At 34.3% G+C, this 72,089-nt stretch overlaps 2 protein-coding genes across 2 annotated transcripts; both read left to right on the top strand.

The window, feature by feature from the left end:
• The first annotated feature begins 21,904 nt into the window (after positions 1-21,904).
• Positions 21,905-25,871, top strand: LOC110672182 (CBS domain-containing protein CBSX2, chloroplastic). Its single transcript, XM_058151501.1, is given in 8 exon segments — positions 21,905-22,269; positions 22,351-22,438; positions 22,537-22,603; positions 23,158-23,204; positions 23,915-23,967; positions 24,876-24,991; positions 25,157-25,214; positions 25,307-25,871. Coding segments are annotated over 8 exon segments (708 nt in total). The 5' UTR covers positions 21,905-22,071; the 3' UTR covers positions 25,388-25,871.
• A 351-nt stretch (positions 25,872-26,222) lies between these two features.
• On the top strand, positions 26,223-28,151 carry LOC110672181 (abscisate beta-glucosyltransferase). Its single transcript, XM_021834888.2, has one exon. The coding sequence runs from the start codon at positions 26,502-26,504 to the stop codon at positions 27,927-27,929; it is 1,428 nt and encodes a 475-aa protein (XP_021690580.2). The 5' UTR covers positions 26,223-26,501; the 3' UTR covers positions 27,930-28,151.
• Positions 28,152-72,089: the final 43,938 nt, after the last annotated feature.

The following is a 72,089-nucleotide window of genomic DNA, read 5'->3' as shown; positions in this document are numbered from 1 at the left end:
ATTAGTGGATTTGAAAGAAATAAGATATGGAGAAGTTTGATCTATTGGGATGTATCGTAGTAACTATGCAATATTCTTGATGTTTATGCTGCAAGCTGCAGATTACAGTACTGACTTGGGATTTGTTGTGTAGAGCTACGTACTATCCAATAGTACACAAGAATAAAAATAGTTACAAATGGCTTTCTCTCTGATACAAATATACCATAATAGAGTTTTATTACTAGAACTGAGTTTGAAAATCCTAATTTGGAATTTAAATCTCTATAATTAGAATATCAAAAGATCATGGTTGCAAGGTAGTGAGAGTTAATGACTCCGTTACCCTAGCACGAATTACAGTACATCAGGAATTATTATGGGATTAGAGATTTTAGTGTGGTCAAAATTTAAAAATAACACCTATAGGACTAAGTCATCCAGTCTCCGATATGGGGTTTATAGTTGTTCTGGTACTGCAATGGATCTTTTGCTCAAAGTTTAGTAAGGAACAGTATTCTATTTGTGTAGCAATAAGACACAAAATATGATTTTATTCCCTTGGAAGAGACAGGATGATATAGATGATAATTATAACTTACAAAACAGTTAAGAAATGATGTTCTACTGATAACAATAATTCGATAGGAACTAGTTGGTCAGGTATTCCTTAGGAAGAGCACAATTTTATTGTGCAGATCATAAGGATTAGATTAGGATTAATGCAAAACTTTTGAATAGCATGGGAAAAAGGAGAGTCCGGTAGACTCCCTTCTTAAGGTTAAAGAATTGTTTATGGTTCAAAAAAAAAAAAAGGGTAATGATCGCAAACCAGCGGAAAATAAGCTCTAGGATATCGGTAGATAAAAGAAAATATAGAAGTAAAAATTAGAATAGTTGGTGCAAATGTAATAAAGAAACGTTATGAATATTAGTTAAAGTGTTGACTAGAATGGTCAGAGGACCAAATCAAAGTAATATTGAAGTATAGCGGATTTATTAGGGATGATAAGAGGTACTAAATCATTACTTGACAGTCAAGTTAAGGAAGAAGATAAGATTGAGGAGTAAAATAATTAAAGTTAAGTTGCGGAATGAAAAAAAAAAAAAGAAACAAATAGAACAGTAAGAAATGAGAAAAACACTAAATGAGGAATTGCCACCAGGGCAAACAACCTACTTAAGACTCGTAACGATATCCCGAACTATTTTATCAAGAAAGAAATAAGTTAAGCAAAAGCAAACAAGATAGTGCAAAATGGCACATAGGCCTTAGTCATAAATAGTGATGGTAAGATAATGGTTATGGACCTATGGCCAATAAAGAGATAAGCAGTTCATATATGACCAGCAAGGTCATTTAAAAAAAAAAAGAGACTACAAAGGAAAATAATTGCTAAAGCAATAGCAAGAAAAGACTAAAATATTCCAAACTGAACTGAAGGTTGTATCAAATGATCAAGAGATTTGATAAGAAAAGAGTAAAACTAAGTTCTCACCCATAGGATCATACAAGGTCCTAGAAAAAGTGGATCCACTAGCACACAGATTTGCTTACCTCTAAAAATGAAATGAAATTGAATCTAACTTATGACAGAAGCTCATAAGAAACTTGGCACACGAAGTGAGCAATCGATGAGTAAATAGTATTGGTTAAAGTGTTGTGGAACCATCATTCAGGCTAGGAAGCTACTTGGAAGCATGAAGAGGACATGAGGAGACAGCACCCATAGCTGTTCAGAGACTGATACCAGGTAAAATTTCGAGATGAAATTTATTTTAAGGGGGAGGGAGAATTGTAACACCCCAATTTGCATAGCCTGGTATATTTTACTGTTTCGGTGATCGGTATCGGTCCGGACAATTAAGGAGATTAGAATCACATCTAAGACAACTAGATAAGCCCTGAATGCAAATAATTAGCAATTGCCAAATAGTTAAGTATAAAGAAGAAAAACAAAGCATAAAAAGTTAAATGAGCCGGGAGTCACAGCGATGGGTGATCGTCCTGGGAAATGACTGCAAGGTCAGTCTTAACTCAAATTTCGAACTGGAAAATGTGACGCTGTGGTCCTTAGGACTATTGCAAACACAGTGGAAAAGAGAAAATTACAAAAAAGAGTTGTTAAGTGGTCAAATAATTAGGTCAGGGATTCGAAAGAAATATCGAATAACTTGCAAATTGGATTGAACCAGCGAGGGGCAATTTGGTCAATTTACCCTTAGAGCTGACTCTTGACCTAACTGTCCAATAAAAGTGGAGAAAAAAAATTTTCGGAATCGAGAATTAAATTAAAGAACTAATGGAAAAAATAAATGCAAAAGGAAAAAGAAAAGAAAAGAGAATAAAGGATTAATGACATCATCATCATGATGCCAAAATGAGGTCATAATTAATTATACTCTAATTAATTAAATTGACTAAGTCAATATTGGGATAAATATACATAAAAATAACAAAAGAAAAAAAATCATTTTGGTTTCTTCTTCCTTCATATGTGCCGCCCTTTCTCTCTTCTCTCTCTCATCTCTTCCATTTTTCCCACCATGAAAGCTTATTTTAAAGCTTTCTAAACCAAAAATTTAGCCATAGATTTTGATGTTTCCTTGGTTAAAACTTGTCCTTGGGTCTTGATTTGAAGATTGAAAGTGAAAAAGAAAGGAAAATTGGAGAGTTTGAGAAGATAGAAAAAGCTTCATTTGAGGTAAGTAAATCCAAGTTTTCTTATTGAATAATTAGGTGATTTGAGGTTGAAGTGAATCAAATTATATGAAGAACTTGAAAAAAATCATGTATGTTGGGGAGCCATAAAATTTGGTCAGCTATGATGGGTTAGGAATGGATGTGTTTTGAGATAATTAAAGATGTGTGCAAGCTTAAAGGATTAGGTAGTTGTGATTAGTATGTTTTAATTGTATGAACTATGAAGAATGTAGAAAATTAGGATTCTTGACTTAAGGTTTGGAAAAAAAATTTGTAGGAAAATGGTCAATGGATGCAATGATCTTAATAAGGGTTAGAAATGGTCAATTATGACCATTTGTGATGTGTTTGAATTGTTAGAACCAAGTTTCAATTCTTATTGGTTAGGGTTAGTATGCAGACAGCTTGACTTAGGTCCCTTTCAGGGACCAAAACTAAAAATTTACCAACCCAATTGATGTGAGGTCAATTGAGAATGAAACTAGACACAAAATGGATCATTTTTCATTTAGGAATCATGCCCAGAAAATGACCATAACTTAGTGAACAACTAGGTCAAATCCGGATTTGGGCACACTGCCATGTACAAAAATGACCAAATGAACAATAGTTACTTAGATGACCATAACTTGGTCTAGGAAGGTCCAAATGACCTGAATCTTATATTGATGGAAAGTTGAGACATAGCCCTACAACATTCATGAAGAAAATAAATCTAAATTCTGACCATAACCTATCCAAAAAGTCACCTGCAGCCAGCACACTAAAACTACCAGTATCCAAAAAATGCCAAGAATTTTGGGTAACACCAAATCCGGCTAGCCTTAGAAAAATAGGCATAACTTGGGCTACAAAACTTGAAATGAAGTGATTCAAAAAGGAAAATAAAGTTAAGACAATAAGGAACAACTTTGTTGATGGACACTTAGCCAAACTCTCATAGTAACTAGACTAATAGAACAGTAGAAAATAGAATACCAAAACTGAAAAATTCTAATTTCTCTTAGGAGACTTAGAGATCAAATTGGCAATCAATGCCAACAAAATTGACAACCAAAATGTGGTATATGGGTGCAATTAGAACTAATAAACTTAGTAAGTATAGAAAAGTTAACATTTTAACTTGAATAGTGTCATGAATAGTGCCATTATACACAAAAATATGAAAGACCTGAAATTTATAAACCGTAATGGGTAGGATGAGTCTGCAAAGAAATTGTTGGAATTTAAGTACTAGAAATGGTTACTGAAGCACTTTAAATTTATGTGCTTTAGTTGGAAAGGGATCTTCGAAGGAGAAACGAAAGTTTGAGTAAATTGAGTTGACAAAAGAGGTTTGTGCACAACTAGTTTTTAATTGAATTTGTTTTGAATATTTTACGAAATTAAATGATTTTATTTTTCCTTATGCACTATGTTTATCAATTATGGGATTTACTTCAATGATTATTGAAATTGGTATAGAAAGCATGAGTTTAGTTTTGTGAAATATTATTTCAACAATTATTGAATATTATTTTGGACTGGATAAATTATGTTTGGAAAACTGCGTTGGAATTATGTTTTGAATTGTGACGGGCAATTTGCATGAAAAAAAATATATAAATTTTTTTTTGGATTGTGATGAGCATAAAAAAATTATTGAATATTGGAATTGATCTTGAATTAATATTGTGTTGTGATTTATGCTCACAAAAAGGACAAAGAAATGCATGATATGGTTTTATATCTCACTATAGATGCTTGACTAGGTTATTACCCGTCTCTATATCATTTGTTAATGAAACAATGGAGTTAGCTTTGTTTTGTTTTGAATACCATGGTATGTGCACAGGGTTAGATTCTCCTCTCATTAGAGGTTAGATCTAAGTTTTTGTTATTGTCCCGTCGGAAGTTTCATTATTGTGTTGTGTACTGTGCACGATGATTAGACCTCCCCGACCATAGGGAGTTAGAATCGCCCTCGAAGATGGCCCTTTCGGATTAGTCTTGCATAGTTAATGAGATAAAGAATGAGTTTTAATTGATAAGAAATTATGATTTTAAATGAGATTGTACACAAATGATTTTGTTAAAATAATTGTTTATTTTCATAATTGCAGGAATTATTTTTATTGTTCAGTTGTGATTTGATAAATTGAAATTTTAATCAAAGTTATTTTAACAAGTGACTTATTATTGGCAATGAAAACTTTGACATTTTAAAATTGGTTAAATTTCGAGATTCTAAAATTTTTGGTATAATTATTGTCAATGTATATTGTATTACATTTTAAATTATAGTTGTGCACCACTGAGTTCACCACTCAGCGATAGCTTTATATGCTGTCGCAGGTGAGAGTAGAGATAGAGCAGTTGAGTGAGATTCCTGCAGCTGCACCTTGAAGACTGCTTGTGACTAGCCTCAGGTATATTATAGGTATACCCTTGTATATTAGATTTTGATTATGCATGTAAATATATGTGTGTAAATTATTTGAGCAGTTGTACAAAAATTATTGTAACATGATTTTGGTATGTAATGAAATGCAAATTATTATAATGTTCAAACTTATTTTTGAGTTTTGTAATGAATATAAATTAATTTGTCTTTAGTAGAATATGAATGAAGTTATTTAATATTATTTTTGAAGACAATTAATTTGAGAATTGTTCTGAATTATAGAGTTGGGAGAAATAATGTTGATTTGTGTTGTGGAAGTGGTTGATTTTGATGAAATGAATTATTGGAAATATTTTTACAGGTGTTTGAAGAACTATTTTCCCAAATATAGATGGCACTCTGCAGAAAATTTTTTAAAATTTGCATAAAAATAAAAATGTACAAAAATTTTAACTAGTCTTTAAACTTTAAGTAAAAGTTTTTAATTCCTACCAAAAGTGCTCGCCACCTTCGAAAAGTAAGAAAATTATTTTAAAATCCCTTATAGTATATTTAATGGGTTACCGGTAGGTGAAGTACGATAATTCATTAGATGTACTACGTGATCATGTTACATCTTACTGAGGGGTAGGGTGTGACAAAGATGATAGTAACACATATGTGACCATTTAATTCAAACATCAATTAAAACCATAAAAATATTTGAATGATCCACATGATAGATGTATAAGGCCACATATATCAACCTAAATATATTCTAAAAATGCAGGAGCTTCAAATCCAATTTTAGTTGGTGATGGCTTAATAATTAATTTTTCTTGAGAACAAGTAGCACATGATAATTCATTGAATTGAAAAACCTTCTGGTTTTTAATGCAATCATTCATTAAATATGGTGTGTGTGATTGCACTATCTATGAGAAATATTTCTTTACTATTGATTTTAGATCTAGTTATATGAAAAACCATATTTTTTTTTATTAAACAAGATAAATTCAAGAAAATATGACATAGAAAATTCTAAAACCATAAAGAAAGCATGTGAAATGAAATAACAAACATTAAGAATTATTTAATCTCAAATACTTCTATCATTTACCATATGATCAATACCTCCTTCAGGAATAAATCCATCATTAACCATATGGCCAATTCCTCCTTTAGGAAGAAAATCAACAACATCTAAATGTGTTATATTAATTTGGTCATGATCAAAATCATTATAGATGAGGTTTGTTTTAATAGTTTTTCCCTTACCTTTGAAAGGTGCTTGGTAAAGCTTAATAAGATGTGACCTTTAACATAATGTTCATTTTTAATATTTTTCTTTTCTAACCACTATTCTGCCACTTCTTGTGGTAAGATGTAATATTATGGTTATAATAGTGATTATTATTATGACCACCACGATTGGGGAAAATATATTGATTTTAACTATATCCATGTTCATGATCACGACCACAGCCATGAATTTTATTAATGTTGTCACATTCACTTCAAGAAATGAAGCATAATTAGATGGACGGGTTTCATGGTTTTTCAATAATATCATGCCATTTTCTAGTGGTGATATCTTTTTCAATAATATTATACAACTTCTAATGGCAATATCTTTCTTGCAAATTCTTCCAAAGTTCAAGTGGATATTTTATTAAAAGATGGCCAGCTTTCATAAAAATGATAATGAAAGAAATGTTATTGCATCTAAATAAATCTAAAATCCACAAATAGTTTTGCCCATAATATCAAAGGCCACAAATTCAATTTTGACATATTTAAGAAACTATCATAAAAATATATGGGCTAGAAACAAGGAAACAATTATTATGATAAAAGATCAATAATAAAATTACCTTTGGCCATTCTCAGTAATTTCTTGATTTGGATAATAATATTTCCTTCTAGCTCGGCTATTATAAACCACTAACTATCCAATTGCTCAGCCTTCGCACTTTTGAAACTATAGAGAAGAAAACATAAAACTTTCGTGCTAATAACATGCTATAAAATAAGGTAAAACTAATAGAATAATAAAAGAGGAAAGATTGAGAGAAAATAGAATTTATTATTAATTTTCAAAGTGTATCAAACATCACATACAATGCCTCTGTTTATAGGCATGGGAAGATGAAAGGTTTACAATTAATGAAATACTTAATGAAGTACATTGAATTTATAGAAAGAAAATAAAGAGTTAAGAATGCTAATAGACATCCACCACAAATATATTCATAACATGGTAGACATAATTTGAATATATATATATATATATATATATATATATATATATATATATATATATATATATATATATATATATATATATATATATTAGAGGGCCCATCTTTTTTAATATTAGAAATTATTAATTATGCATTTATATTTTCTACATTAATGTCAACTATAAATACATATTTTTCTTTTTTTTTTTTTTTTTAAAAAAAAAAAGAAAACTAAGCCCATATATGGTATATGTATATTCGAGTGTTAAGAATTATGAATCATTCATATTTTATTTTTGGAGAAACGCTTGTGTGGAATTTTTTTTAATATAATGTTTATTTGATATTATATTAACACGTATTTTATATGTATTTGTATATATTGAAAAATGTCACAATTTCAAAACATTTAAAATACATAATAAATATAAATTTTATTCATATTAATGTAGTACTTATAAAATAAATTATTAATTTCTTGTAAAAAATATAATATATATATATATATATATATATATATATATATATATATATTATATTTTTATTAACGTACCTAATAAAATATTTTTAGTAGTCATAAAAATAAAGTTGAAAATAAGACAAGAATTTAATATTTTAGAGGGGCTCTTAATATATCAAATTTTCATTCTTAATTATATGATTAGACTTAAAAAATTAAATTCATAATTAAAAAAATAACTTAAAATAAAATTTTAAACTCAATTAAGATATAATTATCAAGTTAACCATTGTCTAATTCTAACAAATAAATTTATAATTAAAAAATAAATTAAGATGAAATTTCATAGTTAGTTAAAGACAACATTATTAAGCTAATCGTTATTTAATATCAATAATTAAATTTATAATAAGAAAAAGATAAGCTAAAAAGAATTTTTAAATAAAATTATAAATATATTATATATTTTAAGATAAAATTATTAATTTAAGCATTATCTAATGCCAATAGTTAAATTTATAAATAAGATAAATTAAAATAAAATTTTAAATAATTAACATGATTAAAGATTGAGTATTTTTAAAATAAAAAAATATAATTTATTAACATACCTGGCAAATTATTTTTAATAGTCATATGAAAATAAAGTTAAAGATGAGAGAAAATTTTAACATTTTAAAAGGCTCTTAATATATGGAATTTTCAATTCTTAATTATAGTATTAGACTTAAAAAATTAAATTTGTAATTAAAAAATAACTTAAAATAAAATTTAAACTCAATTAAGATAAAATTATCAAGTTAACCATCATCTAATTCTAACAAATAAATTTCTAATTAAAAAAGACAAATTAAGATGAAATTTCATAGTTAGTTAAGATAAAATTATTAAGCTAATCATTATGTAATGCCAATAATTAAATTTATAACAAGAAAAAGATAAGTTAAAAAGACTTTTTAAAAAAAAATAAAATTATTATTTAATTATATCAAAGGCAAGTTAATGGCAGATTTGATTATATTAGGTGACCTATCTTTTTAATATTATTAATTATTAATTATACATTTATATTGTTAATATTAATATCAATTATGAGCACATTTCTTTTTATTTTTTTTAAAGGAAAAATTAAAATGTAGAAGTCCACATATATGTGTATATTTAAGTGTTAATAGTTATGAAGCTTTTATTTCTTACAAAATATTTGATTCCCATCTTTTTTTATAATATTTAATTAGTGCTATATTAACACACGTTTTATATGTATTTACATATATTAAAAATTGTCACAATTCAAAAACTTGTAATAATATAATGTTTATTCATATTAATTATATCTTATGCATACTATATATATTATTAATTTCTTTATATATATATATATATATATATATATATATATATATATATATATATATATATGTGTGTGTGTGTGTGTTTGTTTGTTAAATATATTCCATTTTATTTTATCTTATATTTAAAATTTAAATAATTATTTATTTTAAGATAAAATTATCAATAATTAAATTTATAATTAAAAAAAAGATAAATTAAAATAAAATTTTTTGGAAATTGTTATTTTATAATTATGTCATGTGTCAAATAACGGAAGATGCAAGTTTTAAATTTTGGTTAATAATTTTTGAGTTATATATGTACTTAGCATTTTATTGACACGTGTTTTATATGTATTTATATATATTAAAAGTCAATATTCAAAAACTTTTGAAATATGTAATGGATATAATATTTATTCATTTTTTTTAAATTATAATTTTTATTCATATTTATTATATCTTATATGTGTTATCTATAAATAAATTATTAATTTCTTATATATATATAAAAACTAAAATTATATTTATATTAAATATATTATATATTTTAAAAGAAAATTATTAATTTAAGCATTATCTAATATCAATAAATAAATTTATAAAAATGATAAAATAAATTGAAATGTTAAATATTTATTTTTTAAATAAAACTATTATTTTTAACTGTGACATGTGTTGATTATATATATATATATATATATATATATATATATATATATATATATATATATATATATATATATTTGAGGGGATTAATATCGTTAAGGTGACACTTCTATTTATTTTAACAGCCGCATATAGTATAATTATTATTAATAATTTAAGATGTGATTTCTTTAAAAGAAAATTAATTTTTTAATAAAATATTACAAATTATCCAAATTAAACGATATAATAATTTTCTTAAAAAATTTCATAATTATCTAACATTTGTTCCTTAATTGGAAAGTTAATGATCAAATCACAAATCTATGCCACATTGGTGGAAAGTATCTTTATTTGATTTTAGGAAGGACAAAACAAACAAACACATTAGCTAAGTGGAAAATTCTGAAATTTTCTCTTGTTTCTATCAATGATTTGAATGTTGAAAATTCAACATAAACTTTTCTTGAAATTAAAATAAAAAATTAATATAATTTAAGTGTCGTTGCTTTAATAGAAAAATGTTTTCTTTTAAAATATTTTTCATATTTTTTAACTTTTGAAGCATTCAATAAAATAAGTTAATAAAAAATATTTTTCTAGTCAAATAAAAAATTAAATTATTTTTAAATAAATGAAAGTTATTTTTATTTTCTAAACTTTAATAATTTTATTAAAATGTAAAAATGCTTATACATATATGATACATAGCATTAATTTAACATTATAACTAAATAATAAAAAAAATATTTTCATAAAAAATATTTTTTCATAAAATATTTTTATATTTTTTATATACAAGTTATTTTTCACAAAACAAACGGAGCCTAAAAATTTTAATTTTTAAAAATAACTTTAAAAAGTTATTAAAATTTTTGTTACACTAAAAAAATTAAATATTTTAACTTTTTTCTTAATTTTTTTTAACCTTTTTATTTTTAATAAATTTGCCTTAACTTCAAAATTTAATTACAATGTTATTCAAAAATCAAAATTGAACGTGGGAATTTCTATTATAACCTAATTTTTTACAAAAATAAAATTTATTTCGATCCTGGCAGCATTAAGCCTTTTATATATTAGACATCAAATAAATTATTAAATAAAATTATTTCTTTTATTATATTATATCAATATAAAAGAAGTAACAACTATTAATCTATATCTACTGTCAAGAAAAATTGAAAAGTTTTAACTAATTTAAATAATTGATAATGTTCAAAAATAATTCTACTAATATGTGAAATTTAATTATTAAATTATTTTCTATTTTATTTTCTTTATATTGTAAAAAGTATACAAAATTTTTTCTATATATAATTTTGATATATTAAACCAATGAATAGATTTGTTATTATATAAAATTTTATTTTTATTTATTTTTTATTATAAATAATTAAATATTATTATTTAAATTTATTTTTAATATTTAAATATTAAAAGTTAATTAAATTTACAAAAAGTGATATTATTTTTTTTAGGACCCTTAATACAGTTGTGTATCAATATAATTAATTGTGTTATGAATATATTTATGTGGATTTTCATTAGCATTCTAAACTCTTTATTTTCTCTCCATATATTCAATGTAATTCATTAAATACTTTATTAATTATGAATCATCTATCTTCTCATGTATGCCTATAAATAGAAGTGTTATATGTAATGTTTCACTTACTTGAAAATCAATAACAAATCTATTTCCTCTTAATCTTCTCTCTTCTATTATTCTCTTAGTAATTTTACCTTATTTTATAATACGTTATCAGCACGAGTCTCAAGCATTAATCATACATAGGTTTCCTGTTTTGCTCTATTATTTTAAAAGTATTAAGGCTGGATAATTGGACAGCTCGCGATTTACAACAACCCGACTAGAAGAAAAAAATTGCTATCCAAATCAAGAAATTACGAGGAGTGTTGTAAGATAATTTTGTTGTTGATCTTTTTATCATAATTTTGTGAAAACTTGAATTTGTGAATCTTGATATTATGGGCAAGAACTATTTGTCATGGCTATTGTATGTTGAAATTCATGCAATATTTTTTTCATTATTATTATTATTATCATGAAAGTTAAATATTTTACAATAAATGACTCACTTGAATTCTGGAAGAGTTATAATCACAAAAAGTGATGAAAGTTAAATATCTTATGGTAAAAGATTCAGTTGAACTCCAAAAAAGTTTGTTGAGTATAACTTAGTTTTGAATAAGTTCTCAATTAAAATTATGTAGAGAACAAATTACTAATAAGGATATGTTAAAGAAAATATTCTCTATTTTCATGCCTCAAATATGCTTCTGCAGTAGTAATACCATGAAAAGGGTTTTCAAAAATATTTTAAATTAATTTTATGTCTTCTTATATCAAGGCAAAATAACAAAGTTATTATTAAAAAAGATATTATCGCCAGAAGTGGCATAATATTATTTAAAAACTATAAAATCCGTCCAACTAGTTATACTCATTCCCTGAAGTGAATGCAAAAACATTTGTAATTCTCATGATTATGGATGTAGATATAGTCAAAAGCGACAAATTTTCTACAATCAGTGGTCATAATAATTAATATTCTAACCATAATATTACATCTTATGAAGTGGCAAATATATCTCACCGCCAGAAGTGGCAAAATTGTGAGAAATGGCAGATACATTAGAAGTGGTAGAATAGTGATAAAAAAATAAAAAAAATATAAAAAATAAATATTATGCTACGCATAGTGATTTTGACCATGACTAAGTTAATACAACACATTTGATGTTTTTAATTGTATCCTAAGGAAATATTGACCATATAGTTAATAATGGAAATATTTAAGAATAAATAATTCTTAGCTGTTAATGTTTTATATTTGTTTACACTACAATTTAATTTTAATATTTTTAGGCCCCAGTTAATTATAGGTCTGAAATATTAAATTAAATTACTAATTTAATGTGATCAAGCCCATAGCTCAAGTTAGCAAAAGATCAACAGTCAGTGGGTATTAATTATTTGAAGCTAGACCTATTAAATAATTACCCATACAATTGGGTGTTATTTATTCAATGTCTAAAAATATCTACTAAAGATAAGCATGGGATTGGAGGTTACGGGAGAAAGTGGGCGGTTATGGGAGAAAGTTGACAGTTATGGGAGTTATTTGGTGGTTATGGAAGTCTTGCAAGTAGTGGGCTAGTGGAATAAAAAGGTAGCTAATGGTGGAGAAAGTGGTAACAGCTTGGCTTTACATTTTCTCTAGTTCAACAATCTTTACATTTTCAAGCAATCTTTATTTTTCCAGCCAAGCAATCAGTCTTTTATTTTCAATTCAAGTGATCAGTTTACATTTTTTCCTGCACATATTTTAATTCCTGTAAGTAATCTTTCTACTTTTAAATGAAAATTATTGCTTTCTTGTTTATAATTTTTTAAGCAATTAACCCATTTAATTTTTAATGTCTAATTTACTTTCTAAGCAAGTATTTAATTTTTGGCCATGCGATCATTTACTTTTTATGCACAAATTTAATTTTCTAAGTGATTAATTTACTTTTATGCAAAGTAATCAATTTACGTTTTTAATGCATAGATTTACTTTTCTACAAAGTGATCAATTTACTTTTTCAATGCATAGATTTAATTTTCAATCAAACATTCAATTTACTTTTCTAATATAATCTTTATATTTTTTGCAATGATCAATTTAATTTCCAAAAACAATTTTACTTTTCAATGCACAAGCTCTCATTCAAGTTTTCTCAAGTGATCAAGTCCTTTTCCAATCTCACAAAAACTGAACGAGTAGAAATCCTAACGAAGTGCATCTTAGTGGAGTTAGCGAACCCAAGGGAAGATTAGGTCATTTCTTTCCCATCAACCATTCTATTCAGATGTTAGATTGGCATACATTTCTTTCACATTTGGATCATACACATCCCTGGCACGCCCGCAATTCAGTCCACACATAAGGAAAGGCCATATGTATTTTCGACACGTGTAAATTTAGTAAAATCAATTTCACAGGAAAACAATATTACATGCTTTTATTATGATTTTAGAATTTTACATATAATGTTATTTTTATATTAATTTGTTTCTGTACATTATTTTATGAGTTTTCTTCTAATATTTATATTTCTTTTGTTTAAGAAGAAAATATCTTATTAATGATAAAAGTATATGTCTATTAGACAATACCAATATAATATTTGGTAGTACAAAATTGATTAAAGGCTTTAGAAGAGCTACGCTCTAAAAGAGCTAATATATTGTTACCCAGAGGGACAAATAATGCCTTATTCTCCCCTAAGTCTTAATGAAATTTATTAAGTTTTAAAGATATTCGATTTAATGGATATTATATTAAGACAATGAATAAGGAAAATATGGAGTACACTTGAATTACTGCTATTATTTATGAGAAGAAATGTTTTTGGAAAAATTTCCCTATTTGTCCTCCAGATCGTACTACATAAACATTGTTGTGATCGAAACACATACTATTGCAAACCTAAAGTTTATTGATATAAACCCAAAATTTACTAATCAAAGTGACTTTATTGTTTGGCATGACCAGTTGGACCATCCCAAATCAATAATGATGCTAAAAATTATTGAAAATTCATGTGGTCATTTATTAAAACCTAGAAGGTTCTTCAATTCAATGAATTCTCATGTGCTGCTTGTTCTTAAGGAAAATTAATTATTAGGCCATCACTAACTAAAATTGGATTTGAATCTCCTGCATTTTTAGAATGTATTCAGGGTGATATATGTGGCCCTATACATCCACCATGTGGACCATTCAAATATTTTATGGTTTTAATTGATGTATGAATTAAATGGTCACCTATGTGTTACTATCATCTCGCAATTTGGCATTTGCAAGTTTGCTTGCACAAATAATTCACCTGCGAGCACATTTTTCTAATTATCCAATTAAGATAATTCATCTTGATAATGCTGGTGAATTTATATTTCAGACTTTTAATGATTATTGCAAGTTGATGGAACATAATTGTTGAACATCCTGTAGCTTATGTTCACACACATAAAATGGTCTGGCATAATCATTTATTAAATGACTGCAATTGATTACAAGGCCATTACTTATGAGAACAAAACTCTTTATTTTTTGTTTAAAGACAGGCTATTCTACATGCATCAACATTTATGCACATCAGGCCAGTATCTTATTATAAGTTCTCCCCTTTACAATTGGTTTTGGGTCAAGAACCAAATATTTCCCATTTAAGAATTTTTGATGTATAGTATATGATTTTATTGCTCCACCACAATGCACTAAGATGGGTTTTCAAAGAAGGTTGGGAATATATGTCAGGTATGAGTCTCCATCTATAATTAAGTATCTTGAGCCTTTGATAGGAGATTTGTTTACAGCCATATTTATTGATTATTACTTTGATGAATTAATTTTCCCAACATTAAGGGGAGAAAATAAGCAGTTGGACAAACAAATTACTTGGCAAAAATTATCATTATCACATCTTGATCCTTGTACCAAGTAGTGTAAACTAGAAGTTCAAAAGATAATTCATTTGCAAAATATTGCCAAATCAATTGCCAAATGCATTCATTGAGCCAAAGAGAGTGTAACGCCCCCACTGTAGGTAGTCCGTACAGTCTACTGTTCCAACGACTAACATTTGTCCGGACAGACTAGAATGTCTGAAACTATCCTTAAATTTAAGTAAGGAGTCATAAATTAAATTAATAAAGATCAAGTAAGGTTAAAGAAAAAAAAAATAAAGGAAGAAAGTATAAATCAGTTAAATGTGCCAAAGTCCCGGCAGTGGGTGACACAACTGGGAAGTGACTATGGGTCTGGTTGTTACTCCAGTTCCTATAGGATCTTGTGAATTAAGAAGTTAAAGAAATGAAAAGAAATAAGTTCAAATAAGTAGAGGAAAAACCAAAGTCAAAACGGAGTTAAGGATTTATTGGGTATTATGGAAAAGATGAACAGAAACCCGGCAAGAGTAAAATTTAGTCAGTTAAATTCAAAAGTCAAATATTAACAAAAAATGAGATTAATTAAGTTAATAAATTGGGATTAGCTTAATTAATTATGATTAGGATAATTAAGTATAATTAAAATTAAAAGTCAAATGTAATGATTAGGAATTTCCACATATTTACAAGTTTACCATTCCCCTTATTTACAACTTTGCCATTATAGAATTAAATTAATATAAATATCAATTATAAGAGACAAATATCATCTTCTTTCCATCCATCCTTGCGGTCCACTCTCTCTCTTCATTTCTCCATTAAAGCTTCATTCCAAGCTTCCAAACCCATGAATTTCCCCATAATTTTCATAGAAAATTGAGAGAAAACCTTATATCAAGCCATAATTTGAAGAGAGCAAGTAAGAAGCAAAGAAATTTAGAAGATTTGGGAAGAAGGAATTTTGGTTTAAGAGGACCAAGAAGGAGAATCAAGTTGTTGGTGAATTGAAAGTTGAGTGAGGTGGATTAGGCTTTGAAATCAAGGTTAGTGCTAAGAATTTCATGATTTTGAAGTTATTACTAAGTTAGTAAGGGTTTTATACAATTAGGGTTTTCTTGGCATGAAGCCTAATTAATACTATTATGGTTGTTTTATGATTATATGATATGTATTGATTGAGGAATATCAATGGTTTGTTGAAGAAATTAAATGAATTGATTTTGTACATTAAGTGTGAAATCTGGATAGCTTGAGTCCAATAGAGTTAAAAGCTCATAACTTGAGCTACATAACTCCAATTGATGTGAAACCAATGGCAAATTAAGGATAAGACAATATACTAAAACTTTTATGAAGATAAATTGCCCTAATTTTGTGTGTAGATACTTTAAATAATTACTAGAAGTTGAGTTATAATACTTGAAACCTAGGTGTAAGGCACCATGGATAGTCAGGATTAGAATTAGTATAACTCACTCTAGGAAACTCTAAATTAGGTAATTCTTGATTTGTTGAAAATCCAAGACATAAAGGAATAACTTTCCTGAAGAACAAAATGACAAATTCGAAGCGCAACTTGTTCAAATCTGGGCTCCAAAAACTGACCAAAACCTGTCCTACAATTAGTATAGTAGTGTATCTGAATCTGTCCTATTTACTTAGACATAACTTGTTGTATATAATTCTAAATGAGGTAAAATTAACCTTTTTGGAAAGCTAAGACATAAAAGAATAACTTTCATGAAGGACCCTAGACCTAAAACTGACTAGAAGATGCCTGAATTAGGGCTGGAATTCGAAAATGAAAATTCTAGAACCCTAAAAAATGACCAAATGAATAGTATGCACTCAATTAAGCATAGCTCACTCTACAAAACTTCAAATTGAGAAATTCTTGAACTTGTGTAATCCTGAGACACAAGCGAACAATTCATATGAAGACTATGATGTTAAATTATGACTGTAACCTACCCAAAATTGCTTGAAAAAGTGAGTCCAGAAATCTGCCTGGATTTTAGAAGTGACCTAAAACCTGAGATTTGGTCACTTGAACAGTTATGATAAAATGACCATAACTCAAGCTACACATATGCAAATTGAATGATTCTTAAACCAAAATAAACATAATACATAGATTTACAATTCTCATGAATAAGGTATGGCTTAATTCCTGCTGTACCTTAGCTAAATTTGTTAATGAAATTGAGGTACTAAACCTGGAACTTATTAAAAGTGAGTACAATTGTTTTAAAATGTGAAATTGTGCTTGGGACCTATGTTCCCATGATGAATGAGATGATGACAAAATGAAATAATGAGAATATTGAATTGCTAATGATAATAAATTAGCCCGAGTATGCCTAGACAATAGTGATGGGTTAGATAGATTGGCATGTCAAAAAGGGATAAAATTAGTAGTACTGCTCATAGCTTTTATGCTCAAATACTATTGGCAGGCACCGAGTGTCCTATATGGTTATCCTTTATTCATGATTGCTTTGAATAATCATCGGCAGGCACTGAGTGTCCGATATGATTATTTCCATGGCTTTTATACCCATTTATATTATATACCCGGTGGGCATCGATGTTTCCGACGGTATGACTGCCCAAGGCACCGAGTGTCCAACACCAGTATAACCCACATATTCAGTCTAGACAGTTCTGTTAAAGGTTACATTGAGCACTGAAATAAATTAAGAAAGTTGAATATCGAAATAACGAAGAAGAAAGATCCTATGAAAATAACTACTTCCAAAGATCGTGAAAAGATGGAAATCTGAGACAATGAGAGAAAAACATTGTGAAATGACTATAAAAGTTTGAGGTTATAAATTCTATATTCTCTTGACTTATGAACATTTAATGTGCATTTTTCTTATTTTATATAAGCATGAAATTATTTTGTTTGTATATTGTATTTTTATTATATTAGTGCACCACTAAGCAGAAATGCTCAGCGCAATGGTTTCTCCTCGCGCAGGTATAGGAAATAAGACCCAATAGACGTTAGATAGAGATTGTGGTTAGATCTACAGTAGTAGTCTTTGTCACTTCAGCACATCATTTTGGTATAGATTTTTGGCCCACAGTAGTGCATGACTATGTATATTATAATTAAACAAAGATGTAATTAAATTTTTAGACTGTATGATAAATATGTACATATTTTGTAAATGAATGTAATGAAGGAAAATTTATATATAGAAATAGAAGTGATTGGTAAAGAAAATATGAATTGTGATGTTGAAATTGATATAGATTTGACACTTTCCAATATAGATGATTTGAACGGGTTAATTCTTTAACAGGTAAAATGTTAAAAATACAGGGAAACTCTTGCAATTTTCCATTTAAAATTTCCTTAATTAAATTATGATGAAATTAAAGTGACCATCAAATGAATAAGATAAGATTATGTACTTTGGCATAGGATGTGGCATTCCTTTGCTCGGCTACACTGTAGATCGAGTAAGGGGGGTGTTACAGAGAGTGACTAAATCTCATATACCAACTATAAAATGCTTCTATTAGAATTGAAATCTATGAAGGATAAATTGCATAAATCGCCTGTGCTAATGAGTCTATAGCATGCCTGAAGCATGGTAAACCTATCGATTCCAAGGATAAAAATCCTTGAAAATGAAAATAAGTAAAATTTCAAGATGGTCAAACTCTAGATGAGAAAGATCTAGCAAAGCAAACTCCAGCAAAGAAAACTCTAGAAGAGAACCTAGACATAACTAGTAAATTTCTAAAAGAAATTCACATACCTAAAAGTAATGAAAGTGAAGAGATCCCGATAAATTATGTCATAATAGGACAAAGATGGAACTTATATGAAATAAATGTAGATGATATTTTTACATATAATCTAGTGCTCAATATTGTGAAAGATGATGAGGATTATGAACCTAAGTCTGTAGAAAAATGCAGATGTAAAAATGATTAGCCAAAATGGAATGACACAATCAAGGTAGAATTAAATCATTAGAAAAATGTAAAGTTTTTGGACTTGTAGTTCAGACACTAGAAAATGTCTAGCTAGTGGGATATAAATGGGTATTTGTGCAAAAATGAAATGAGAAAATTGAAATCGTGAGATATAAAGCACGATTTGTTACACTGACAATAATTATGAGGATACATATTTTCTTATGGTGGATGCAATTACGTTTTGATATTTGCTTAGTCTGGTATTTATGAAAACCTTGAAATGTGTTTAATGAATAAAGTGATTGCCTATTTATATGGCTTACTTGACAAAGATATCTGTATCAAAATCCTTGAAGGATTCAAGTTACCTAAAGCACAAAAATCAAATTCTCGAGAACTTTATTAAATTAAATTATATAGAGTTCTATATGGATTAAAACAATCTGGACACATGTGGTATAATTGCCTTAGTGAATATTTGCTGAAAGAGGGTTATAAAAATAATCATATATGTCCATATGTTTTTATAAAAAGACTGGGATCTGAATTTGTCATTTGTTACAATTCGTGTTTTAACTTGGAACTCTTGAAGAACTTTCTAAAACTATATAATCTTTGAAAAAAGAATTGAGATAAAAAGACCTTGGGAAGACAAAGTTTTGTCTCCGCTTGTAGATTGAACATTTCAAAAATGGCATCTTTGTGCATCAATCAGCTTATATAACCTAGGTATTAAAACAATTCTACATGGATAAAGCCCATCCATTGAGTTCACCAATGGTTATGAGGTCACTTGATAAGAAAAAAGACCCTTTCCAACCTCGAGAAAATGATGAGGAACTCCTTGATTCTGAAGTACCATATCTTAGTGCAATAGGTATACTAATATATCTTACTAGTCATACTCAACCAGCTATAGCTTTTTCTATAAAATTGTTAGCAAGATATAGTTTTGTTCCAACCCAAAGACATTAGAATAGTATTAAGCATATATTTAGATATCTTCAAGGTACAATGGATATGAGTTATTAACATGTTACAATCAGATTTGATTGGTTATGTAGATGCATATTTTTTATTTGATCCACATAATGGTAGATTCCATACAAGCTATATATTTCCATGTAGAGTTGAGAATGTGTCCAGTTAAAATTAATAATTCAACATATTTGAAGTATATATGGTCTACCTACCAAAAAGGAAGTTTCAACCATTTTATACGAAGATAATACTACATGAATAAATCACATGAAGGAAGGATATATTAAAAGAGATAGAACAAAACACATTTCTCCAAAATTCTTCTTCACTCATGATCTTCAAAACAATGGTGAAATTAAAGTTCAGCAAATTCGTTCAACCGATAATCTTTTGGAGTTGCTTAGTAAAGCACTTCCAACTGCAAGTTTTGAAAAATTAATGAACTAGATTGAGATGTAAAGATTTAAAGATCTCAAATGACATCTTTATGAGGGGAAGATAATAAGCACTATACTCTTTTTTTCCTTTACTGTAGTTTTTTCCCATTGCGTTTTCCAGTAAAAGTTTTTAATGAGGCAGTATTTATTAGGGGAGAGCAGTTTTTGGTTTAAACCGAAAAACCGAACCGAACTGAGTCAATTCGGTTTAATCAGTTCAGTTTAGTTTATAATTTTTGATAATTTCGGTTAATCGGTTCGGTTTAGTTATTTTTATAAAAAATAAAAAAATTGAACCGAACAGAAATTATTAATATATATATATATATATATATATATATATATATATATATATATATATATATAAAGGAAATCAAAGAAAACGGAATCGAACCCTAAGATTTAGGTTTGATCAGTTTAAAACCGAACCGAACCCAGTTGAAAATCAAATGCTCAATTTATAAATTTCGGTTTGATCAGTTTAAAATCGAACAGAACTGATATTTAACGGTTTGATTCGATTCGATTTTCTCTTATTAATCGGTTTGGTTCGATTTTTAAAATTTTTGATTTTTGATTTTCGATTTTATCGGTTCGGTTCGGTTCAGAACTGAATCGACCATTTGTACACCCCTAGTATTTATCATGTATTTTATAAAAGAATAATGCACTCTTTTTTCTTCACTAAGATTTTTTTTCCATTAGGTTTTTTCTCCATTAGGTTTTTTTTCTAGTAAGTTTTTAATGAAACATATTCTTTAATGCATAGACATCTAGAGGAGAGTATTATGAATATATTTATGTGGATGTCTATTATCATTCTAACTTTTAAACTCGTTATTTTCTCTCTATATATTCAATATACTTTATTAAATACTTTATTAATTATGAATTATCCATCTTCTTATGTATGCCTATAAATAAAGGTATTGTATATAATATTTCACTTACTTGAAAATCAATAATATATTTATTTTCTCCTAATCTTCTCTCTTCTATTATTATTTTAATTTTAACAAATTAAAGATTATTATTTAACTCTAATCTATTATAAATTTAAAATCTAAAATATATAATGAGTTTCACTTGTTAAATAAATAAATTTTATATATGTATATATTAAATAAATAATGAATAGGCAAGAAAAATCCACAATTAAGAAAAGGAAGTTTTGAATTTTAGAAATATTTTTTTCATTAGAAAAGGAAGGCCAGCAAACGCATAAAGTATCTAGCAAGTGTGGGTCCATCCAAGTCCAACCAATAGGCGTGGCCGTTTAGTGCCCAAAGTAGTAACCAACCAATCGGCGTTTTCCAAATTGAGCTCCTGTCTCCATTTCCACATTTTCTCTCCTTATTTCTCGGAAAATAACCGCACGAAATGTTCTTTCTTTATGAACCTTCCTTTCCTCTGCTTCCAGAAACTCTCTTAAACTCCTCTGCAAATTCTTCGCCTCTCTCTCTTTTCTTTAATAGCTATCAAAGTCTGCCTCTTCTTCTTCTTCTCCTCCTCCTCCTCCTCCCTTCATGGCCTCATCCATGTCTTTAACCACTTTTAAACTTTCTCTTCTTCCTCACTTCCCGTTTAATTATCACCTCTCGCCATTTCTTCTGTTTTCTGCAACTTCCTTGTCCAAACGGCATCGTTCGTGCTTCTCCCAGCGTTTTTCTGTACCCCATCGGCTTACTGCTTCCGCGTTCTCAAACGCAACCCACAACGGCTCGGTAGCTGAAAAAACTACCTGCCTTCTTCATTCCCCTCAAAGTATTTTCTTTTTAATAATTATTTTTAAATTTTTTTCGTAGGCGAGAAATGGGACATATAATGTTGGTAATTTTCTGACAAGGAGAGAGGATTTGCATGTGGTGAAAACTACTACAACTGTTGATGAAGGTTCTTCTTCTTCTTCTTCTTCTCCTTCTTCTTTGCGGAGTATGATTATTTTAGCTTTCTTTATTCATGGGCTACTCTGATTTGTGATTGAAATGCAGCATTAGAGGCTCTGGTGGAGAAGAAAATTTCTGGTTTTCCTGTGGTTGATGATGATTGGACATTGGTAATTTCCCGAAATTTTTTTTATGTATTGTGTTTTAGTTGTTTGATTTTTTTTTTTATCAGATAGTTGTTTGATTTCCTGTTTTACTATTCTTCCACAAGGAATTGAGTCTATATATTGGAGTCATTACCTTTGGATTAAGCTTAATTAATATTTCAATCATTCGGGATCTTCACTTTTGAGCATAGTTTTTGCTGTAATACTTTTGCTTTAGTGTGCAGCCTTTTCTTTGTCATGTGGGTACTTCCATACAGTATTGGTATTAAATTGATAACCTACTCAACTTAGTGGGCGACCTATGCGTTACATACTTCGCTTTCTTTTTTCTTTTTTTTTTTTTTTGCCCCGTGTTTTTCTTTGAAATAAGATTTGCATGTTCTTGTTCTTCATCTTGTAATCTTTAATTATTGTGAATGCTTTTGTGCTGTTAAACTTCTATAATAATCAATTTTACATTTATTTGGAATGATATTTGTTGGTTAGCTAAAAATCTCACTTGTTTGATGTGGTATGCTTTGCTTCAGTGACTGATTTTAGGTTGATATTTGTTGTTGGTTGGTGTTGTTTCAGATTATGACTTGTTAGCACTCAACTCAATTTCAGGTACTTCTAATTCCAATTTTTATTTATATTTTTTTGTTTAGCTTGTTGAATTGGATGTTTACTGAAGGCTTTTCCCTCAAATGTTTGAACATATCAAAGGAAGAATTGTCCACATTGTTCTTAAGACCTGATTTTCCTAGGGATATAAGCTTCTTGTTAATTCTCTATATTTTAGCTTCAGTAGGAAATTTGTGAGTTGATTAGAAAATGTTGGGTTAGATAATGATATGGATCTCAAACACCAGGTTGATATGCATGTTAGGCTTCCAGCTGCATAAAGTTTTTCTAAAAATGTTATCATGTTTTTGTGAACTATTAGAAAGCTTTATGAAGTTGTTGAGAGGCTTGATATTGAAAGATAGAACTTGGCTAGACTTGACGGCCTTGAGATAGATTCAAAATGGACAGGTGAGTGTGGATCATAGGCCTCAAGAAATAATTTTTTTTTCTCAAGGCTTTTGTTCTTTAGCAGAAGAACTGGATTTTCTGCATCTTTTATTGAAGAATGATGATTCTTAATTTCATTAATCTTGATGATCCGTTGTATCTAGAGCAGATAGTTATTATATTTCATGTGTTTTATCTGATGCTTATGATTGCTTTTTATTGATAAGCTAGCACTATGATTTTTCATGTTGGTTTTATATTGTAGTTCTTCATAAGATTTTGAGGTGAAGCAGCTTTTAATTTCTCACATTTATGGCTATCAGGTGGCAGTCAAAGTGGAACAAACTTATTTCCCAATGCTGATAGTTCCTGAACAGTATGTATCAACTGTCCTCTTTATATTCTGGATGTTGGTTTATCAATTTTAAGTGTTATACATATGCATGTTTATGTAGTTATTATTTATTTATTTATCGAAGGTGAAAAATATGCCGACTGATATCTGTAGTTGGAATCTTTGGCATTTCAGAAATTTCCAGTGTTCACATTTTTACTGCAATGATGTTACAGATTTGCATTGTACAGACCACGTAATGCAAAAGAAAACAGCTAGAAAACCGAGCATAGGAATATATGTAATTTCATTGTTTTTTAAGGCTAGTGATGGATTCAAAGGATACAACTTGTTAAATAAACTAAGGTTATCAATGGCCATTGATTGGAGAAAATCAGTCCTAAAATAAGATTTGATATACTTAAAGTATCATAAAGAGGAATATTTGATCCTATGCTTACTCTCATTCTGGTTCAAGGGAATCTGATCCAATACTACACATGGTCTTCTATATTGGTAATACTGTTTGCTTTCTATTCCAAGTTTGTACTCAAAAAGAAAAAACGTCAACTGAAAGCTGATAGCCTCAACACCCTTCTGAAAATGATCGTGCCCAAGTTTTTCTAATTAAACTTTCAATCTACATGTTATGGTCTTTGAAATTTCCATTTTGGCTCATTTTTTACTTAAAAAGGCCTTGCATATCTTCACTTTAGTGCTTGCTTGCTACCTATCCTTTCCATGTCGGTGACTATTGAGATAAATTTTGCTGAGTAAGAAATTAATTACTGGAATTGCAAATTTCTATTCTAGAATTTAGGCAGTCATGTTATGCTCTCTGTTTTGCTGTTCATTTTTTTTGTATCCCTGCAACATATGTCCCCTTTGTAACTTTTTGTGGAAAATTATTTTATGCTAATTACTTATCTGATTATGGATAAATATGGCAGACATTCAATGAGATGCAGAAACTACTTACTGAGAACAATGGTAAAGTTGTTGGTGATCTGATGACACCTGCTCCACTTGTCATTAATGAAACCACCAATCTAGAGGACGCTGCTAGGTATTATAAAATTCAACACTACAACATACAGCATTTGACGTTCATAACTAATGGAAGATCTAAAAGCATGCTGATGTGTGCATATAATGCATGCTAAGTTGCTGCAGCTTTTTTCTTGCTTATGAAATTGGAAATCATACCTTAATCAAATCCTTCTAATATTAGGTTGATGCTTGACACAAAATATCATAGACTTCCAGTGGTAGATGGTGATGGCAAGCAGGTAAGGACTATATCATCTTTATTGAATGTTTCTCACAAGGTTCTAATTGGCAGTGAGTGGTTTCTAATATATCTCTCTTTCAATGCCATAAGGTTGGAATCATTACAAGGGAAAATGTTGTTAGAGCTGCCTTGCAAATAAAACGTGCCGGTGAAAGCTCAAGATTAAATTGAGCATTGTATTAAATATTGGGATTCTTCATTTCTATATAGGGTTTCTGAAGTTTGTTTTTCAAGTGGAAGTGATCAATGAAATCTTCTGCTCTAAGAGTCTCTCTGTTCTGCATCATTTTTCAGCAATATTCACCTGTAAGTTCTAGTTAAAATGTTATACATAGGCTCGGTAGGACAGATTATCTAGGATCAAATTTGACTTGGCAGTGGTCTAATGCCAAGTTGCTGATATCATAAATAGCATTCTTATTGATTATAGCTGTACAACAAGAAGGGTATATATAGGTTTGAAGTGTCATTTCTAATGACCAAAATATCATTATTTTAGGGTATGTTTGCATTGAATTTGGAAATTCATGAATTTAAGAACTTCAATTTTTATTTTTTTATTTTTCTGTAGATTTGTACAATCCACCTTGGTTGGGATGTAGACTAAATTTATGGAATTGAATGCCATTATTGGAATGAAAGAAGTTTATAGTCCTATACTTCTTTTATTACGAGTAAGATACTCAACAAAAACCTGCCTGTAAGAAGAATTAGAGAATTTAGCAGATGGGGAATTTTTAAAAATCTGTATAATTTATTTAATATAAAATCCAAGGGTTTTACTCTTTATTTACTAGACAATATTGAGATTTGTGTCAAATTAGTGGATTTTCAAAATCCCTCAGTTGAAATCCTTCCATCTAATAATTATCCATGTTTAGTTGGAGTAATTTTATAAGATAAATTTTGAAGAAATTCATGAATTTTCATTTGGATAGAAAAATTAAAAAAAAAATCAGTGAATTTTTCAAAATTGCGCATCCATTAGGGATCAAGATTCAAGGGCACAACTATTAACTCTTGATCAATATTTTTCTTTAGCAATAATAATAGAAAGCTTATGTCACACGTGCCACCGACCTTGCCAAAGTGTGAGTTCTGCAGTTCCTTTCGAGATGACACCCCTGCTTACGTCTCTGCTATTTGAATTTTGCATCATAAAGAAATTGAAGGTTCTCCGTTGAATTTGGATCAATGACCACCATCTAGCTTAAGCTCCTCGTTCTCTCTTCAGCCTTCACCATATCACCTCTTGATCGATCTTACTCTTTTACTGCATCCATCCATGGACTCAAACTCTCCTCCAGTTGAAATCTTCTTCTTCCCATTTGTAGGCGGAGGCCACCAGATCCCCATGATAGACATGGCTAGAATCTTTGCCTCCCATGGTGTCAGAGCAACCATCATAGCCACCCCAAAGCATGCTCTTTCCTTCCAAAAATCTATTGTCCGTGACCAGAACTCCAGTCTTCCAATCTCTATTCACATCCTCAAGTTACCAGATGGTGTTGATATAGCTGACACAGACATGTCTGCAGCTCCCTTCACTGACACTTCTATACTCCAAGAACCTCTCCTGAATCTTTTGCTTGAACGCAAACCAGACTGTATTATTCATGATGTGTTTCACCGGTGGTCCGCTGAAGCCATTGATAGAATTGGTATTCTAAGAATTACTTTCAGTGGAAATGGATGCTTCCCTCGCTGTGTCCAAGAAAATATGGCACGTTATAAGCCCCATGAGAAGGTAGGTTCTGATCTGGAGCCTTTTGTTGTCCCAGGTCTTCCTGATAGGATTGAATTGACTAGATCTCAACTACCATTCTTTGCCAGACAGGGTGGGCTTCCCAGAAGGATGACAAAACCTGATGAGAACAGCTTTGGAGTTGCAGTTAATAGTTTCTATGAATTGGAGCCAGCTTATGTGGAATACTTCCAAAAGGAATTGGGGAACAAGGCATGGCTAGTAGGACCAGTATCATTGTGTAACAGAAACGTGGAAGATAAAGCTGAAAGAGGGCAAAAGACCGCTATTGATGAGCAAAGCATACTGAATTGGCTTAACAGTAAAGAACCCAATTCGGTTCTTTACATTAGTTTTGGGAGCTTAGCTCGTTTAGCTCCTGAACAACTCCTTGAGATTGCCCATGGTCTTGAAGCTTCCAATCACCCATTCATTTGGGTGATAGGAAAAATCTTCCAATCCACTGAGAAAGAACAAGGAAGCCAAAAAAATTGGCTTCCCAATGGATTTGAAGATAGAATTAAAGAATCCCAGAAGGGATTGATCATAAAAGGTTGGGCACCGCAGTTGTTAATATTAGAGCACATCGCTGTAGGAGGATTTATGACTCATTGTGGATGGAACTCGACTTTGGAAGGTGTGAGTGCTGGGGTACCAATGATAACATGGCCAATTACAGCAGAGCAATTTACCAATGAGAAGTTGATCACGGATGTGTTGAAGATTGGAGTGAAGGTGGGGAGCATGGAGTGGTTGTCATGGAGCAGTGAGCCATCGGCAGCGGTGAAGAGAGACAACGTGGAGACAGCAGTGAAAAGGCTAATGGGTGGTGATGAAGAGGCAGCAGAGATGAGAAGCAGAGCTAAAGATCTCGGAGAGAAAGCCAAGAGAGTTGTTGAAGAAGGAGGATCATCTTATAATGATGCAAATGCTTTGATTCAGGAACTTCAATCTCGCCGGGGAAATTGAAACCTTCGCCGGATATGGCTGAGATGGAGCATAGTTTAATAGGCTACTGTGATTTTTCCCCCCAGTGTCTTGTACCACTTGTTAAGTTACGAACAAGAATCATAGTAAATTTACACTTCAGCCCTTAGTGGGATAGTGAATTAGCGTGTATGATCTTTCTTGTAAGCGATCTTGACACATGAACCAAGTTCACTATGGGAATATAGACTAATAATTTACATATACCCTGCAAATAACCATTACTTGAAATTTCTCAATAGCTAGTATTAGCATAATATAAATGGTGAATTAGATTTATAGAAGATTTTCTTGTGGAGTTGTTACAATTTATTGTGATTTTGGTGACAAGAAAATGAAGAGAAAACAAACCATCACGTAACTAAAAGAAATTCAACAATCTTCTATTGACACACTTGTTTATGGTTTGAACCCAAAATTTCTTCTAGTTGCATATTCATTTCAAGCCTATGATTAGAGTAATTGGACTTTAGCTTACCATCCAAATAGAGGTATAATATGGAGTTTCAATACCCAGAGTGGAGTAGAGGGAGAAAAGGACAGTTAGAGTTTTGTTGATGTTCAAAGAAATAGAGATTTTGAGTCTTTTAAGAAAGACGAAGAAAAAAGTATTTAATAAAAGTTTAGTAGAAAGTGAAGAAATAAGGTATTTTAAGATTAGAGTGATCTATATTTTGGTTGGTCCTACAAATTATTAATAAACATTGTCATGAATCTAAATGCTAATATAATGCTTTTATCTTATAGATTTTATGGTATGACTTGCATATTAATTCCATATAATTCAATCCATTTAATGTGCTATGATATGAATTAATTTATTTAATATGCTTAGACATGAACTAACTCTTTTAACATAGTTTTTGCACAACTTAACATAACTTGTTTAATACATTTTGATCATACCCAATACTTTTAATATTTATACAACAATATACAACATGAATTTACACATTAATTTTAAATTTGAAACTTATACTCCATTGTTTTTAGTATTACCTTTTTTTTTTATGACAATTGCAATTTAGAAGAATTTAAAATTTATGACACTTGCAATTTAAGACATTTTTTTACTTTTATAATTTATGACACTTTTTAAATAAAATTAAATGTTAAACCTACTTATATTAATTAGGCCTATATTTATTAATTTATTATATTTTAATAATGCCACTTACATATTAGCAAGTTATGAGTCGACTTGTAACGCAAAAAATAAAGTGTGCCATAAACGTATTAAATTAAATTATTGGATTAATGTCACTCAAACAAACAATCATGTAATTCAAAGAAATTCAACAATCTTCTTTTGATACCCTTCTTTATGGTTTGAGTCCAAATTTTCTTTTAGGTGTATATTTATTTCAAGCTCATGACTAGAGTAATTGGACTTTAGCTTACCATCCAAATAGTGGGGTTTGAGTCCAAATTTTCTTTTAGGTGTATATTTATTTCAAGCCCATGACTAGAGTAATTGGACTTTAGCTTACCATCCAAATAGTGGTACAATGTGGAGTTTTAGTACATAGAGTGGATGAGAAGAAGAAAAGAACAGTTAGAGTTTTGTTGATGTCTAAAGAAATAGAGTGTCACGACCTAGCTCAACTAGATAGTATTGCCTGTTTGGCCCACTTGGCCTCACGATTTATCCACTAAGCCCCCTTTTTTGAGGCCCAAAAGTGCACCAGTCAGAGTAAGGGTTCCTTTCCCTTATAAGCACCTTAACCTTCACCTCCATTTTTGATGTGGGACTTAGTTTATTCCTACTCCCTTTTTTAGCATAGAAGCTTGCCAATAGAGCTCTACTTCTATCCCTACCCTTATCGGTTGTTAGGATGTTACGAGCCTACTAGTTTTTGCTTTGGTTCATCCTCAAACCAACATCATATTAAAGGAGGTATTGTGATGCGCCTACAAGGGGGTCAAGAATTTTCATCAAATTTAAAACCTTGAAGCATGTTCATCACAGGCATGTAAGATGAAAAGAATATGGGAAACCCTTTCATTATGATTACATGGGCTTAGTGAAAACAAAAGAGTTAAGCCTATTTAGAGTTCAGGAAATTAGGCCCAAATGGAAGTACATTATTGGGGCATATATTAGGCTAACTTGTGGTGGACATTTATTCTTCAAAATTCTAGAGTTCATAATATGGTATTATTTATTCACTTTTAGAAGCCCATATTGAGGAGATTTTAGTGTTTCTGATACTTTTTATGTTCTTATATGGGTTGGGAGTTAATTTGGCATATTTGACCACCAAATATTCTCCAAGATCTTCAAAGATTATGGCTAGCAAAAATATGGATGAATTTTGACTTATCAACTCAGAATATAATTTTGGGAGATTATTACTATCGTAGAAGGTCTTGGCTAGTACTTTATTAATTAGGAATCTTCTACTTTTCTTTTTCTATTTTTATTAGGATTTATTTCATATCTGTATTTTTTTATTCCTAATTAGTTTTCTTGTAATTTTCCTCTTTAGTTTCTTATCTTTGCCTATAAATAAGCTCACATATGTAATGCTTCAAGAAAATTAAGAGATTTCAAACACTTCAGAGAATGAAGAGAAAAGCTTAGCATAAGTGCTACTAAATTTCAATTCTTATCAATCTAGTTTGATTGTAGTGAATTACTTGACTTATCACAAAGTTTCTTGTGTGGCGTCTACCTTTGAAGATTGGGTTCTTTGTGGCATTCTGAACTTATTAAAGAATTTCTCTCTTCTACTTATCCTTTTATCTTTATTGTTTTGTTCTTAATTTCAGTTCATATGCATCAAAACCACAAAAAGATTTTCTTTTATCATTTCTTTTTTTTTTTTTTTTTACTTTGTTGCAAGTAAAACCATAAAATACCAAATGAGTTAAAATCTAAGAAAATTCAATTCTTGTGTTTGAGTGTTCTTACTTTATTTTTACTCATTTCCTAGTTGTTTAATGTTAGTTTTCTTGTTTCTTTTTCTTAATTCGAATTTTCTTTTTGTTCAATTCAATTGAGTTATTTCCTCCCTCACCAAGGCACATCATCTTGGCTCTAATACCATAATTATCACAACCTAATCCAACTAGATAATATTGTTTGGTTTGGGCCCTTAGACCCTTTTTTTAAGGCCCATAAATGTAACACCCTTATTTGTATAGCCTGGTATATTTCACTATTCCGGTGACCGGTGTCGGTCCGGATAATTAAGCAGATTAGAATCACATCTAAGACAACTAGATGAGCCCTAAACACAAATAATTAGTAATTGCCAATTAGTTAAGTATAAATATGAAAAACAGAACAGAAGAAGTTAAACGAGCCGAGAGTCACAGCGATGGGTGACCTTCTCGGGAAGAACTGTGAAGTCGATTTAAACTCAAATTTCGAACCGTAAAATACGACGCTGCGGTCCTTAGGACTATTGTGAACACAGTGAAAAAGAGAAAATCACGAAAAAAAAATATTAAGCCGGTCAAATAATTAGGTCAGGGATCTAGAAGAAATATTGAATTATTTTCAAACTGGGTCGAACCGGCGAGGGGCAATTTGGTCAATTGACCCTGAGAGCTGACTCCTAACCTAACTGTCAAATAAAATCGGAGAAAAGAAAATTTCAGAATCGGGAATTAAATTAAAGAACTAATGGAAAAATAAATAGATAAAAAAAAAAAGAAAAAGGAAAAGTAAAAAGTGATGACATTATGCATGACCTAATGCATGATGCAATAATTATTATAATTAAAATTTATTTAATTTAAATTTGTGGTCTTCCTAAAGACATGAAAAAGAAAAGAAAAGAGAGAGAGAAAAAAAATAAAACTTCTTCTTCCTCATCCATATTGCCGCCCCATCACTCCATCTCTCTCTTCCATCTCTTTCCACCATTAACAACCATTTCAAGCTTTTAAAAGCTTGATTTTATTCTATACATGCCCTAACTCCCTTAAGTAAATTTTGTTCTTGGAACTTGGCAAGCTTCTTGTGAATAGAAAGGAAGAAGAAAGTGGAAGAATTGAAGCTTTGGGAATACTTCCTTAAAGGTTAGTCAAGAATGCCCTCAATTCTCTTTATATTCATGAACTTGCACTTGAAGTGAACTAGTATTGATGAAAATAAAATAAAAACAACATATTGAGGAATATAGTGAAATTCGGCCAGCTTAGAGATAACTTGAAATTGATGGATTTTGACACAATTAAAAAGGTAGGCAAGCCTGATTGAAGGTGTAGTTGAGGTTTATATAGTTTAATTGCATGAATGGAGCAAACATGAAAATTAGGGTTTTGGCACCTAGGGTTTGGAAGACAAAAATGTGAGGATGTGTTAAATGATGTATTGGACTTGGTTTGAGCTGAGAAATGGTCATTTGTGACCAATTGGAGTATGTTAGAAGTGTTGGAACCAAATGCAAATTCGGATTGCTTAGGGTCATGCTGCAGGTAGCAGGACCAAGGTCCCTTTCAGGGACCAAAACTGAAAATTTACAAGCCCAATTGGTGTTAGGACAATTGGGAATGAAACTAGACACAAAATGACACATTTTTCATTTAGGAATCATGCCCAAAAAGTGACCATAGCATAGTGAACAAATTGCCAAATCCGAGTGGGAGTGTTCTGCCCTGTACAAAAATGACCAAATGAATAGTGTTTATTCATTTGGCTATAACTTGGGTTAGGCAGGTCTAAATGACCTGAAATTTTACCAGTAGAAAGTTGAGATATAGACCTAAAACTTTCATGAAGAACACAAACCCAAATTATGCCCTTAACCAAGTCATTTTGTCACCCAAATTTGGTGATCTAAAACTGCCAGAATCAAAATTTGCCCAAAAATCTGGGTTAAGTCCAATCCGGCAGCCATGATTCAAATGGCTATAACTTAAGCTACAAAACTCCAATTGGAGTGATTCAAAAAGGAGAATAAAGTTAAGACAATAGGGAACATTTTCTATGAAGAAAGTTTTGCCAAATTCTAACAGTAAATAACCAATGGAACAGTGCAACATAAGACACTCAAAACTAAAAATTTGCAAATTTGCCTAAAAGACTTAGAATTTGAGTAAACAACCAAAACCAATAAATTTAGTAACCAAAATGTGGTATGTGGGTGAAGTTGGAATTCCCATACCTATTAAGCCTTAGAAAGTCAACAAATTGACTTGAATAGTGTAGTGAATAGTAACCCTAAAACACAAATTTTAAAAAATGTCAAGTTTAGCATATATAAGCTATATAAAAGTGAATTGGAATTTATTTTTGAATTTATGTTAAGTTATGGTACTGAAACACTGTGAAATTGTGTGTTTCAGTGGAAAAGAACACCAGGAAAGAACCCGAGCAATCGAGTCAAGGCCAAGAGGCGACTCGCTTAAGGTTTGTGCACAACATCAATATACTTTAAAATTCATTTACAAAGTGCATGAAATGTGTATTATGCTTTTGCTTTGAATTGTTGAAAGTTTATTTGTGTATGTTTGAAATGGCAATAAATGTTTAGTAAATTGTTAAGATAAGTTTTGAAACCACAGTGTCATGACCATATATTTGAACACCTCACTAGCATGACTAGTGGGGGAAATCAGTTTCGAATTTTGATTCCTTCTCTGGCTGAAGTGTTGAGGTGTGTGCCAGTAGAAGAAGAAAAAGAATGGGTTCCCATATATTTGAGCTAGCTAGCCTTGTGTTGGGACTTCTCCTTAGCCTCTGGCTATTGAGATTATATTTGTTTAGAATGGCATGATATAATTGTGTGTTTTTATATAAATGGTTTTGAGACTTTTGAAATAAAATTGTTTAAACTAAAATCTTATAAATCATGTTTTGTATTGATATTGCATGTTTAGTTTAATTTTTGAATAAATATGTTTTAAATTCCGCATAAAGATTATTTTAGTATGTTGTGCACCACTGAGTCCTAGTACTCAGCGATAGCTGTTATTACTATCGCAGATATAGAGACTAGAGGAGCAGCAGAGTGATCTGCTGAGGATTGAGGAGCTACCTACTTTGAAGTTATCGGGTATATTTTATACCCTAAATGTAAAAACTATTTTAATATATGCAAATGTATGTAACTGTATGGACATGTAAAATTGGTTATGAGCAGTTGTATAGAGTTGTATAAAGCTTGTAATAAATTTTGGTTTGAATTTCTCTTAATGTAAATTTTTGTAATGATGTATATAAATTATTTTGCTTTAATGAAATATGAATGGAAGTATTTTGTTTTAATTTGAATGAAATTGATTAATAGTATTTTAATGATTGTTGAATTTGGGAAATTTAGAAATGATGTTGAATTTGGTTGAGATGGTTGTGGAAATTGATGAAGTTGTTGAGATAAAGTTTTGGAAGTGCTTTTTTACAGGTATTTGAAGAACTATTTTCTCAAAATACAGATGGCACTCTGTCGAAATTTTTATAAAATTTACAGAAAAATAAAATGAGATAAAAATTTTTACTAGTTTTAAAACTTTGAATAAATGATTTTAATATTTATTTTGAAATGCTCACCACTTATAAAAGTAAGAAAATTGTTTTAAAATCCCTTGTAGGGTACTTAATGAGTTATCAGTAGGTGAAGTTCGGTAGTTCATTAGGTATTCTACGGGATCATGTTATGCCTTACAGAGGGGTAAGGTGTGACAATAAATGCACTATCTAGGATAAGAAGTTCTTCATCTTACAAGCACTTTAATCTCCTCCACCCTTTTCGACTTGGGACTTGGCTCCTTCTTGCCTCCCTCTTTTGCTTAAAGCTTACCAGTTGAGCCTTTTTTCCATTCCCCCCCTCCCCCCACCCTAGCAATTGGTTGTTGGGGTGTTACATAGAGATTTCGAGTTTTATTAAGAAGAAGAAAAAGGTAATTAATTAAAGTTTAGTAGAAAGTGGAGAAATAAATTCTTTTAAGATTTGGGAGATTTATTCTTTGTGTGGTAATGTGATACAATTAGTAAACCGTGTTATGAATTTGACATTTTATTATACAGGTTATTTGACATGTTATGTATAATACGATTAGTATTAAATCTTGTTGGGTTAATTTGATACAATTCGATCCATTTAACACACTTTGACATGAATTAACTCAATTAATACATTTTGACTCAACTTAACATAATCTGTTTAACATGTTTTGACACAATCCATCACTTTTAATTTTTATAAAACAATATGTAAAATGAAATTACACGTTATTTTTAACTTTTAAATCAATTTTTTTTTTAAAATAGACTACTAATCTATGACATTTGCAATTTATGAAACCTTTTAAATGAAATTAACTATTTAACCTGCTCATTTTAATTGGGCTTATATTTACTAATTTATTATTTTTGTAATATCATTTGTAGGTTAGTGGGTCACGAGTCAACTCATGACACAAATAATAGTGTGTCATAAACGTGTCTATTGGACTCAGGTGTCTTAACCCATGTTTTAAGAATAATAAACAATTAATGTGCTATTAATTATATTGAAAGTGTTTGTGATGAGTTTGTAGGCCTCAAATTCAAAATTGTTAAATTACTTCAAATCAAGGTTAAAGAAAAGCAAGATAAGGAAGCAAACATTTATGAGATCCTACAATGTAATCTTCATTTATTTTTATACCTTGTGAATCCCATTTAATTAATTGTGTTGGCTTAAGTATACGTGTTACTAAGAAAATCTTGTTCAACTTAGTTTTTACCTAATTCTCGACCAAGGGAGAGTTAAATAAATTTTTCACTTTTTAGAAAATGAAAAATTAATTTTGGGAACTATTTTAGTTGAAAAATACATTAAATTAGCTTTTCAATTCTTCAAACAGATCAAAAATCTAATTTCTGGATAAAAAGTTATGGCTTTTTCAAGTTTTAAGGGAATCAGGGTAGAAGGGATTTCGGCATTCAAAATAGGGGACTTAGGTAGCTAAAGTCAGTTTTTCAAAAATGATATTTTGGCAGAGAAAACTTTGGTACCTAAAGTAAGAGACTTTGGCAATTGAACTTGGGTTTCTAAAAGTCTAAATAACGGGTTTTTAAGTGGTTGAACAATTTTATTTACATTTAATGCACCCCAATGGTCATTTTCTTGCTAAAATTATAAATAGTGAGTATTTATGACTGAGAAGAAGTTACAACAACCTTTCATTAAGCTTTTATTACGACGAGCAAATTCTCTTACACTTTCTCTCTCTATAACTTGAGCCAAGCATTTAAGTCTTTGAGAGCTTGTTTTGATTATAAGTCTTTGAGTGTTCTGAGATTGAAAGTGAGCTTGCTGAGTATGATTATTGTATTTAATGGATTTATTGAGCATTAAATTGCTCTTACATGAAAAGGAATTGTAAAAGAGTTAAGATTTGTTCTTAATTGTAAGGGATTTAATCTTCACCCAAAGAAGAAAGTTAGTGGAGTTGACTCTTAAGGAGGGTTTTGAGGAGAGGACATATGCTTGGGATAGCCAAACCTCTATAAATCCTTCTATGCATTTTCCTTTCACCCATCTTATCTTTATTTTGTTAATTTTCTTATCTTCTTTAAATTTTTAATTAGAACCCCCCTCTTGCATTGCTTAGGGGATAACATGTGGTATAGAGCCAATCTCCATTATACAAGATTTAATCATCTTGGAGCAAAGATCAAATGGCAATCCTCAATGCATAAGAAGATCAATTGGTGGTGAGACCCCCTTTCTTCAACAGTAATGACTTTCTATATTGGAAAAATAGAATGTATTATTTTATTAAATAGGAATGAGTGGAGTTATGGGATGTCGTGATGAATAGTCCTTTCACTCCTACTAAGATATTAGATAGAAATAGTGTAGCCAAGACTAAGGGTGAGTGAAGCCAAAAAGAGAAGAGTGGCCCTAAATGACAAAAAAATTCATGTATTGTTTTATGCTCTTAGTAGAAGTGAGTAACAAGGTGCATATGAAGTCTACCGCTAAGGAAATTTGGAATGCTTTGGTAATCACTCATGAAGGTACAAGCCAAGAGAAGGAAAACAAGATAAGGATTCTGTAACATCCTCACTTCAGCTAGTCCGTACAGTCTACTGTTCCGGTGACCAATGTCGGTTCGGGCAGCTAGAATATTTGAAATTATAATTAGACTAGAGTGAGGAGTTATAAATAAACCAAATAATGATCAGAAAAATCAAAGAAAATTTTTAGAAATGAAATGCATTAAGGTTAAATGAGCCGTAACCCTAGCGATGAGTAACCCGAATGGGAAGTGACGGTGAAGGCCGTTAATAACCCTAGATCTGGGGAAAACTTCATGAAATAATTTTTGGGAGCTCAGGGAAGGATTATTGGGGTTTCAATGACAATAAAATGCTAAAAAGACACAAGGAAATTTTAATCAATCAGTACACATAATTTTAGCTTGTTAAGCCAAATGGAGGGCATTTTGCTCATTTCGTCTTCAAAGATGATTTTTGACCAACTTGTCCATTTAAGTAAGTGAATTATATGACATAAAATATGAACAAATATTGATGAAAAATTTATTAAAAATGAATAGAAAGGGAAACAAAAGAAAATGAAAGTAAATTAGATTTATTACATAAGCATGAGGTAATAAAAATTTGTGGCCAATCAAAATCAATAAATACATTCATAATACATTAAAAAGAGAGGAAAGAAGTAAAAAATCTAGAATAAACAAGCAGCCATCCTTCCTCCTTCCAAGCCGCACCATTTCTCCTCCATTGCCAAGCTTACCAAAGCTTGAGTTCTTTGGTTTTTCATCAACTAAAGCCTAAGTTCCCAACACAAAACCTTACTCTTTCATCTTAGTGAACCTTTTAGGAGCAAAAAGAAGTAAAAAGGAAGAGTTCTTACAAACTTGGAAGTGACTCCATTAGAGGTTAGTGACCAAACTTTTTCTTTTTCTTTAAATTCATGTGGAAGGAGTAGAATTAATGGATATTTACAAGAAAATTTAAATAAAATCATGTGCATACTCTTCCCAAATTTTCAGTAGCCTTGGACTTGGTAGGGTTTTGAAGATTTCTTAGAACTAAAATGGTAGTGTGGCTGCCCTTAGCATTAATCTCTTGAGTAGGATAATGAAGTGTAAATAAATGCAGAATTTGAAATGGAGAAGTTAGGGTTTGGACACAAACTTAAGACTTTATTCATGTAATGGTGAAACTAAGTTTTAATGGTCAATCAGTGGCCATTTGGTTATGTGTGATTAAGAAATGAAGTGCTTTGTTCCATGGGAATTGAAGTTAAGTATGCTGCCCTTGGTGACCTGCAGGACTGGGTGTGAGTCCAGCAGGTTTGGGCAGCTATAACTGGAGTTGTGTAGGTTCAATTGGTGCAAGGGTAGTTGGACATGAAACTAGACACATAATGGCACAACTTTGGTGAAGAAACCCTGCCCAGAAAACCAAACCAAGTTGACAAAAAAACTACCTTAATTCGGGTAACCAACATGCTGTCCCTGGAAAATGACCAAATGAACAGTATTTGTACAAATGGTCATAACTCAGTGTAGAAAAGTTTAATCGACCTGATATTTTACCAGTAGAAAGCTGAGGCATAGTCCTATAACTTTTATGAAGAAAATAAACCTAAATTTTGACCATAATATGTTCAAAAACTGACCTGCAGTCAGTGTACAAAAACTGTAGAATTGATTCTGCCTAGAAATTCTGGAAAAATTGCAATCCGGCCAATTATTGTGTTTAGGCCATAACTTGAGCTAAAAAACTCAAAATGGAGTAATTTAAAAAAAAAGAAATGTAACTAGACATAATAAGGAACAATTTTTATGAAGAATATTTGGTCAAATTCTCACTGTAGAATAGCCTAATAGAACAGTGAATTATAACACTCAAAACTGAAATTTTTGAATTATTCTCCATTGGTTTTAAGTATTGTTTGGCAACTAATGCCAATACTTTTGTAAACCAAAATGTGGTATCTTGGTGAACTTAGGTTCAACAAATCTATTATAAATCAAAAAGTCAACCTTTGAGTAAAATTAGCCAAGTAACTAGTGACTTCTACATTACAAAAATAAATAATTAAATCATTAACTGTGTAAAATGCCCTAGTATGCCTAGAATGATTGGTTTGGATAGGTTGGCATGCCAATAGGGTTCAGTTAGCAGTACTGCACATGACATTATGCCATTCTATGATTTTTTGGCTTTTAGCCATTCTGATATTAGTGTGATACTTAGCCTTGTGCCCAATGTTTACTATAGCTTATTAGCTGTTCTGTCGCACAGCGGGAGACACAATGTGACCGATGGTGTGATGGCCCGAGGTACTTGGTACCCAGTGCCAGTTTACCCATTTATCCAGTTCAGTTGACTAGTATAGGTTACTCGGGCAATTAAAATAAATCTTATCAAATTTTAATCAAATAATACTGCAATAAATGCCAGAAATTAAGTCTACACAAAAATGTCAACATACATTCTGCATATCTATTTTATTTTAGTTATTTTATTTAATATTGGCACCACTAAGCAGAATTACTTAGCGTGTCACTTTTGCCTTGCGCAGGTACTGGAGACACAGCTGGGGAGTCCAGCAAACCTCAAACCAGGTGAATTGTCAGATCTGCACAGAGTCCAGAGTCACCTCATATCTGCAGTGCACTTGGTAGGACATTAGGATTTTGGGTTGTATTTTGTATTTTGAATTTAGTATTGGTTTTTTATTGTAATTACAAACTCATGAAATTGTATGATAATGTAAATATATGAAATTCAAGTTACTGAAATTATCTGTATATTATGTTGAAAAATAAAATGTTGGGAAATATTCACGAATGTGATACAAATTGTGATGTGAATAAAAATTTGAAAATTGTGTTGAGATTGAGTTGATATGTATGTATATTGAAGTTTGGATGTGAAAACTATAAGGGAAGTGTCTTATAAATAGGTTCAGAAGAACTGTTTTCCAATTAACAGTCGGCACTCTGCCAGATTTTCTATAAAAATTTATGAAAAATTCAGATTAATCAAATTTGTAAATAAATGATATGATTGGTAAATCTTGCACTTGGTGAATAATAAATAAATTATGGAGAGAAAATTGTTATGAAATAAGTTATGGTGCTCCGCACACTGTGTGGCATATCTTGCTCGGCTACACTGTAGACGGGTAAAGGGTGTCACATTTAGTGGTATCAGAGCATCAGTTTAGGCATTTCTGGGCCTAGATAGAGTGCATACCATTGCATTGCATTTGTAATTGTTGAGGTGAAACTGATGCAGATCTGTTTATTTTCTTATTTTGATTAGGATATGGATCCTGCTTCTCAAAGAGCAGTTGATGAAGGGGTGGAGAGTCGTGCTCCACCAAGGGCTGAATCGGGAGACAGGGGAGAACCTGCTCCATCAGCAGCTGAGGCACCTGCCCAATCTCAATTTGCATTATTTCAGCAGATGATTGAATTTTACCGACAAATGATGGGGGCAATTCCACCACCACAACCATAGTCACAACCTCCACCAGCACCACAGAAGTCCCATCTGGAAAAACTATGAAAACATGGGGCTATGGATTTCTTTGGGAAGAAGGAGGATGGCCCCATCACAGCTGAAAACTGATTGGATAGAACTGTAAGAGTGTTGAAATAGCTTCATTGCACCCCCGAGCAGAACCTGGAGGGTGCTGTGTCCCTACTTCAAGATGATGCATACCAGTGGTGGGACACAGTATCCAGTGAGGTGCAACTGGATCAGATCACCTGGGATTTCTTGGTCACAGACTTCAGGAAGAAGTATGTCAGTAAAGTGTATTTAGAAGAGAGAAGAAGAGAATTTATCAGTCTGAAACAGTGGCAACTATCAGTGGTAGAATATAAGCGTGAATTCGTCAGACTGAGCCAGTATGGGAGGGAGATAGTCCCTACAGAGGCAGAGAGGTGCAGAAAGTTTGAAGAAGGGCTAAATGACAATATCAAGGTCATGATAACAGCATTGGAGATTACAGATTTTGCCAAATTAGTTGATGCTGCATTGAAAGTAGAAAGAGTCCGAATAAATGAGCAAAACAGAAGGGAAAGACAACAGAAGAGGGGTCCAGGTTAGTCCAGTTCATTCTCTGCTCCCAATAAGAAGTTTAAGGGTCCTCCTGGTCAGAGTTCAGGACAACCACAAGTTCAGGGTCAGTCCGAGGGGCCCAGACCATAGTTCACACCTAGGAGAGGCTAGTCCACACCATCAGTGGGCAGCTCTCCAGGGACGGTGTTCAGGGGACTAGCCCCAGCATCTTCTGCCTATCCATACTGCCAGAAGCGGCATAAGGGGGAGTGTTGGTGAGTGACTGGTGCATGCTTACGGTGTGGATCTACAGAACATCAGATCAAAAATTGTCCGAAGAGGACTGCTACAGTTGGCCCAACACAAGCAGATAGGCCTGCCCCTGCACCTCAAAGGGGTAGGAAGTCCAGTAAATCTGAGGCAGCTGGTCCATCACTAAGGCCTGCATCTGAGTCAAATGAGAAGCCAGAGGCCAGAGTACCTGCTAGAGCCTATGCCATAAGAGCCTAGGAGGAGCAAGATGCCCCAGATGTTATCAGGGGTACATTCTTCCTCTACACTTTACATGTGCATGCATTGGTGGATCCAGGATCTACCCATTCATATATCTGCATCAAGCTACCCGTAGAGAGGGGAGTTTCAATAGAGGAGAGTGATCAAGACATTCTTGTCACAAATCCACTAGGCCACAGTGTGGTAGTGAATAAAGTGTATAAATGTTGCCCGTTGAGGATTCAAGGGTATGAATTCTCGGCAGACCTTATTGAATTATCCTTCCACGAATTTGACGTGATTTTGGGAATGGATTGGTTGTCACGTCATCAGGCAATAGTTGATTGTAAACTGAAGAGGATTTCTCTGAAACCCCTAAGGGTAGTGAGATTTTAGTTGTGGGTGAAAGGACAAATTTCTTGTCCAATGTCATCTCAGTCACAGTTGCAAGAAGATTGATGAGAAAAGGCTGTGAAGCCTACCTAGCACACGTTGTTGATACTAGGTAGGCTAAGCCAAACCTATGTGACATACCCACAGTAAGAGACTTCCCAGATATGTTTCCTGAAGAATTGCCTGGTTTACCACCAGAAAGGGAAGTCGAATTTTTTATTGAGGTAATGCCAGGTACAACACTAATTTCTATTGCTCTTTATAGGATGGCACCAACTGAATTGAAGGAGTTGAAAATTCAGTTGCAAGAGTTACTAGATAAGGGGTTCATACACCCCAGTGTGTCACCATGGGGAGCTCCAGTGCTGTTTGTAAAGAAGAAAGATGGAACCTTAAGATTGTGCATTGATTACCGACAGTTAAACAAAGTAACTGTGAAGAATAAATATCCGTTGCCCAGAATTGATGATCTGTTTGATCAGTTGAAAGGAGCCGGTGTATTTTTAAAAATTGATCTCAGGTCAGGGTATCATCAGTTGAGGGTAAAGGATGCAAATGTGTCAAAAACTACATTCAAAACCTGGTATGGGCATTATGAATTTCTAGTGATGCCGTTTGGGTTAACAAATGCACCAGCAATATTTATGGACCTTATGAACCGTATCTTTCATCCATATTTAAATTAGTTTGTAATGGTCTTTATCGATGATATTTTGGTGTATTCTAAGACCAGGGTAGAACATGATAAACATTTGAGGATTGTTCTGCAAACCCTGCGAGAAAAGAAGCTGTATGCTAAGCTGTCCAAGTGTGACTTCTGGATGAGTGAAATCTCCTTCCTTGGACACATAGCATCAACTGAGGGGATTAGAGTGGATCCCAAAAAGATAGAAGTAGTGATGGAATGGAAGCCTCCTAGAAATACAACTAAGGTCAGAAGTTTCTTGGGGCTAGCTGGGTATTACAGAAGATTTGTGAAGGGGTTCTCTCTCATAGCTGCTCCAATGACCAAGCTGTTACACAAAAATGTGAGATTTGGCTGGAACGATAAGTGCCAAGCCAGTTTTGAGAGGCTAAAGGCTATATTGACAGAAACACCAATGTTAACACAACCAGTGAAGGGAAAGGACTTTGTGGTCTACAGTGATGCCTCAAAAAATGGGTTAGGGTGTGTATTGATGCAAGAGGGGAAAGTGGTCGCCTATGCTTCCAGGCAGTTAAGGCCACATGAACAAAACTACCCTAGTCATGACCTGGAGTTAGCAGCAATTATCTTCACATTGAAGATATAGAGGCATTATTTGTATTGTGAAAAATGATACATCTATAGAGATCACAAAAGTCTAAAATATTTGCCAACCCAGAAGGAGCTCAATCTAGACAGAGGCGATGGATTGAGTTCCTAAAGGATTGTGATTATGTGATAGATTGTCATCCTGGGAAGGCAAATGTAGTTGCTGATGCCTTGAGCAGAAAGTCCATTACAGCTTTAAGATCACTAAATACCCGTCTGTCCTTAGCTCAAGATGGAGCTATTTTGGCTGAGTTACAAGTGAGGCCAAACCTGCTATAGCAGATACAAGATGGGCAGAAGGCAGATGAAAAATTAGTGGTTATTGTGGGTAAAATCTCAGAGGGGAAGGAAACTAATTATGAGGTGAAAGCAGATGGGTGTCTGTACTACAAAGGAAGAGTGTGTGTACCAGATGATGGGGAATTGAAGACTAGTATTCTGAAAGAAGTACTTACTAGTGTTTATGCTATGCACCTGGGAAGTACAAAAATGTATAATGATTTGAAGCTTCATTATTGGTGGCCTGATATGAAGAAGGATATAGCTGACTATGTTACTAAGTGCTTGACATGTCAGCAAGTTAAAGCAGAACATCAAGTTCCATCTGGATTGCTACAGCCTATAAACATACCTGAATGGAAATGGAATCAGGTCACTATGGATTTTATCAGTGGTCTACCTTTCACCCAGAAGAAGCATGATGCAGTGTGGTTGATAGTGGATAGATTGACAAAGTCAGCACATTTTCTGCCAGTTAGAACTGATTACTCACTGGAGAAACTAGCAGAGTTGTATATTAGTGAGATAGTTAGACTGCATGGAATCCCACTTTTCATCATATCTGACCGAGACCCAAAGTTTACATCGAGATTTTGGGTAAAGTTGTAAGAAGCCTTGGGCACACAACTCCACTTTAGCACGGCTTTTCATCCTCAGATGAATGGGCAGTCGGAATGAGTAATCCAGGTAAACCTAAAACCTAATTGAATTCTTACAACTAATAAATTGCAATGATAGTAACAATGTGAATTATGTGATAGATCCTTGAGGATATGCTGAGAAGTTGTGTCATTGAGTTTGAGGGGAGTTGGGATAGATATCTCCCACTGGCAGAATTTGCATATAACAATGGCTATCAAGCTAGCATTCAAATGGCCCCGTATGAAGCACTGTATGGGAGGAAGTGTAGAACCCCAGTATGTTGGACTGAATTGGGAGAAGATAAACTGGTAGGACCAGACCTGGTGAAATAGACTGAGGAGAAAGTAAAAATAATAAAAGCTAATTTAAAGGTTGCCTCAGATAGACAGAAATCTTATGCCGACTTGAACAAAAAAGAGATAGAGTATGCAGTTGGCGACAAAGTATTTCTCAAAGTCTCACCATGGAAGAAGGTACTGAGGTTTGGAAGAAAGGGTAAGTTAAGCCCTAGGTTCATTGGCCCATATGAAGTCATTGAACGTGTGGGACCAGTGGCCTATCGACTAACTTTACCGCCAGAGCTGGATAAGATCCACAATGTATTTCATGTGTCTATGCTAAGAAGATACCGCTCAGACCCTTCACTATGGCAGAAATTGAAATCCAACCGGACTTGACATATGCAGAAGAACCCAAACGGATCCTGGCTCGGGAAGTGAAGGAACTGAGAAATAAACAAATTTCACTGGTGAAAGTACTTTGGAGGCACCATAATACCAAGGAGGCAACTTGGGAAAGTGAAGAAACGATGAGGCAACAGTTCCCTCAACTGTTTGCATCAAATTTCGAGGACGAAATTTTTTATTAGAAGGGAAGAGCTGTAACATCCTCACTTCAGCTAGTTCATACAGTCTACTGTTCAGGTGACCAATGTCGGTCCGGACAGCTAGAATATTTGAAATTATAATTAGACTAGAGTGAGGAGTTATAAATAAACCAAATAATGATCAGAAAAATCAAGGAAAATTTTTAGAAATGAAATGCATTAAGGTTAAATGAGCCGTAACTCCAGCGATGAGTAACCCGAATGGGAAGTGACGGTGAAGTCCGTTAGTAACCCTAGACCCGGGAAAAACTTCATGAAAAAATTTTTGGGACCTCAGGGAAGGATTATTGGGGTTTCAATGACAATAAAATGCTAAGAAAACAAAAGGAAAATTTAATCAATCGGTACACACAATTTTAGCTTGTTAAGCCAAACGGAGGACATTTTGGTCATTTCGTCTTCAGAGATGATTTTTGACCAACTTGTCCATTTAAGTAAGTGAATTATATGACATAAAATATGAACAAATATTGATGAAAAATTTATTAAAAATGAATAGAAAGGGAAAGAAAAGAAAATGAAAGTAAATTATATTTATTACATAAGCATTAAGTAAGCATGAGGTAATAAAAATTTTTGGCCAATAAAAATCAATAAATACATTCATAATACATTAAAAAGAGAGGAAAGAAGTAAAAAATCTAGAATAAACCAGCAGCCGTCTTTCCTTCTCCCAAGCCGCACCATATCTCCTCCATTGCCAAGCTTACCAAAGCTTGAGTTCTTTGGTTTTTCATCAACTAAAGCCTAAGTTCCCAACACAAAACCTTACTCTTTCATCTTAGTGAAGCTTTTGGGAGCAAAAAGAAGTAAAAAGGAAGAGTTCTTACAAGCTTGGAAGTGACTCCATTAGAGGTTAGTGACCAAACTTGTTCTTTTTCTTTAAATTCATGTGGAAGGAGTAGAATTAATGGATATTTACAAGAAAATTTAAATAAAATCATGTGAATACTCTTCCCAAATTTTTGGCAGCCTTGGACTTGGTAGGATTTTGAAGATTTCTTAGAACTAAAATGGTAGTATGGCTGCCATTAGCATTAGTCTCTTGAGTAGGATAATGAAGTGTAAATAAATGCAGAATTTGAAATGGAGAAGTTAGGGTTTGGACACAAACTTGAGACTTTGTTCATGTAATGGTGAAACTAAGTTTTAATGGTCAATTAGTGACCATTTGGTTATGTGTAATTAAGAAATGAAGTGGTTTGTTCCATGGGAATTAAAGTTAGGTATGGTGCCCTTGGTGACCTGCAGGATTGGGTGTGAGTCTAGCAGGTTTGGGCAGCTATAACTGGAGTTGTACAGGTTCAATTGGTGCAAGACCAATTAGAAATGAAACTAGACACATAATGGCACAACTTTGGTGAAGAAACCCTTCCCAGAAAACCAAACCAAATTGACCAAAAAACTACCTTAATCCGGGTGACCAACATGCTATCCCTGGAAAATGACCAAATAAACAGTGTTTGTTCAAAGGGTCATAACTCAGTGTAGAAAAGTTCAATTGACCTAAAAGTTTACCAGTAGAAAGCTGAGACATAGGCCTACAACTTTCATGAAAAAAACAAACCCAAAATTTGACCATAACATGTTCAAAAACTGACCTGCAATCAGTGTAAAAAAATTGTAGAATTGATTCTGCCCAGAAATTCTGGAAAAATTGCAATCCAGCCAGTTATGATGTTTAGGCCATAACTTGAACTACAAAACTCTAAATAGAGTGATTCAAAAAAGGAAATATAACCAAACACAATAAGGAACAATTTTTATGAAGAACATTTGACCAAATTCTCACTGTAGAATGGCCTAATGGAACAGTGAATTATAACACTCAAAACTGAAATTTCTGAATTATTCTCTATTGGTTTTAAGTATTGTTTGGCAACTAATGCCAACACTTTTGTAAACCAAAATGTGGTATCTTGGTGAACTTAGGTTCAAGAAATCTATTATAAATAAAAAAGTCAACCTTTGAGTAAAATTAGCCAAGTAAATAGTGACCTCTACATTACAAAAATAAATAATTAAATCATTAACTGTGTAAAATGCCCTAGTATGCCTAGAATGATTGGTTTGGATAGGTTGGCATGCCAATAGGGTTTAGTTAGCAGTACTACACATGGCATTATGTCATTATGTGATTTTATGGCTTTTAGCCATTCTGATATCAGTGTGATACTTGGCCTTGTGCCCAATGTTTACTACAGCTTATTAGCTGTTTTGTCGCACACCGGGAGACACAATATGACCGATGGTGTGATTGCCCGAGTTACTTGGTACCCAGTGCCAGTTTACCCGTTTATCTTGTCCAGTCGACTAGTATAGGTTACTCAGGCAATTAAAATAAATCTTACCAAATTTTAATCAAATAATATTGCAATAAATGCCAGAAATTAAGTCTACATAAAAATGTCAACATACATTCTGCATATCTATTTTATTTTAATTATTTTATTTTATATTGGCACCACTAAGTAGAATTGCTTAGCGCGTCGTTTTTGCCACATGCAGGTACTGGAGACATAGCTGGGGAGTCCAGTAGACCTCAAATCGGGTGAATTGTCAGATCTGCATAGAGTCCAGAGTCACCTCATATCTGCAGTGCACTTGGTAAGACATTAGGATTTTGGGTTGTATTTTGTATTTTTCATTTAGTATTGGTTTTTTTATTGTAATTACAAACTCATGAAATTATCTGATAATGTAAATATATGAAATTCAAGTTACTCAAATTATCTGTATATTATGTTGAAAAATAAAATATTGGGAAATATTCACGAATGTGATACGAATTGTGATGTGAACAAAAATTTGAAAATTGTGTTGAGATTGAGTTGATATGTAGGTATATTGAAGTTTGGATGTGAAAACTATATTGGAAGTGTCTTTTAAACAGGTTCAGAAGAACTGTTTTCTAATTAACAGCCTGCACTTTGCCGGATTTTCTATAAAAATTTATGAAAAATTTAGATTAATCAAATTTGTAAATAAATGATATGATTGGTAAATCTTGCACTTGGTGAATAATAAATAAATAAATTATGGAGGGCAAATTGTTATGAAATAAGTTATGGTGCTCTACACACTGTGTAGCATATCTTGCTCAGCTACACTGTAGACGGGTAAAGGGTGTCACAGATTCCTTTATCTACTAATATGAATTGCTCAAAATGAAATCCAATGAGACCATTAGCCAAATGTATGATAGGTTTGTAGAAATCATTGGAGGAATTAAATTACTTGGGAAGACATTTACCAATGAAGAGCTTGTAAAGAAGATATTAAGGAGCCTTCTTAAAAAGTGGCTACCAAAGGTGACTTCACTCAACGATGCCAAGGATTTGAAAAAAGTGCAATTTGATGAGCTTTTGGGTAATCTCATAGACTATGAGATGACTCTAAAAAGGGAACAAGTAGAGGAGGCACCCAAAACTAAGAAAAATATAGCTCTAGGGGTTTCCTCTAAAAATTCAAGTGATAATGATGAACAATTAGATGAAGAAGAGTTGAATTTGGTAATAAGGAGAGTAAGGAAAATGGTCTCCCAAAGTAAGAAGTTCATTCCAAAGAGGAACTTCTAGAAGGATAAGGGTGAGAGTGGCAAAACTAATCCAATCATTTGCTATGAATGCAATAAACCAGACCACATCAAATCAGAGTGTCCCAAGTTGAAGAAGCCTTTCAAAAAGTTTAAGAAGAAGGCATTCAAAGCAATATGGGATGAATCAATTGGCTCTAAAGATGAGGAGATTAGTCATAAATTTGCCAACATATGCTTTATGATAATGGAAGAAAGCTCTTATGAGGTAATTCTAAATTATGATGTTATTGAACTTTCTTATGATAAACTAGTTAGTGCTCTGAAGGTTATGAATGAGGAACTATAATTGAGTCATAAGAAAAATAAGCTTTTAAAAAATGAGCTAGTTAGCTTGAGAAAGGAAAGTAAGACCTCAGGTAAGGATTCTATAGCTTTGGATGCCAAATTGCAAAAATCCTTAAATAAGCTCTTATTAGAAAATAAGAAGTTAAAAAATGAAATTCTTGAACTAAAGACTTCTCTTTCCAATTTTGCTAAAGGGAAGGACAAACTTGATGCCATTTTGGACTCCCAAAGGTCTCCTAGCATCAAGTATGGCCTTGGCTATAGCAAATTTGCTCAAACAACTCCTTCCAAGACTATATTTGTGAAAACAACTAGTTTTAGTGAGCCTTATCCTAATAGTGTGGTCCTAAGGTGACTAGTCCTAAAAGGCAAGAGCCAAAGGCTTCCAGTGACAATGCACCTAGAAAGAATTCACATTAACATCACATTATTAGACAAAACTTCTATAAGATAACCACACTTAGGAATTTGCATTTAGACAAAACTTCCATAGGGGACATGCCAATAGGTCTCATAACCATCACACTCATAATGCCTCTTACTCACATACTCATGATGGGCATAAAAAGAATGGTTACATGAGACCATATACACATTCATACACATATAGACCATGAACAAAAAGGTCCAATGGTCATTGTCATTATTGTGGTGAGTTTGGTTACACCAATTATAGGTGTACAATTAAAAAAGTCCATCTTGGATATGTATAATCTTTCATTTTGATGATGGAACTACTAATCCCTAAGGACCTAAGTGCATTTGGGTACCTAAAGTTGGTTGAATTGTCATTTGTAGGTGTGCTTGAAATCCTCAAAGCTTGAAAGTAAATGATACTTAGATAGTGGATGTTCAAGGCATATAACCAGTAACGCAAGCCACTTCAACTCTCTTAAGAAGAAGGATGGAAGTGGGTAAGTGACTTTTGGTGATAATGGTAAAGGTAAAATTATGGGGATATGTAAGATTAGTAAGAAAAATTGTCCTATCCTATTCTTGATAAAATACTTCTTGTTGATAGTTTAAAACATAATTTGCTTAGTGTAAGTCAATTATGTGATCAGGGTTGTAGAGTTATTTTTAAACCAAAATCATGTTTTGTTTCTAGAGTATTAGATAACAATTTTTTTTTATTAGTGAAAAAGTTGACAATATTTATATTATTGACTTACAAGCTATGTCTAACAAAGATATCAAGTATTTTCTATCTATTAGAGATGTCTCTTGGACTTGGCATAGAAGGCTTGCACATGCTAGCATGGGTCCTCTTACAAACCTAAATAAGGTTGAGCTTGTTGAAGGGCTTCCAAAGATCAAGTTTCAAAAAGACAAAGTGTGTTATGCATGTTAAATGGATAAGCAAGTCAAGAGTTCATTTAAGTCAATTAATAAGGTATCCACTTGTAGACCTCTTTAATTATTGCATATTGACTTGTTTGGTCCAACTAGAGTAACTAGTTTAAGTGGCATGCGTTATGCATTTGTTGTTGCTGATGACTATTATAGGCATACTTGGGTTGTGTTCCATCCTCATAAGGATGATTGTTTCGATGCTTTTGACAGGTTTTCAATAAAATGTTCAAAAAGAAAAAGGTTTTCTAATATCCTCAATTAGAAATGATCATGGTAAAAGATTTGAAAATGAAATATTTGAAAATTATTGTGACTTACTAGGGATTACTCATAATTTTTCTTCTTCTAGAACTCCCCAACAAAATAGTGTTGTTGAGAAAAAAAAAAGAACTCTTTTGGATATGGGAGGACTATGTTAAATGAATAAAAATTACTTACCTATTTTTGGGCGGAAGCCATTAATACAACATGTTATATTTCAAATAGAGTTTTAATTAGACATTTTCTAAAGAAAATCCCTTATGAGAATTGCAATGGCAAGAACCTAAAGTAGGTTATTTTAGAGTATTTGGTTATAAATGCTTCATTCTAAATACTAAAGATAACTTGAATAAATTTAGCTCTAAAACTGATGAAGGTATCTTTTTAGGGAACTTTATATCTAGTAAAGTATATAGAGTATTAATAAGAGAACGTTAGTTTTTGAGGAGTTAATGCATGTTGTATTTGATGAATCTAATCCCTTTGCTCCTAGAAAAGAGGTTTCTTATGACAATGATATTATAGGTAACCTTAATGAGTTGACCCTTAAAGATCCCCAACCTAGTGGAGATCAAGTTCAACTCAAGGAAGATCCCTTGAAGGCATTAAAGGATGAAGTTGAACTTCAAGAGCAACAAGTGCAATATGTTCCATATCAAAGAGTTTAACAAGACTTGCTTAAGGATTGGACCTACAAGAAGGATCATTTTAAGGACCAAATCATTGGTGAAACATCAAAAGGGGTAACAATTAGATCCTTTATTAGGAATATTTGCAATAATATGCTTTTATTTCTCAAATAGAACTTAAGTCTATTAATGAGACCATTAGTGATAAAGGTTGGGTGCTTGCTATGTAAGAGGAACTTAACAAATTTGAAAGGAATAAGATTTGGATCTTAATTCTTAGGCCTAAAGACCATCCAACCTTAGGCACCAAATGAGTGTTTAGAAATAAGCTAGACAAAGATTGTAATATAACTAGAAATAAAGCTAAGTTGGTAGTCAAAGGCTATAACTAAGATGAGTGCATTGACTTTGATGAGACCTTTGCCTCCATAGCTAGATTAGAGGTAATTATAATTTTGCTTGCATATGCATCTTATATGAATTTTAGGCTCTTTTAAATAAATGTGGAAAGTGCATTTTTAAATGATTTTATTGAAGAGGAGATTCATGTTAAGCAACCTCCCAGTTTTAAAATCATGTTTTTAAATTGACTAAAGCTTTATATGGTTTGAAACAAGCTTCTAGAGCTTTGTATGAAAGGCTAAGTAATTTTCTTTTGCAAAATGGTTTTTCAAAAGGCAAAGTTGATATAACTTTCTTTGTAAAAAATTATGATCATGGCATCTTTATAATGCAAATATATGTTGATGATATTATATTTGGTGCTAATGATGAGTGTTTGTGTAAAGAGTTCTCTAACAGTATGAAAAGTGAGTTTGAGATGAGCATGATGGGAGAACTCAAATTCTTCCTTGGGCTTCAAGTCAAACAACTAAGGATGTCATCTTCATCAACCAAGCCAAGTATACAAAAGAGTTAATCAAGAGGTTTGGGATGGAGAATAGCAAGCCAAGTAGAATTCTAATAAGCACAAACATCAAGCTAAACAAGGATGAAAAAGGAAAACCAATTGATGAAAAGCTTTATAAAGGTATTATCGATAGCTTATTATTTCTCACTGCTAGTAGACTAGATATTATGCTTTTCATATGCTTATGTGCACGTTTTCAATTATGTCTTAAAAAATCTCATTAATTCTTAAATATTTCAGTGGCCCATTACATTTAGATTTATAGTATCCTAGAAATGCATAATTGATTTGTGTTTTTACTCGGATATCGACTTTACCAAAAGCATCCTATATAGCAAAAAAACTTTCTATACTTGTTAACTCCTAGGACACTCTCCAGTTTCTTAGTATAGTAAGAAAGAAAATTTGGTTGCACTTTCAATTGTCGAAGCGAAATATGTGGAAGCAAGTCTTTGTTATAGCCAAGTTCTTTAGATTAAACAACAATTAAGAGACTTCATGGTGTTTTTTTATCACATTTTTATAAAATATGACAACATAAGTATAATTAATTTGACCAAGAACCCTATTCAACATTCTAGAACTAAGCATATTCATATTAGATATCATTTCATACCTGATCATGTGTTAAATAGTGATGTTGTTCTTGAATTTGTTGATACAAATAATCAACTTGCTAATATTTTCACTAAACCCTTGAATAAAGAAAGGTTTAGTTTCATTAAAAAAGAACTAGGCATGCTTGATGGATTTGATGCTTAGTTCCTTAACGTTTTGATGATTAGTTTGTATTTCAATATGATATTTGATGGATATACATCTACCAACATGTTTATGTTTAGTTAAATACAAATGTATTATGTGAATAAATGATAAGTGGTTCTTTATGATTGAATATGAAATATTTGTGCTTTGATGATTGCGCTTTCTTACCCTTTTGATAATAACAAAAGGAGTAGATAGTTGGTTAGTGATGGTGATATTTATTTTGGATGATATTTTATTATGTTGATGATATTTGGAGAATAATTATGCACTTATGCACTTTATGGATATACTCTTGTGGGCCTTTATTTACATTGTCGTTTTACTATTAATTGTTGACTTGGACATATATCTTGGAAATGAATTTATTAAGGTCATTGAAATTCACCATTCATTTAGGACTCATAATATCATGTTATTGCATTAATCGAGTCAACAAAACCTTCCTTCATAAACTCATTTTATTTTTTAAAATTAAGTCATCAATTGAGTTTGAAAAGAGAAGTATATTAAGGGAGAGAAATTTTTTTAAACTCACACACTACACTTGTGCTTAATTTTTTTTTCTTATCCATTAATTGTTTGTCATCATAAAAAAAGGGGGACAATTGTTGGGCCTGGGTGTCTTAACCCATATTTTCGTGATAATAAACAATTATTATGCAACTAATTATATTGGAAGTATTTGTGATAAGTTTGTAAGCCTCAAATTCAAAATTGCTAAATTGTTTCAAATCAAGGTTAAATAAGAGCAAAATAAGAAAGCAAACCTTTGTGGGATCCTACAATATAATTTTTAATTGTATTGGCTCAAGCCTAAGTGTTATTAAGAAAATCTTGTTTAACTTAGTTTTCACCTAATTCTTGACTAAGAGGGAGTTAAATAAATTTTTTCACTTTTTCAAAAATGCAAAATTAATTTTGGGAAGTGTTTTAGTTGAAAAATATATTAAATTAGATTTCCAACACTTTAAATGGATCGAAAATCTAATTTTTAAATCCAAAGTTATGGCTTTTTCAAGTTTTTGGAGAATCAGGGCAGAAGGGACTTTAGTAGCCGAAGTATAGGACTCAGGCAACTGAAGTTAGTTTTTCAAAAATGATATTTTGGCAGAAGAAAATTTGGTAGCCAAAGTAGAGGACTTCGGCAGTAGAATTTGGGTTTCCAGAAGTTGAAATAATGGGTTTTTAAGTGGTTAAATGACTATATTTGCATTTAATACACCCCAATGGTCATTTTCTTGGTAAAACTATAAATAGAGAGTATTTATAACTGAGAAAAAGTTACAACAACCATTTATTAAGCTTTTATTGTGATCTAATAAATTCTCTTACACTTTTTCTATTTAGAACTTGAGCCAAACATTTAATTCTTTGAGAGCTTATTTTAATTGTAAGTCATTGAGTGTTTTGAGATTAAAAGTGAGATTGTTGAGTATAATTATTATATTTAAGAGATTGTTGAGCATTAAATTACTTGTGTGAAAAGTGATAGTAAAAGAGCTAGGGTTTGCTCTTAAAAATTGTAAGGGGTTTGATCTTCACTCAAAAAAGATAGTTAGTAGAGTTAAGGAAGGCCTTGACGAGATGATGTAGGTTTGGGATAGCCGAACCTCTATGAATCCTTGTGTGCGTTTTTCTTTTAGCCTTTCTTATCTTTAATTTGTGAATTTTCTTACATTCTTCAAAATTTTAATTAGAACACAATTCATACTGTTCTTGGGTTGCTTAAGGGACAATAGTGTCAAATCAAGTTAGCAGGTTAATGTGCGATATTACACAATTATTGCCATGTAATGAGTGGGTCAACATGATTTTGACATGAGCAGGAATAAGCCAAACCTTAACCCTTTATTTTTATATCATATTCATTGGGTATGGTAAAATTGCCACCCTTAATTTCTTCTACAGCTAAAATGGCTAATGCCATAACTCTTTAAATGTAATTTTAATTATATGACTTAATTGTCTTTCTTGTATGTGATTCTTAAAATTAGTGTAATTATTCATTATAATTTTTTGTAATAAAGGAGAGCAAAATTCAAAATAAATTACACTAGACAAATATGCATATAAAACACTCCACTCATATTATGTAACAATCAAAAGGATATATGGTAGGAGAAAGATTTAGATGATGTATCCAAAGGATTCAAAGCTGCAAAGTTAATCGATTTACACATAAATTAATCTCTTAAAAAATATGAGAGATATGAACTTCCCAATCTAATATCAAAAGTTGTCTAATAAATTACACTACGAATGAAAACCATATAGAGAGAGCTCATTTCCTCATTAAAAGTTAATACACTAAGGTTGTCACATTTCACACAGACAATGACAATATTAAAGGGGCCAGTGGGGGACACTAAACTACTCCTTTAGTGCATCTTAAACTTTTTCTTTTTAATAACTAAATCCAATTGTTCTTCATAATTTTATCTGGGCCCTTTTCAGGATTCAAACTTATAATTAAATAAAATTATTTTAGTCCATCAAAATAACGAATCATAGTTGCTTATGCTAATATATATACCCTTGAAAAAAAATGAAAAGCTCAATATTTTAAGATTCAAGTCATAATTATCATAGAATTAAAAAAAATGAAAAGCTCAATATTTTAAGATTCAAGTCATAATTATCATAGAATTAAGGAGAATTTTGATGTCATCTTAGACTTGTAGTGACTTTCTCTTGCCATTGCTCAACTTTCTTTCTCATCTATTCTCTATTATTATTGTTTATATTTTCCGTTACATTCTATTCCATAATTAAAATTAATAATTTCATTTATATGTTTTTATTAAACTTTGATATTTAGCATAGTTAGATAGAAAATTTGATGAAAATTTTTTATTAATTTTTAATGACTTTTGTTTTATTTTTTGTAATTGTCGCAATGGGATTTTGCGGTCGCCCGGACGATCACTCACCGAAGTGGGAAAGAGTGAGGAGTCGCCACCTTAGTTTTGAGGGAAACTAAAAAAAACCATTTGAGAAGTTAAATTAAAAATGAAACCACTTCAAAACAGAGATTCTAAGTTCGGGGTCCGTAAACGGGTGGGGAAGGTGTTAGGCACCCCACCTCGTCCCTTAATAAGGGTAAGTAGATTTAATTCTGCGTCCTTTACAAATTAGTTAGAAGGGCTTAGGCGGCAATGTTAATCCTTTTGGTAGAAGGAATGTTTGATTTTTCACTAAATTTGGATCACCCAGATACATAAGTAAATGAGACAACCTTAGTGAACGGGTGTGAGAATCAGATAAGAACTCTCCTCCGATCTTTTTTAAGTTGTTCATTAAAATTTTGAGGGGAGACCGGATAAGAACCCTCCTCCGGTCTCTTTTAAGTTATTTACTTGAAGTTTTGAGGATGAGACCGGATAAGAACTCTCCTCCGATCTCTTTCAGATGTTTATTAAAATTTGAGGTTGAGACCGGATAAGAACTCTCCTCCGATCCCTATTTAATGTTTATTAAAATTTTGAAGGGAGACCGGATAAGAATCCTCCTCCGATCTCTTTTAAGTTATTTATTAAAATTTTGGGAGGAGACCGGATAAGAACCCTCCTCCGATCTCCTTTAGAGTTATTTATTAAAATTTTGAGAGGAGACCGGATAAGAACCCTCCTCCGATCTCCTTTAAGAGTTGACTTAAAACTTTTAGGCAAGGATAGGATAAGGACTCTTGAGCCCCTTCTATTTTGATGAGACTCGGACAAAGACTTTTCGGACCTTCAAAAGTTTAACCACGCCTACAGGTCTTAAGAACCTAAACTAAAATTCGACCTTCAAAAATGCCGGGGATAAGGTTTATGGATATCCTGTGGCTGAACGGGGAACACTAGACTTGATTCACTGACCTTTTCATGTAGTCATTTTACCAATATCTATTAATGACCGATCCACTCTGTTTCGTTTACTTTGGTCTTATTCCATTTCATGACATCTTTGTCGAATTCTTTATTTACGTCGGCCTAATAGTTCGGCTATCTTCACGGCGGTTATTCAGTCCTCTTTTAAAGGAGACCTCTAAGTTGCGACTACCTCGTTTACTCCAACCATTTACATACTACAAAGAGTTAGAAAACTGGTTTTGAAATGACGGAGATCAATAAAATGAACGATCACTAAAAATGATTTGAGAGTGACTTTCTTTGGGATTGCTTGTGCGAAATGGTCTAGATGTAAGAAGAACAAGGAAAATGCGGAAATAAACGTAGACGCTTAATAAAACAGTAACATGAACTCTTATAACAATATTTTCTCTTGGGTTCTCTTGTACAAAATACCCTTGAAGAAAGTTGCGGATGTATGAAGAACAAAGGAAGTGCAGAAACAAACGTAAATGATGAGTGTGAACTCTTACCGTGAGGAGCCAAATATATTGAAATAACTGTGAAGTGGTAAACAGTGATGGCGGATTGATCAGCCTGAGAGTTGATGTCTGTCGTGAAACCGTGAGATGCTTTAGCTAAAAGGTAATCGGGTAAGAACCAGGTGAAAGGAAGTTGAGCTTGAACAGAGAAAAGGAAAGCAGAGATGATGAGAGTATGACGGATAATGAACAAACTGAAATGTAGAGTTCCAATATTCAAAATCTTTTTCAAAAAACACTCGAAAACTAGTTTCAAAAGTATTTTTGATCACTACAAAACAGCAGAGTAACAAAGAATGAAGTTTGAGTTCCTCCACGATAATAGCAGCCTCTTGCCTATATTTTTGTCCCCCCTTGAACAGTTTTTCATGCAGGTATTTATAGGAATCGGGTGCTCCCCATGAAGGGTCAGGATTCATTTTGAGGGAGATGGAGGGTCAGGATTTTGAAGTACATGATCGGATGTTCAGGAATTAAAGAGAATCAAAACGAATGGCTGAGATCGCTTCTCAAAGTATTTGTCCTTTTCCTCTTTTAATCCGACGGTCTTGAATCCTCTTGTCCGGAACGATCTGAGGGCTGAGAGTGAAAAACGCTGGTATTATCATCTTCTCTTTTGATCCAAGGGTTCCGGATTCATCCTTACAAGTGAGATCAACGGTGGAGATTGGGATGTACAGGACTGTCATGACATACCCTGGCACCTGTCAGCATTGCGGGCGATTCTTAGGCGTGCGGTGGAGATCTCGTCTGCCACGCTTTAACTACCTCGGCGACGGTTATTGGAATTTGTCTTATTCTTTTTGTCTTCCGATCCCTCCCCTAGCTCCTAGTCCGATCTCTCATGCTGATCTCCTATCTCCCGATCCCTTTTATCCCTTGATCAGTCTGGATTCGGTCCAAGCATTAATTACATCTCGATTTTCGAAGCGTCCGCCGTTTCCGCCGACATTAAATGCCCATTTTCCCTATATATACCCTGTTGATAGTGGCATTTCCTTCATTCGATTTTCTCTCTTTCTCCTTGTTTCTTGGTTCTAGCATTCGGGAAAGTTCCGGCTACAACGGTGGTTTTGATCCTCTTCCGATGGAATTCCCTATTCCTCATTGAAAATTTACGATCCGGTGATTGGATGGTCCTAATTGGCGATGGTGAGAGAAGCTGGATTTGACCGATCCGTATTGCGGGCTTGGTTGTACCGATCTCGAGTTGCTCAACCGAGTTCATTCGCTTCTCATCACATTGAGTGTTCGACAACGATTCGATCCACATTGGGTGTTCGACAATGATTAAGCTTCCGTCGGCAATATCCTTGGGATCGCTTATAAACCGATCCTTAGATCACGGGAGTATCCTTGGGATTAGTTATAAACCGATCCTTAGATCACCCAGGAGTATCCTTGGGATCGCTTATAAACCGATACTTAGATCACCTCTTGAGATAGGATTTTCACGGTCTCTAGAGATCGTCCAAATGATGTAATTTTTCAATGTAATCAGATCTCTAGAGATCGGCCACATGATGTAGCTAGACCTTTATTGTAATCCGATCCTAGAGATCGCCCAAATGATGTAATCCGATCTTTTGAGAATAAAGACTTTATTTTGTCGGTTATCATCTTATTTTTGCATTGATTATTTTCCGATCTCTACCGTGTTTATCCGATCTGGTTCTTTACGAATGACACTTAAGCGATCCTTTATTCAAAATATTTAACTTAATATGCCGATCTCCAAATAACCGATCTCTCAACATTCGGATATTTGAGAGAAGTGTCATAACAGCTGTCGAGTCTCACCAATCGATGCGCCTCCTAGAACCTCGCGAGAATTAAATGCTCGGACTAGTATAAATAGGGAGGGTTAGCTTGTTCTCTCATTCCATTTTCAATCCCTGCTCACAACTTCAAGTTCTCTCATTTTTTCCAGTTTCTCCGATTAGACTCGTAAGGACTTTGATCTTCTTTTTGTTTAAGTTCTTTGTTTCTTTTGAAAATGAGCGGTGCAGAAGGTCGAGAGCGCGAGCCCTCCTTCCATTGAGTTCTCTTGGTCATCGTCGATGAAGAAGAGCGATCGGCCAAGCGCAACCTGGACCCCTTAGGGTCCTGCTCCAGTCGTAGGGTCGTACCATTAAGGCGTCACGCCTTCTTCAAGGAGAGAGACCTTCCCATAGACGAGCTTAGTCGGTTCTTCGAGAATCCGCTCTGCGATCGTTTGTTCAAGAATACAATATTTGTCTGATTCGTTCGAGCTAATCAAGTGCCATGGCGACTTCGTGTCGATCACTTCTTTGAAGAGAACAGCGGGGTTATGGTATATGAGGAACAGTTAAAGGCGTGCGAGGTTCCTCTAGACGATTTCTATAAGGAAGTCCTAAAACTTCACCGAGCATCCATTGTTCAAATTCACCCCAACTCGTGGCGGATCTTGGTAGCTTTCCGAGGTCTATGCCGAGCTAAGGGAATCGGACCTACGGCTAAAGTGTTCGCCAAGCTGCACCGCTAACTCACCGAAAGGACGATGACCATCGGTTCTTTCAGCGAAGCCTAATTGCGGGCTCTTTTCCGATCCGCCTCGTCTCTTAAGAACTGGAAGAATCGCTTTCTTCATTGTGAGGAGCAAAGATCCGAGCCGCTTTGAGGACTTCCCGCACTGGTGGTACGGGGACCCTTGCTTCCGAACCATATTACCTCGAGCGAAGAGGAAAGTTTGATAGTGATGGATCTCAAGAGTGAGGCTGCCACTAAAAAGTATTCTTGTTTGGATTCGGTGTCGAGAGCTGCACCATTGGATTCGGTGCTCACTTGGCCAAGACCGCGAACTTCGCTCTCTAACCTCGGCATCGGTATTTTCTATACCTCGATCTCGGGACCTTAGCGATCTCACTAACCTTTTCTTTGTGCGGTATGGCGGGTGGTGAGGTTCAAGGAAACGGAAGAAGGAGAGAGATCTCCGGAAGATAAAGGAGATAAAGCGTTGAACGACTCCAAACGCCGATCACGAACACAGGGAGATACAAAGTGATCCTCCCAACCTTCGGATCCGCCGACCATGAAGCTAACCGATCTCCTCCTAGATCGGAGGAGCGACCTCCGACTCTTGCAGTTGTTCCAAGCGAGGAAGGGGGCCTACTCAAGCTTCGGGAGGACCTCTTCTCGGGCGCTCAAGTCTTGATCGATCGCTTGAGGAATAATCGGATGTCAAGGAGAACTCGATTTCGCCAAAGTCACGGTTCTACCATCTTCTTTCCGAGGATCGACAGGCTATCCCAGAATGGTCTCGACGACATATTGACTCGGACCATGAGCTTAAACGTGGAGTGTCTGGTGAACCAGACCATGATCCGGGAAAGGATTCAGCGCCTGGGTAAGGAGATCGGGAAGAAGAATCAGGAGGTGGATTCCCTCCGATCCCAACTCTCATCCGCTCGGGATTATATATCTCAAGTCGAGGACGGGCTAAGCTCCATGAAGATCGGTTGGCGAGCAGAATCGTGCTTTGGATGAGAGGACCGTGCTCTTAAGGAAGTCCCGGTGCTTCACGCCAACGGTTAGCCGTCAGTCGCTCAACTTATAGAGGAACTTGAGGCGAAGGATAAGGAGCTTAAGGAGAAAGACAAGGAGCTTAAGGAGAGGGATGAGGAGATGGTGACGGGAATAGCCGAGGCCTATGTGAAGGCTCACAAGGATCTCTTGGCCGCACTCCAGGAGCGTTACCCAGAAGAAGACTTTTCTTGGATGGCCGATGTGGCTCCTGAGGACAATGATGAAGACAGTGAGGATGAAGCCAGGGTGAGAGGGAGAGAGGAGTGATCCAAATGTAGATCAGTGGGGTGATCCCCACGAATAACTGTACAAATTATGACATGAAATGAAATTCCTTTTTTTCAATGAAGGTTTTTGATCTGAAAATTTTACACCATTATTTGTCTGAGTATTTGATTTTATGAGCACAAGAAACAAAAACTAAATGTGATTATTAATCTAAGTATGAGAGATCGGAAAGCACTTTGAACATGAGATCGGTAGGGAAGAAATCTTGAATGAACTTGTGAAAAATTTAACTCGAACACTTAAGATCGGAATCGAACCAAAACTTTAGCTCTTAAACTTTCGGAAGGAGGTCGGCAATAAAGCGGTAGGAAAAGATCTAGTGCCCGTTCATTTTATTCATCACCAGAGATCAGGAATATACCCGACGAGTCCGGAAATTCGGCAACGCGAATGAGGGATCGGTAAATTATTTGATACATCGGCTGAGTAATAAGGGATGCTACGACTTAGCATTGATTCAAGACTTTGTGAGTAGAGATCTGAAATGTGACCGCCAATAAAAGAGGGACCTAGGAACGTGATTAGCTGTTCAAAGAAGAATTTTTATTGATTCTAGGGATCGACCAAAATATGGTGTCGACAGCTGCCCCTCTTTACATAATTTCTATTAAAGGAAAGATTTCCGTATAGGAATTATGTAAAGAATCCGACTCATATTTTGGACGATTAGGTATTTGAAATTAGGGAACTAAAGCACACCTAAGTTAATGACCTAGAAAATTAAAATCAACTTGGATCTAGAAACCAGAGGTTGATAACAGGAATGTAAATTGCATGACATTAAAATCAACTTAGATCAAGGAACCAGAGGTTGATAACAGAAATGTAAATTGCAGGAAATTAAAATCAACTTGGATCAAGGAACCAGAGGTTGATAATAGAATTTTAAATGGCGAAATTAAAATCAACTTAGATCAAGGAACCAGAGGTTGATAACAGAAATGTAAATTGCATGAAATTACAATCAACTTAGATCAAGGAACCAGAGGTCGATAACAGAAATGTAAATTGCATGAAATTAAAATCAACTTAGATCAAGGAACCAGAGGTTGATGGTGGAATTGCATGAAATTAAAAATCAACTTAGATCAAGGAACCAGAGGTTGATAACAGAAATGTAAATTGCATGAAATTAAAATCAACTTGGATCAAGGAACCAGAGGTTGATGGTGGAATTGCATGAAATTAAAATCAACTTGGATCAAGGATCCAGAGGTTGATGGTGGAATTGCAGGAAATTAAAATCAACTTGGATCAAGGAACCAGAGGTTGATAGCAGGAAATTAAAATCAACTTGGATCAAGGAACCAGAGGTTGATGGTGGAATTGCAGGAAATTAAAATCAACTTGGATCAAGGAACCAGAGGTTGATAGCAGAAATTTAAATTGCAGGAAATTAAAATCAACTTACAAGGCGAGTCTAACCCTGACACATGAAGTTCTTTCCCTGAAGAAGTGTACTTAACAAGATAATGAAGGCGGATGATTAATGGAGGAGGAGTTGCAAGACCTGACCTATGATCTCATTCTTTCGGATGCCCTTTTTTCATTCCCGACTTTCTTCTTACTCTACGGAAAGCGCCCTTACAGGTTTTCACTTTCTCTTCGTCCATTCGACCAGAAGCGCCCTTTCGGGTTTTCACTTCTAGAAATTTTTTTTTTTTTTTTTTTTTTTTTTTGAGGACATTCCCTGCAAATCTCATAGTAAAGCACGTGAGGTTATCAATTTCCAAATTCAAATCTTATGGCAAAAATAGCGCATTAAACAAAGAGAAAGGATAGTAAAAAGTGAGTAGGCAGAAAAATAAGAGCAGAAGGAACAAGGTATAACTTTATTATGGTCTTAGAAAAGCGAAGATAAACTTTCAAAGGGAAAGGGCATAAGGTTAGATCTCACATATTCCTTATGGTTAGTTTTGAAGTCTTTTAAGCGCCATTATTTCGATTATTATCAAGCCTAATGCCGTAACGGGCTTTTCTCTATGCGGGGTTTCCGGCCCCTTTCCTTTTTTCTCTGTTTGGGGTTTTGGGCCGCCCTTTTTGGTTTTCTCCCCAAGAAGGTTTTTTTTTTTTTTTTTTTTTTTTTTTTTTTTTTTGAGGACATTCCCTGCAAATCTCATAGTAAAGCACGTGAGGTTATCAATTTCCAAATTCAAATCTTATGGCAAAAATAGCGCATTAAACAAAGAGAAAGGATAGTAAAAAGTGAGTAGGCAGAAAAATAAGAGCAGAAGGAACAAGGTATAACTTTATTATGGTCTTAGAAAAGCGAAGATAAACTTTCAAAGGGAAAGGGCATAAGGTTAGATCTCACATATTCCTTATGGTTAGTTTTGAAGTCTTTTAACTGCCATTATTTCGATTCTTCTGAAGCCTCATGCCGTAACGGTCTCTTCTCTATCCGTGGTTGCATGCCCCTTTCCTTATTTCTCTGCTTCGGTTCTTGGGACGCCCTTTTGGGTTTTCTCCCCAAGAAGGTTTTTTTTTTTTTTTTTTTTTTTTTTTTTTTTTTTTTTTGAGGACATTCCCTGCAAATCTCATAGTAAAGCACGTGAGGTTATCAATTTCCAAATTCAAATCTTATGGCAAAAATAGCGCATTAAACAAAGAGAAAGGATAGTAAAAAGTGAGTAGGCAGAAAAATAAGAGCAGAAGGAACAAGGTATAACTTTATTATGGTCTTAGAAAAGCGAAGATAAACTTTCAAAGGGAAAGGGCATAAGGTTAGATCTCACATATTCCTTATGGTTAGTTTTGAAGTCTTTTAACTGCCATTATTTCGATTCTTCTGAAGCCTCATGCCGTAACGGTCTCTTCTCTATCCGTGGTTGCATGCCCCTTTCCTTATTTCTCTGCTTCGGTTCTTGGGACGCCCTTTTGGGTTTTCTCCCCAAGAAGGTTTTTTTTTTTTTTTTTTTTTTTTTTTTTTTTTTTTTTTTTTTGGATGCCCTTTCGGGTTTTCACCCTTTCCCCTTTTTATGCATAGTATCTCTTGACAGTGTCGGCATTGACTGGTCTCGGGAATTCTTCACCGTCTATGTGGGTCAAGATCAAGGCTCCTCCGGAAAATGTCTTTTTAACCACATAGGGTCCCTCATAGGTTGGTGACCACTTGCCCCGGGGGTCGTTTTGGTTCAGCAGCACTTTCTTCAGTACTAGGTCCCCGGGTTGAAATTCACGTGTGCGTACATTTTTATCAAATGCTCGGGCCATTTTCCTCTGGTATAATTGTCCGTGACATGCTGCGGTTAACCTCTTCTCATCCAGCAAGTTCAACTGATCCAACCTTGACTGGATCCATTCTGACTCATCGATCCCTGATTCCTTCAGAATCCTTAGGGACGGGATTTCAACCTCAATAGGCAATACAGCTTCCATCCCGTAGACCAGTGAGTATGGAGTTGCCCCGGTCGAGGTTCTTACGGAAGTCCGGTATGCGTGAAGAGCGTAGGGAAGCATATCATGCCAATCCCTATATGTGACCGTCATTTTCCGGATTATTCTCTTGAGGTTTTTGTTTGCAGCTTCCACCGCTCCATTCATCTGGGGACGGTATGGGGAGGAATTGAGGTGTCGGATTTTGTATTGGTCACATAATTCCTGAATCTTCGGACCATTCAAGTTCTTGGCATTATCAGTGACAATTTCATTCGGTAGACCATGCCGGCAGATGATATTGCTTCTGAAGAATTTGAGAAACGTGTTCTGCGTGATGTGAGCATAGGATGTCGCCTCGACCCACTTGGAGAAATAGTCGATGGCTACAAGGATGAATCTGTGCCCATTGGATGCCTTGGGATTGATGGGACCAATCACATCTATGCCCCACATTGCAAAAGGCCACGGTGAGACGAGATTGAACAGCTTGTGAGGTGGCACATTTATCGGATCTGCGTAAATCTGACACTTGTGGCACTTCCGGAAATACTCGATGCAATCCTTTTCCATTGTGGTCCAAAAATACCCACGTCGCATGATTTGCTTCGTCATCATGTGACCATTGGCGTGAGTGGCACAATTTCCCTCATGAGTTTCAAGAGGATTCTCTTTGCTTCTTTTGCATCTACGCATCTCGATGGTCGCCGTTGGAGCTTTCTTTGTATAGGGTTTCTCCTTTGGGAAAGTACCTAATGCTAACCTCCGAATCATCTTCTTTTCATTTTTGCTTGCCCCTGAAGGGAATTCTCTGGTTCTACAGTAGACTAGGATGTCATGATACCAAGGCTTTCCGTCGGGCTCTTCTTCAATCATGAAGCAATAGGCTGGCTCATCCCTTACCTTAATCTTCAACGTCTGAAACGTCTGCCCTTCTTCGATTTGAGCCATAACAGCTAGAGTAGCTAAGGCATCAGCAAATTGATTCTTGTCTCTACTCAGGTGAGTGAAAGAGATTTCTTCGAATTTCTTGATCAACTCCGATAAGTACTTACGATATGGGATCAACTTGGGATCCTTTGTTTGCCATTCTACCTTGACTTGATAGATTATCAGAGCCGAGTCTCCGTACACCTCCAACTTTCTGATTTTCATCTCTATAGCGGCATGTAGACCCATTACACAAGCTTCATACTCTGCGACATTGTTGGTACAGTCAAACCCCAATTTAGCAGCTATCGGGAAATGTTTTCCGTCCGGGGATACTAGTACAGCTCCGATTCCATTTCCTGATAAATTGACTGCTCCATCAAAATACATTTCCCATACATCGGTTGGCTCGTCTTCTTTGCAGTCTACCTCATTAATATGTTCATCAGGGAACTCGAAATTCAGAGCTTCATAATCCTGGATAGGGTTTTCTGCTAGGAGGTCAAGAATCACGCTACCTTTCACCGCTTTTGGGTCATGTAGACTATGTCGTATTGGGAGAGTATAACCTGCCACTTGGCTATCCTTACCGGCACGAATGGGCTTTCAAATACGTATCTGTAGGATCCATCCTGGAGATAAGCCATGTCTTGTGATTCAACATATAGTGCTTGAGGCGATTTGTCATGTCCATGCTAACGCGACAAGTCTTTTCTAAGAAGGAGTACCTTGACTCACAATCATTGAACTTCTTGCTCGGGTAATATATGGCCCTCTCTTTTCGTCGGGAATTATCATGCTGCCCCAAAACACACCCCATAGAATTCTGTTGGACTGCCAGGTACAGGATTAAAGGCCTTCCTGCCACAGGTGGGACCAATACTGGTGGATTTGACAAATACTGCTTGATTGTCTCGAAAGCCTTTTGACAATCCGAATCCCATTGGGTAGGGTTGTTCTTCCGGAGTAATCTGAAAATAGGCTCAGCTTTGGCAGTGAGATTAGAAATAAACCTCGAAATGTAGTTCAACTTTCCCAGAAAACTGCGCACCTCCCTTTCTGTTTTTGGGGACGGCATTTCTTGAATAGCTCGAACTTTGTCTGGGTCCACTTCTATCCCTTTCTCGCTTACTATGAATCCCAACAATTTTCCCGATCTAGCTCCGAATATGCACTTAGCAGGGTTCAGCTTCAACTGATATTTCCTGAGCCTTTCAAACACCCTCCTTATCACCTGAACGTGGCTCTCCTCTCCCCGGGATTTGATGATCATATCATCCACATACACCTCCACTTCTTTATGCATCATATCGTGGAATAATGTGACCATTGCGCGCTGGTAAGTAGCCCCGGCATTCTTCAACCCGAATGGCATGACCCGATAGCAGAATACCCCCCATTGGGTGATAAAAGCAGTTTTATCCTTGTCTTCCTCGTCCATTGGGATCTGATTGTACCCTGATGCCCCATCAATACACGAACATCTGCCCAAACCCGCGGCATTGTCAACTAGCACATCAATGTGGGGGAGAGGGAAATCGTCTTTCAAACTAGCTTTATTAAGATCCCAGTAGTCAACGCACACCCTGACTCTCCCGTCTTTCTTCATTACCGGGACGACGTTAGCCACCCATTGGGGGTATTTGACCACTTCTAAGAACCCGGCGTCATACTGTTTCTTGACTTCATCCCGAACCTTAAGCAGTGTGTCGGGATTCATTCTCCTTAACTTTTGTTTTACCGGGATTGTCCCCGGGATCAAGGGAATTTTGTGCGTTACTATCTGAGGGTCCAAACCGACCATGTCATCATAGCTCCAAGAGAACACGTCGAGAAATTCCTTAAGCAGCCGATCATCATATCTCCCAATTCCTCACTCTCCACTACCTTAAGTTCCCTTTTTACTTCTTCCGTGCCTAAGTTTATTGTGCGCGTTTCATTTTCACAAGGCACGAGGGAGGGTTCATCTTTTTCATTGCTTTCCTCTGTAAGGTCTTCCTCAGAATCACTTGAAGTAATGGCAGTTATGGGGATTTCAAAATTAACCAGAGGGATTCCTGAGTCTATTGGATTATTAGGTGTTAATTGATGAATTGTCCTGAAGGAATAAAGAATAGAACATGTTATAAGGATGGAATTAAAAAGGAAAGAAAAAGAGTATTGGATTAAAAATGCGCTATTAATTCATTAATATTAATGCCATAAGAAAAGGTCCATTCTGATATTACACTTGTCACCATGGACAAAGTGATCAAGTGTAGATAACCAGAGGTACTTTACTCGAGATTGAGTACGTGGATATCCTCCGTTGTCGGTTGTCAAGCTCTGCTCTTGACCATTGGCGAAACTAGGGCCTCATACAAGGAATCCAGTTGGATGACATCTATGGATAGATCATCAGGTGATTCTTCTGTACTTGCCGGATGTTGAATGACCGGTTTGGTGAAGATTTTCGTGATTCTCGGGACTACTTTCACCTTTCCCATCTTCTGGTCAAATCTCTGATCCCGAAGCATTTTTCTCATCCAGAATCGCCCATCCGCGAGGGCATCCTCCTCATACCCCAAACCACAACGGCCTATCTTCTGAATGGCCGGTATAGGCTCGACAATCCCTTGTAATGTGGCGCCTAGGCCTTTACCCTCTTCATACCCGCTTCTTGACATTACTTTGGCCACCATAGCCATGGCCCCCTCCTTCCCGGTATCTTGCAATTCAAGGGCCTGGAAAGAACTTTCCAATGACTCCTCGGCTGCTTCCACATAAGGGAGTGATTGCGGCTTGGTGACCAGTATGGCCTCTTCGCCCCTCACCGTGATGATTTTGCCGTCCTTAATGTATTTGATCTTCTGGTGCAAAGTCGAAGGAACAGCATTCGCAGAATGGATCCACGGCCTCCCCAACAACATAGTGTAAGCTGGCTCAATGTTCATCACTTGAAACGTGATATTGAAAGTACATGCACCGACCTGGATTGGCAAGTCAATGTCCCCCAGCACCTCTCTCCTTGTTCCGTCAAAAGCTCTCACCACCATAGCACTTTGACGTATGTCTGATTGGTCAACTGGCAATCTAGCCAAGGTAGCGCTAGGCAGTACATTGAGGGCTGATCCGTTATCGATGAGGACCTTGGCCACTATACAGCCTTTACATTTCACCGTTACATGCAGAGCTTTATTGTGCCCTAAGCCTGCGGGATCTACCTCTTCTTCAGAAAAGGCTACAGAGCTGGATGCCTGGATTTGTCCTACTATTTTCTCAAACTGCCCCGGAGTAATGTCGGGGTTCACAAAGGCTTGATCCAGGATTCTTTGTAAGGCTTGTCGGTGGACTTCCGAGCTCAGGATCAATGATAACAGTGATATTCGGGCGGGGGTTTTCCTCAACTGCTCCACTACGTCATACTCGCTCTGTTTCATTATTTGGAGCAGCAGCTCCTCCTCTTCTCTATGCTCAACAGGCTCTGCTTCCCCTGCTTTCTCAACCTCCTCTTCCGTGTTTTTTGACTCTCCCATTTTTACTTTCCCTTTCCTCTTCTCTCTTTCTTCGTTCAGTAACACCTTCCGCTTCGAGTTATAAACTCGACTTCTTGCTCAGGTGGAGAAGGTTTTGTTGCAATAACGGGCCGAGAACTGGTTTGGGGAGTAATGCTGCTGGCAGGTCCAGCATAAGTCATCCTGAAATGCTCGTGAGGAGCAAAACATGGTTTTGGTGGTGCCGGAGGCGAGGCCAGGCTAGGAGCGGATGTGCTGCTTGACGCTCCCTGAGTAAAAACTTGGAAATTGTAGTTCCAAGGGACAGCATGAGTGTTGGTGATGGGGAGCTGAGGTGGAGTTCGGATAACCGTTACCGGCGGTGAGGCTACCGGTTGTGAGAAGGTGATTCGGGTTTGGAGGTAGAGGTATTCTGTATCTTGTGGTGTTCACTTCCCTTCCGTCTTTGACCTCTTCGACATCTCGGAACCTTAAAGACAATAAGTTCGGACCTCTTGCTCGAACACCTCACAATCTCACAGCTCGTGGTCAGCTGCCCCTCCGTGATAAGGACACCCCGTATCCTCCTCAGCTCCCGCTACCGGAGGAAAGGTAACCTTCCCTCATTGCTATAGCAAAAATCTCCTCAAAGTATGGAACCAGCTCATCCACTTCTGGTGTTGATCCCTCTCCTTTAGACTCTATCATATTTACACCACTGCCCGCATTGTGGTTAGGCAGTGGGTTTGAGGTAACATTGGGAGAGGAACCATTTCCCTCGATTTTCAACCACCCGTTCCGGATTAGAGCGTGCACTCTCCCTCTGAGTGCCCCGCAGTTGTCAGTTGAATGCCCTTGTGCTCCTCCATGATACTCACAACGGGCTGTGGCATCATACCACCTGGGATATGGCGGCTGGATTGGGTCTAAAGGGACTGGTACGATTTGGTTTATACCGACAAGGTATCGGTATATTTCACTGAGAGGGAGGGGAAGGGGTGGATCAGGATTCCTTGGAGGTCTTGGGTTATTTTGTGGTGGCCGTGGTTGAGCTGGAAGAGGGGGTGGTCTTGGTTGGAAATTTGCAGGTGGGGCGTATTGTGGGCGTGGTTGTGAATAATTAGGGAAAGGGGGTGGGATGTTCGCGATAGTTGGGCCATGAGAGGGAGGATATGGCCGGTAGTTATTTTGGGGGAATTGGGGAAAATTATTCTGTCTAGTGATGGAATGCACATCACTCTCCTTTTTCTTGCCAAAATTGGCAGTCTTTTTCATAGGGTTCTCAGTTAACTCCTGTAGCCTTCCTATTCTCAGATTAGCTTCAATTCTCTCACCGGCTTGGATGATATCTGAGAAACTGTTGGAGGTATTTCCAATCATCAGGTTGAAGTATGGAGCATTCAAAGTATCGATGAAAAGGAGCGAGTTCATTGTCGGTCACGGAGGATATACTGTGACCTTCTCCCTCCATCGTTGGGCATCTTGCTTGAAACTTTCCGGTCTTTACATGCAGTGTTCGGAGATCCCTCCTTGTGGGTGCCGCATCACAATTGAATTTATACTGCTTTAGAAAGGTATCGGCTAAATCCTTCCAGGAGTGCAGCTTGCTCCTGTCCAATTGTATGCACCATCTCGAGCCGCTCAGGAGGCTCGTGAAAGAAGTGAATGAGAAGTCTATCGTCTTCCGTTAAGGCAGACATTTTGGCAATGTAGGTTGCCAGGTGGATGCGGGGATCTGAGTTTCCGGTGTACTTGTCGAAATCCGGAACCTTGAATTTGGGTGGTACCACCACATCTGGCACCAATCTCAGTGACGACACATCGACTGAGCCATACATGTTCAACCCTTCTATTGCTCTCAATCTTTCTTCTAGGGCAGATAGTTTCTCGTTTTCTCTCGCCCTATGTTCTCCTTCCACCGCATGATACACTCCTCCAACCGGAGCCGAGGGTGGAGTAAACCGGAGGATCGGGATTGAATGGTGAGGCTCGGCATTTGAGGCAGTAGGGTAATAGGAAAAAGGTGGGTCATTATTTATGGTCACCGGATTGACGGTGATTGTCGGGTCGAATGGGAGGCGAAAGGTAAAAGAGGTTGAAGATTGCTGAGGATCATTTGTTGTAGGAGGCGGAGGAGGTAATGGTGGGCTAGGTTCTGAAGCAGGTTTGCTCTGAGACATTTCCTTCATTAGTCTCATAATTTCAGAAAGCTGATCCTTCAACTCGGAGACCTGTCCTTGTAGGTTCTGTACTTGCTCCTGATTTTCCATTATTTTCCTCGTTCGAGATCTTGTTAAGTACACTCGCTTGGGTTGGATCGTGTGCTTGGTCAGACTTGCCTTGTTTGAATCAATATTGATTTCTGTGAGGATAAAAAATTTAAATGAATTTGAGTTTTGCAAAAACTAAAAGTCTGGTGCAGACGAAGGATCTGATGGCATTTGAGAGCGGTTGGAATCTACAAAGGATAATCGCCTCGGCTTTATCATGGCATCGTTCGATAGTCTGACCGTGAATGACGGGATTGAAAGCGCATTTATGATACATGTCCATATAGCGCATTTCAATTTTTCACATAACCCTAGCGACGAAGTTACTACGGGAGTCATACTATTCATTCATAAATTTTCTTTGAACAATGGTTCAAAAATTACTTCATTAACTGAGTAATTTGCACATCGTATTTTTTACATTGGCCTAGGCTCTGGAAGATTCTTTATAATAAGATGACATTTTCTGAGATACTCATATAACCTTTCTTCTTGCTTGGCGGGGTCGAACACTTTCAGAGCATACTCGGATTCAGGTAATAGTTCCTTTTTTCCCTGTGCTATCATCTTCTCCAACTGGTCCACATTTTCTTTCAGTCCTTGATAGAGGGCAGCTTGTTTCTCTTTCTCTTTCCTTTCTTTAGCACATTCTTTCAAGATGTCGTTGATGAGGAGTGCCTGTTCTTTTAATTCAAGCTTCTTCTTCTTGTTTTCCTGTTTATACTCTTCAACGAGTACCTCTTGGTACTTCATCCTTTCCTGAAGCTTACTATTCTGCCCTTTCATTTCTTTGACCTCAGCTTGGAGAGAGTTTCTTTCTTTTTCCCACTGTACCTCTTGCTCTTCGAACCCTATCCTTTCGGCCCTTGCCTCTTCCTTGAGCTTTCTTACCCTTCTCTTAAGTTTCTGCTGTTGGTCCTCCAATTGTGTCATTCGTTCTTGCAGCTGTGAGTTTTCGGTATTTGCCTTTTGTAGCGAGTCAACCAGGCGATTATTAGCTTCCTCTAATAGGGCGTCTTGGCGAGGGTTGTCGTCCTTGAATTCTATGGTAGAGCGTTCTTGGTCCCTATCAGCTCTCCATTTAAGGTAATCGTCCGAGGCACT

The sequence above is a fragment of the Hevea brasiliensis genome, chromosome 8 (assembly GCF_030052815.1).
Source record: "Hevea brasiliensis isolate MT/VB/25A 57/8 chromosome 8, ASM3005281v1, whole genome shotgun sequence".
Taxonomy (NCBI): Eukaryota; Viridiplantae; Streptophyta; class Magnoliopsida; order Malpighiales; family Euphorbiaceae; genus Hevea; species Hevea brasiliensis.
The sequence above is the reverse complement of the archived record's forward strand: the minus strand, read 5'-3'. Positions and strand labels throughout refer to the sequence as shown.

Excerpts from the sequence above, each read along its gene's own strand:
- LOC110672181 (XM_021834888.2), top strand. The coding sequence starts at position 26,502 with ATGGACTCAAACTCTCCTCCAGTTGAAATCTTCTTCTTCCCATTTGTA.